We start from the raw sequence: 72,089 nt of genomic DNA, 5'->3' as shown, positions 1-72,089 counted from the left end.
GTGTCAAAGTGGCTATCTGTGTTGGCGGTTTCCGCCATGGTCGTGATTCTATTTTTTTAACTGCCGGCCTGTTGGTGGTATTACCGCCACTTTAACACCAGCCGCCAGGGTTGTAATGAGGGCCCATATGTTATGACTTTCTTGGGAGTGCCAGCAAACCTAAGTTTATTTAGTAAACTGTTCCTGATCTCTTATGCGGTAATTAAGATGAATTCTGTAAATGTACATTATTTGTAAAATAACTGCAAAAACATTGCAAGCTTGCAACTGTTGGTAAATAATGCTTCTTGTTGTTTCTAGTGCTCCAGACCTACATTAACACTGATGAGGTCCAGGGAGTTTGCACCCTACTAGGCAGTATTGCAAGGCAGAAGAGAAGACCCAGTGATGTCAGTTCATTTTTTCTTGTTTTTCTTGTCTTCAGGGGCAGTTTGTGAAGTTAGATTGTTGATGCTGACCCAGCTGGGACTGGAGGTCTAGCATCGTCTCTGCGGTTGGAACCAGGTGAGTGCATGGCATACATTGCCATCAAATGAGAATTCTAAAAACAGAAGTTGAAAGTGTAAATAACCTTTTGCCAATGTAGGTTCAAACTTTTGAAGAACTTGGGAAAGTGCAAAATGAGGTATCACAGGATGAGAAGGAAAGTTGGGAAGAAATAGTATATAAGATGAAAATTATATTTTTGGGATCAACAGATGGAAGGTATGTGATGCCAGACTAAGGGCCTCATTCTGAGTCTGGCGGGCGGCGGCAGCCGCCCGCCTGGCGGGAACCGCCAAATGGCCGCTCCGCGGTCGAAAGACCGCGGAGGCCATTCTGGTGTTCCCGCTGGGCTGGCGGGCAACCGCCAGAAGGCCGCCCGCCAGCCCAGCGGGGAAACCCCTTCCCACGAGGAAGCCGGCTCCGAATGGAGCCGGCGGAGTGGGAAGGTGCGACGGGTGCAGTTGCACCCGTCGCGAATTTCAGTGTCTGCACAGCAGACACTGAAATTCTTTGTGGGGCCCTCTTACGGGGGCCCCTGCAGTGCCCATGCCATTGGCATGGGCACTGCAGGGGCCCCCAGGGGCCCCACGACACCCCATACCGCTATCCTGTTCCTGGCGAGCGAACCGCCAGGAACAGGATGGCGGTATGGGGTGTCGGAATCCCCATGCGCCGCCATGGAGGATTCCGTCGGGCAGTGGAAAACCGGCGGGACATTATTTTGTGCTGTAAAATCTGCAAGAAACAAACCACGCAGTGGGCCGGGGGCCCTGCTTCTTTCTGACACTGATTTTCTACTGAAACAGCAGCTTTCTTAACGCAAATGGTCGCAACCTGCTGCAACTGTCCGCATTGATAAGTCTCGCTGGGAGGCATTCTAATGCCAGAAAATTGTGCACTAGGGGATGCATATTCTCGTTCACACTCACCAACTTAATTTTGGCAAGCCGCATGAGAGAAAAGACTCCACCATGCAGTGGTTGGTGGAGTTTTGCCAGTTTGCAAGTGGAATTTCTCACCCACCCCTAGTTTAAACATAAAGTGCACAAACTGCAAACATTGAAATGCACACTGCACAAGTATTTACTTTACCCATAAGTAATGTGGCTGTTGTGATCAGTACGGAGTTGAATTATAACAACTTAGACTGGGTCCGAAGTGTAAGGGTATTGATTAGTGCCACTCATGTTTTGGGTGAGACCATAGGGAGGTAGTTTTGCATAAAATGGTTCCTGGGCCTAATGGCTCTGCACTAGAGGTAGATGACTTTTGCAATAACATGCTACTTGATGAACAGTTAAGACGACACTGGTGTTTAAATGTTATGCTGTAAACAAATTTGGCACTTAGTGCTTGCTGTGCTCCACCAAAGCACCACCAAACACACACGTCTGGACCTTGATATTTATATTGTGGATGAAAGTAAAAGTTATCAAGCTTTGGTTCATTGAAAGAACTGTCTACTGAGTTGTGATTCAACTGCAACCCCTAGCTGAAGGCTACGGATCCTTCAAGTCCTGTTTTAAGTTTGCCATCATGGAGGTTGGTGCTGCGAGGTTGGTGCTGCTCCAGTGGGTCCTGGGGCCAAATGGTGCCTCCCAGAGGGAAATAACCCTTGCATTAACATTCTGGTTGATGAAAATTTAAAAAGGCACTTGTCTTTAAATGTTACACTCAAGCATCTTTGGCACTCAGTTCCTGCTGTGCTCTACTGAAGTCCTCATTTACATTGAAACACATGTGTGAGGCTAAGATATTGAAATACGGGAAGACATTAATAGCTATCAAACTTTGATTCACTAGAGGAACTGCAATATTTCAAAGATGGACCACATTAACAACAATCATAAATAGGGATAAACAGAGCTGAAAGCCCCTGCACGATCCAATCACATGACCAGTTACCCCTCTGGTATACAATTTAAAGTAATACACTATTTGGATGTGGAGAGTTAAGTAAACCACAAAAATTCAAAAATAAATTCAATTCACTATGATTGTAATTGAATCAATTTACTAGTATTGTCGTCTTTATCTTATTAAGGTCCAAATACTTGCATTTGGACAAAATTAACTCAGATTTAAAATCTATACCAATCATCAAATTAATAACAAAATCCAAAACAAAGTTTGCATTCCAGTTGCAAATACTAAGATCGTGTCTCAAGCCCAGTCTAGTATTTTAAGGTGAGTGTTTCCTGACAAAATATTATGCAGAAAACGATGATCCATAAGACCAATAATTTCTGTAAAGTCAAAGCTGCCAAAGCAATAAAACATTCCTACAAAAGCCAACATGCTTTGCAGTTTTTCTTCCGGTTCTTCAGGGCTACAAGAAAAATAATCATAATTTGGAAAAACTCCTGTCATATTCATTTCAGCAGATTTCATATTTATTTCAGTATTGGTCATATTAATTTTGAGGCATATAAAATCTGCATGCAATAATCATTTCACTTCATGTCATATTCTTATCATCATAAACCATTTTCAATTTAATACATTTCTTTAAAGAAAGGTCATAGCAGTTTCAATATATCATAATCAATTCAATAATGTAATACTTATTTCAAAGTGGGCCATATTCATTTCAGCACATGTAAAATTCACTTAAGAATATATAATATTGATTTTCAAAATGGTCATGTTTAAATGGTTTAGTATAATTTCAGTGCATGTCATACTTATTTCAACACACACCATACTTAACATCATGGTGTGTAATTCTTCTCTCAATGCATTCCTTGATTGATTTCAGTGCATGTCACAATAATGTAGTGTAGGGTATGTTACACTCGTTTTTGCAAATTTCATACTCATATGAGCATGTGGTATGTTCATTTCAACGTGAGTCATTCAAGTCTTATTCATATTAATGTGGGTCACATACATTTCAACACCAGTAATATTCATTACAAGATGTGTATTGTTCATTTCAAGGTGTTTCATATTCTTCTCAAATTTCATTGTATTCATTTAAAAATGCAATATATTTATACAATATATTTATTTTGACACGTCATATTCATTTCACTAAAGGTTAAATTAATTTAAGCACATAATATTAATTTCAACATATCATACTTCTCTTAACATGTTAGTCAATTCAGGAAATATATTCTTTTAATGTGAGTCCTATTCACGTTAATGCTTGCTACATTCTTTCAGTAACTGCCAAGTTCATTTCAGTACAGTTGACACACACTATAGTGTTTGTGTGATTCGATTTGGAATACCTGTTATTATTATCATTCAGTAAGTAAATTATTTATTCTCCTGTTAACTGTATTTGGTTTGCTGTATGGCATATAGGGGGTCATTCTGACCCTGGCGGTCCAAGACCGCCAGGGCCACGAATGACGGAAGCACCGCCAACAGGCTGGTGGTGCTTCCAAGCCCATTCCGACCGCGGCGGTAAAGCCGCGGTCGGAAAACCGGGGCCGGCGGTTTCCCGCCGTTTTTGCCCCGGCTGGGCGGACCCGCCAGGGCAGCACTGCAAGCAGCGCTGCCCTGGGGATTCTGACCCCCTTACCGCCAGCCTGTTTCTGGCGGTTTTCACCGCCAGGAAGAGGCTGGCGGTAAGGGGTGTCCTGGGGCCCCTGGGGGCCCCTGATTTGCCCATGCCACTGGCATGGGCAGTGCAGGGGTCCCATAACAGGGCCCCGGCCAGCTTTTCACTGTTTGCATAGCAGACAGTGAAAAGCGCGACAGGTGCAACTGCACCCTTCGTACGGCTGCAACACCGCCGGCTCCATTCAGAGCCGGCTTCTGTGTTGCGGCCTCATTCCCGCTGGGCCGGCGGGCGCTAACTTGGTTAGCGCCCGCCGGCCCAGCGGGAATGTTGGAATGCCGGCAGCGGTCTTTTGGCCGCATGCGGCCGATTGGTGGTTCCCGCCTGGTGGGCGGCTGGAATCAGGGCCATTGATTCTTCAATGTATGTTATTAAATTTGAAACATGTTACATTAATTCTGGTTTGTGTTATATTCTGTTCGCTCTGTGATGTGTATTTCAGAGGGTGTCATATTTATAGAGCTCTTATTTTGACACCTTACCATAAGTGTTACAAGTATTTAGAAAGATTATTTTATCTTGTGTGTGCAAAGAAAACCACTCTGTTTTATACACACAGCAATTTCTGGTTAGTTAGCAATATAGCAGTTGCAATGATGTGTGAGGAAGTGTCATAAATAAATAGGTCTGAGCATATCTGATTGCTGCCTGTCGGTATTGGCATTTGACGTTGCAATGTGTTCTTGATCCATACATACAAATTTGATAAAGTTAAATTAGTATTTGCACTTAGTACTTCAATTTTTTTTGTATATGCAGAGTTTACTCTTTACGGTCTAGAATGATCGATTTGGCATCCTTGATATTTAGGCATGGCACTTGGAAATAGATGTGATCCTTTAATTATTGGAAATGTGTTGCTTTTTTATGCCTGAAGTGTTTAATGAAAACAATGTATGGCATCTGACTCATTGTAGAAAAGAATATAAAGTGTACATCACTATTGAAAAGAACATAATCAAACATTTGAATTCACACAGTACTAATAAAAACATGGCCTCATTACATATTTGTAACTAAATTACATTGAACAAGTGTTGAAAAATAGACTCAATTGAGAATCCTCTTCCGTGGTGCTGCAATTAGATTTTAATGTAAACCCAGCAGCCTAATAATAACATCTCAAACATTGAAGATTTTTTGTATAATCGCTGCAATCTGATGACAACATTTCAGCCAACATTTCAGCCAACACGTGTTTCGTCAAGGGAAAACTTCTTTGATTTCCCGAGCGACTTCTTCAGGGCTACAAATGTAAACATATGGCATAGAATGAGAACCAAAATGCTCCAACTCCAACAATTCAAACCAAAACAGAAAAGAAACCCAGGTGTGTCCAGTGACTGAGAAACAGACGTGAGAACATGACGCCACAAGGCCAATAACAGTAGGCATGCAATATACTGCTCCACAACGAAATAACAAATAAATAACAACCGTTATATCGGTTACCAATGCACATGTCTAGTCATGATGACTAATACACCTCTAGTGATATAAAGAAAACATTCCAATCCGACCACACGTGAATACATGTGACCCCCCCTAAGTGTCACAAAACAAGAGGTCTCAAATAGTACCTTTCGTTTAGACCAGTCACACAACTTATGATTAGCCAACTGCCATCGATAATGAATTATCAAGATCAGCGGTCTAGTAGAAAATGAACAAGAGTGAAAAAGAGAAAAAAAAAAAAGAGAGAAAGACCAAATGGCCTCTTTTAGTCAGACCCTCATCTGGTAAATCACGTAACTCCAATCTCATCCCCCCGTTAAAATGAATTGTAGTTATAGCCCCAGTGGAATACCTCACGCCAAATATCACGCCGTGGACCGCTCTAATTGACTTTAATATCAAGCTGTAAACGAATTTGAAATAAACAAACCCTGAGTCATGAGTATGCCAAAACACATTATAACAAGATCCCGGGACGAAAGGCTATAGACCCGGATGCATCCTCATCCATTAATGTGATCAATTTCTCGAATTTGGAATTGACTTCAGGGGCTAAGAGTCTCCTGTCTAAGGGTCTCAATTTTTGTCCTAAATCATTTGGGGATCCGTGTAGATCCAAGATAGATCTATTCAAATTTGTTCGCAAACTTAAGTTAGCTAAGTATTTTCATCTGCACCCATTAGAGAGTCCTATATCAAGTTTGACCACATCCCCCTTGAGTACTCTATCTATTGAAGAGGTACAAGACACAGCACTGATCCTGTCTCTAGCCGATAAGGATCAAGAACCAGAGACTTTATCAACTATACTAAGGAACTTGGATATTGACCCCTACCGGAGTACCTCTAGTGGTCTAAAGAAAAAATCCTGCTGGGTACCAAGATCATGGAGTTTAAATTGTCTTGACAGATTCTTTGAGTTGGTCTGCCAGGACTATGACAAGTATCTTGCAAAGAAAAAGCATAGCTCTTTTACAAACAATCTGAATCCAGATGAACTGATTGCCCTTAAGACACTCAAACAGGAGAATGGGATCATCATTAGACAAGCAGATAAAGGAGGAAATGTGGTCCTTATGAACAAGAGCGACTATGACACTGAGATTCTGTCGCAATTAGAGGATAAAACGTGCTATGAGATGATCCAAGGCAATCCAATTTCCAATCTTTCATCCATGATTAATACCAGGTTACGTGCTTGGGTAGATTTGGGACTACTTAATAAGGATGAATATCTGTACTTAAAAGTTGATCAACCTAGGTATCCTTGCCTTTATACTCTACCTAAGGTGCACAAGGGTCTACCTTTTCCACCTGGCAGACCAATAGTATCGGGTATCCTGGGTCCCACTGAGAAACTTTCAGAATTTGTTGATTACTTTCTGCAACCGCTGGTTTGCAATTTGCCTTCGTTTATAAAAGATACCACACACATTTTGGCCCTCATTCTGACCTTGGCGGTCGGCGGAGAGGCGGCGGTCGGACCGCGAACAGACCGGCGGTATTAAAAATGGCATTCTGACCGCGGCGGTCACCGCCGCGACCGACCGCCACTTCCCCACTCCGACAGCCACGGCGGTCATGACCGACGGGCTGGAGTCTGCGCACTCCGGTCCGGCGGTCGACCCAAGACCGCCAACGGTATCATGACCCTGCTTACCGCCGCGGTTTCTGGCGTTCGGGAACCGCCATGCGAACCATGGCGGTAGGCACTATCGGGGCCAGGGAATTCCTTCCCTGGCACTGATAGGGGTCTCCCCCACCCCCCACTGCCCCCCCGAGTCCTCCCCCCACACCCTCCACCCCCCTGCCACCCCCCAGAGGTGGTACGAACCCCCTCCCCACCCCCACCCCGACATGCACATACACGCACCCCGACATGCACACACCCCCAACATGCACATATACACACCCCCTACACACACACATACACAACGGGGACACATACCCGCACACATACATGCCGACATGCGCACCCGCCGAACTACACACATTGCCCATAGGCACAGCAGCACTCCCCGCCCGCATGCACGCACTCACACACCCCCTCTACACACTCACACGCACACCCCCATGCACGCACACATCACACAACACCCCCCCACCCCCTCCCCTCACGGATGATCAACTTACCTTGTGCGTTGGTCCTCCGGGAGGCGACGGGAGCCATAGGGACGTGACCGCCAACAGAAGACCGCCAACAGAAGACCGCCACACAGAAATGTGGGTCGTAATTCTGGGGGCGGTGTTCTGCTGGCGTGGCGGTGGAGGTTGACCAGTCTCCACTTTCCCGCCGACCGCCAGTGTGGCTGCTGGCGGTATTCCGGCGGAACGCTCACAGCGGTCGGAATACGCGCAGCGGCATACCGCCGCGGTCGGCGGTCTTTACCGCGGCGGTAACTCGGCGGTCTTGCGAAAAGACCGCCAAGGTCAGAATGAGGGCCTTTGGGTCTATTAAATGATGTGGAATGGGAAGACAATATGTTGTTAGTGACATTAGATGTGGTTTCCCTATACACGTGCATTAACCATGAGCTAGGACAAGAAGCTGTTAGGTTCTTTCTCAATAAAAGTTCTGCCAGTCTCTGGGCACACATGGCCATGTTGATTGAAATGATTCACATTATTCTCACTAACAACTACTTCCTATTTAACAATACCTGGTTCCTACAAAAGCAAGGTGTGGCCATGGGTTCTAAATTTTCCCCCTCCTATGCAAATCTTTTCAAGGGATGGTTTGAGCGTAAATGGGTATGGGGTCCTCTGTCTGCCCAATGGCAAACATATATATTGTTTTGGGGACGCTACATAGATGATTGTTTTTTAATTTGGACTGGTGGTGAACAAAAATTGGTTGATTTTTGTAGTTTCTTGAACTCTAATGATATGAATGTCAGATTCACATACCAATTCAGCACAGAAAGCATTGAATTCTTGGATGTGGAGATATTTGTCATGGATGGCAAGATACAGAGTAGACTTTTTCGTAAAGCCACGGCGTGTAACTCTATTTTACATGCAAATAGCTCACATCCTAGACATCAAATAGCCTCCATCCCCTTTGCGGAACTAGTGAGAGCCAGATGCAACTGTAGTCGGGATGAAGATTTCCGGCAACAGGTCGATGATATGGAAAAGAGATTTGTCACACGTGGGTATTCAAATAAGGTGGTGAGGAAAGCAAAATCGAGAGCTTTGCATCTAATTAGGGGTGATACTTTAAAGACCAAAGAACGTAAGGAGACTGTGGATGTCTTGAACAAGACTAGATTTGTGACTGATTTCAACGAGGCATCGTTGATTCTAGAGAAATGTATGAAGAAACACTGGAACATGCTGCTACAGGATGAGTCTTTGAAAGACCTATTACCTACAAGGTTCTTGACGACCTATCGGAGAGGTAAAAACCTAAAGAGTATTTTATGTCCTAGTTTTTCCACTAACGGTATCACCAAAACTTGGCTTTCTTCAAACTTAATTGTTTTTTTCAAATGTGGAAACTGTGGGGTCTGCCGATGGGCGTGTCACAATATTAAAGAATTTTCGGGGGGGGGTAAACAATTTAATATCAATACCTTGATTAATTGCAATACTACTTATGTTGTGTACATTATACGTTGCAGATGTTTGAAGATCTATGTAGGAAGCACAATACGTCAACTCAAGATCAGAATTGGTGAACATATTCGAGCTTTGAAAAATAATGATGTGAGATATCCTGTAACAGCGCATATGATAGACTGTACTGCACAAACCACATGTAGGAGTTTTGAATTCTTCGGCATAGAACATATCCCTAGAGATATGAGGGGAGGTAATAGAGAATTAACATTGCACAGGAAGGAAGCTCTCTGGATTATGAGATTAAGGGCAATGGAAACAGGCCTGAATTCTGACAGGGAACTGGAATTCTTTCTAGGGGAGTAACATCTACAGCTCTTCTTATTATTGTTACTGTGCAAGTTTTGTTGACAATACTTGATGTGATATTTGGTTATTTTTGTTTTTCTTGTGTTCAGTGTTAAATTCCTTGAACATAATTTGAGAAGCACCTCTTTCTTTTTGGGGGTTGTGACATATATATATATATATATCTATTAGAGGCTTTGTGACTCTGTGACTGATTTGTTGTTGTAATATATTTTGGCTTAGTACAAATCCATTTTGTACTACAGAATGATTTTTATAAACAAATCCTTTGAACTTAATTTGTTAAAAAACTTTTTGGGGGCTGCGACAATTGCACGCTCACTAGTAGCGTTGTGATATTGTGACTGAATTGTGTTTTGTTATTCTCTGTTCTTTTTCAGATGTAGTTTGCACCATTTTTGATTTCTTTACTAAGCCAATGTGAACCAAAATTCTCCAACGAGCTATTTGTTTATTCTTTTTATTTATTTCCATGTGGGGGTTGGATTCTCCAAATTATAAATTACTGAATGTGAAACCCAGTTCTTAATTTCTATTTACTTATGTACAATGATTTGGGGTTTAATTTGTAAACAAGTGATAACTAATCGGTATTTCTGTTGCTTTGATGGGCAGGATATGTTGGGTTTTCTTGCTGACATACAACTGGACAGCATCGATTGACAGGAGCAACATATTTCCCTTTCCCTTTCCAGGAATACGGAGGTTGGTTAGAAGGGTAGCAATTCTATGATTACTAGTCTTTTCTTTATGTTGTTTGCGGTTGTTCTGGCGGCCATCGCGGAAGTCTATTTACTTCCGGACGCGATCGCCGAACACAGAGGAGATGCATACTCGCATCGGTTCGTGGTATTGTACAGATCATTTTTCGATACGCCACATTAAGAGGAGAGGGTGAGTTTCTATAAAAAAATGCCAGATGACCTTTTGGTTTCTGAAACGATATAATGTGTTTTGGCATACTTATGACTCAGGGTTTGTTTATTTCAAATTTGTTTACAGCTTGATATTGAAGTCAATTAGAGCGGTCCACGGCGTGATATTTGGCGTGAGGTATTCCACTGGGGCTATAACTACAATTCCTTTTAACGGGGGGATGAGATTGGAGTTACGTGATTTACCAGATGAGGGTCTGACTAAAAGAGGCCATTTGGTCTTTCTCTCTTTTTTTTTCTCTTTTTCTCTCTTGTTCATTTTCTACTAGACCGCTGATCTTGATAATTCATTATCGATGGCAGTTGGCTAATCATAAGTTGTGTGACTGGTCTAAACGAAAGGTACTATTTGAGACCTCTTGTTTTGTGACACTTAGGGGGGTCACATGTATTCACGTGTGGTCGGATTGGAATGTTTTCTTTATATCACTAGAGGTGTATTAGTCATCATGACTAGGCATGTGCATTGGTAACCGATATAACGGTTGTTATTTATTTGTTATTTCGTTGTGGAGCAGTATATTGCATGCCTACTGTTATTGGCCTTGTGGCGTCATGTTCTCACGTCTGTTTCTCAGTCACTGGACACACCTGGGTTTCTTTTCTGTTTTGGTTTGAATTGTTGGAGTTGGAGCACTTTGGTTCTCATTCTATGCCATATGTTTACATTTGTAGCCCTGAAGAAGTCGCTCGGGAAATCAAAGAAGTTTTCCCTTGACGAAACACGTGTTGGCTGAAATGTTGGCTGAAATGTTGTCATCAGATTGCAGCGATTATACAAAAAATCTTCAATGTTTGAGATGTTATTATTAGGCTGCTGGGTTTACATGAACTTAATTTGTTAAAAAACTTTTTTGGGGCTGCGACAATTGCACGCTCACTAGTAGCGTTGTGATATTGTGACTGAATTGTGTTTTGTTATACTCTGTTCTTTTTCAGAACTAGTTTGCACCATTTTTGATTTCTTTACTAAGCCAATGTGAACCAAAATTCTCCAACAAGCTATTTGTTTATTCTTTTTATTTATTTCCATGTGGGGGTTGGATTCTCCAAATTATAAATGACTGAATGTGAAACCCAGTTCTTAATTTCTATTTACTTATGTACAATGATTTGGGGTTTAATTTGTAAACAAGTGATAACTGTAATCGGTATTTCTGTTGCTTTGATGGGCAGGATATGTTGGGTTTTCTTGCTGACATACAACTGGACAGCATCGATTGACAGGAGCAACATATTTCCCTTTCCCTTTCCAGGAATACGGAGGTTGGTTAGAAGGGTAGCAATTCTATGATTACTAGTCTTTTCTTTATGTTGTTTGCGGTTGTTCTGGCGGCCATCGCGGAAGTCTATTTACTTCCGGACGCGATCGCCGAACACAGAGGAGATGCGTACTCGCATCGGTTCGTGGTATTGTACAGATCATTTTTCGATACGCCACGTTAAGAGGAGAGGGTGAGTTTCTATAAAAAAATGCCAGATGACCTTTTGTTTTCTGAAACGATATAGGGGGTCATTCTGACCTCAGCGGTAAAAGGTGCTTACCGCCGGTCAGAAGACCGCCAGAACACCGCCGCGGCCGCGGTAAACTGCCAAGGTCATTCTGACCTGCAACTGGCAAACCGCCAAAAACCCGACATCCATAAAAGTCCGCCACACCAAAGGTCAGGGAAAAAATGGCGATGACCAAACCTCCACCGTCACGCCAACAGAAATACGCCCATTCCATTCCGACCCACAAATCCCTGCAGCGGTCTTTCAACCGCGGTATTCCATTGGCGGTACACACCGCCGCGGTCAAAATACACACACACATAGAAAACTCAGCCACATTGGTCAGTTTGAAACACACACACCTGATACACATACTAACACCACTCCCACACACCCAACACAATATAAAACACACACCCACATCACCCACAAACCGCTACGACCCAACATTTTTGACGAAGGCTAGAGAGAGAGCACAGAATTGACAATCCCACAACACAGAGGCACACTACACCATCACCCACACAGAATCCACGCACCAAACACCACACACCACCACACGCACCACACTCATCACCATAAACGCCATCCCACACCTCATCCACACCACCCCATGGCCCCCCAAAGACACCCCAGGTTCACTGACGCAGAACTCAGGGTCATGGTGGAGGAAATAGTCCGTGTAGAGCCCCAGCTCTTCGGGGCACAGGTGCAGCACACCACAATTGCCACGAAGATGGAGCTATGGCAAAGGATAGTGGACAGGGTCAACGCGGTGGGACAGCATCCATGCAATCAGGATGACATAAGGAAGCGCTGGAACGACCTACGGGGGAAGGTGCGTTCCATGGTATCAAGGCACAACATTGCGGTGCAGAAGACTGGCGGCGGACCCCCACAAACTCCCCCAGAATCCACAGCATGGGAGGAGGAAGTCTTGCACATCCTGCATCCTGAGGGCCTCGCAGGAGTAGGTGGAGGAATGGACTCTGGTAAGTCAAATCTCCACTACTGCTTCCCACCCCCACCCCACCTGCATGCCAAATCATACCCCCACCCTCACCCCACCCCCATCACACCAACTCCATGCAAATGGCTCACCATCACAACCCACCCATCCCAACACCAAGCCCTGCATGCGACCACAAAGCATGGACACCCATCACCAAAGCATGCCCACTGCACACACACATCACCCCCACAAGCCACCCTCACAAAAGCCCCCACAAGGGAATGGCTGCACTTGGGTACACGGACACCCACCCATCACATGAAATGCCACACACAGAAGCAATAACCATACCTTTATACCCCTGCAGGACCCGAACGCCACCACACCGCCACAGAGGGTACAGAGATGTCCATCCCACCCCCAGAAGAGGCCCCCAGCGATGACAGCAGCTCTGTCTCCCTGGACCCAGATGACCAGCCCGGACAGTCGGTTCCCCACAGACAGCCACAGGCTACACCAGACCCAACCCCCTCTGGGAACACCAGCACAGCTCCCACCCAGCGGGCCCATGCCTCTCTCTCCAGGGCACGTCGATCAGCGGTGTGTCCACCACTACAGGGCACCCAAGTTGACCCACCACCCCAACAACAACAGGGACCTGGGGGCAGTGGTAGTGGGCACACCGTCCAGGGGACAGAGGCCCAGGAACACAGGGGAACTGGGAGGGCTGCTGTGCGACAGGGGGGGGACAGGCCCAGGGAACCGACTCTCCAAGAGGCCCTCTCCTCCATCATGGGAGCTTACCACCACTCCCAGGAGAGATGGCAACGGTACTGGCCAGGTTCCAGGAGATCCAGGCACTGCAGGAGGAACGGTACATGGGGTTTAGAGAGGAACTGAGGAACATTGGTTCCGCAATGGGGACCATCGTCGTGGCCCTTAACCAGATAGTCACCACATTGCGGGACCATGTGGCACCCCAAAGGGCCCCTGTCACTAGCCCAGGCCAGGAACAGCCTACCACCTCCGCCGGCGCTAGTGGACAGGAGGCCCCCACACAACAACAGGCCACCAGAACCTCACCTCCTGCAGAAGAAGAACCACCCCGCAAGCGGAACCTGAAATCTCACAAGAAGACAGAGTAGGTTTGCAAGACCCCTGCCAGCCTAAGATACCCCCTGATGTCATCCCACTGTCCCACATTGTCACCCTGTCCAACCTTTAACTGCCCCTGCTCCATCCTTCCACAGGCATATGGACAATGCACCTGTGCGACTGAGAACTGTACTCTGCCATCGACATTACTCCACCCCCACCCATCACCGTTTTACTATCATGTACCTATATGTAGCACTTAAAATAAATCACTTATTGCACATAAAATAACAGGAGTCTGCTTGTATTCTTAACAAATGTATTACACATAACGGTGCAATAATGTCCAGTTACTTTGTGATGACAACATACCAATTTCAATAAGCTTTAGTCCATGGGCAAACAAAGCAGAAGCCACGCAGTGGGTCATACAGCTCTGAAAAGGGAAGGGAAAGTCACAAATCAGTAAACAGGAACTGGGGGGAAACACAGACAGTGGAGACGCATGAGGCCTTAAGTAAATGTAAAATGGCGTGGGTGATTCTTACCTGTGTGCTACTGAAAATATTGTTGTATGACTGTATCCCTGTTGTCCGTGTCGTCCCCTTCGTCTTCCTCCTCTTCACTCTCCCCAGGCTCCACAGCTGCTACAACACCACCATCTGGAGCATCCTCCTGCAGAAAAGGCACCTGGCGTCGCAAAGCAAGATTGTGAAGCATACAGCAGGCCACGATGATCTGGCACACCTTCTTTGGTGAGTACATTAGGGATCCCCCTGTCATATGCAGGCACCTAAACCTGGCCTTCAGGACCCCGAAGGTCCTTTCTATGATCCTCCTAGTTCGCCCATGGGCCTCATTGTACTGTTCCTCAGCCCTGGTCTGGGGATTCCTCACTGGGGTCAGTAGCCACGACAGGTTGGGGTAACCAGAGTCACCAATTAGCCACACACGGTGTCTCTGTAGCTGTTCCATCACATAAGGGATGCTGCTATTTCGCATGACATACGCGTCATGCACTGACCCAGGGAACTTGGCATTTACATGGGAGATGTACTGGTCAGCCAAGCAGACCACCTGGACATTCATCGAATGATAACTTTTTCTGTTTCTGTACACCTGCTCACTTTCTTTGGGGGGAACCAAAGCCACATGGGTCCCATCAATGGCACCAATGATGTTGGGGATATGTCCAAGGGCATAGAAATCACCCTTCACTGTAGCCAATTCGCCCACCTCAGGGAAAATAATGTAGCTCCGCATGTATTTCATCAGGGCAGACAACACTCTGGACAAAACCTTAGAAAACATAGGCTGAGACATCCCAGATGATATGGCCACTGTTGTCTGAAAAGACCCACTTGCCAAAAAATGGAGTACTGACAGAACCTGCACCAGAGGGGGAATCCCTGTGGGTTGGCGGATGGGGGACATCAGGTCTGGCTCCAGCTGGGCACATAGGGCCTCATTCTGAGGCTGGCGGGCGGCGGGAACCGCCAAATGGCCGCTCGACCGCGGAGGCCATTCTGGTTTTCCCGCCAGCCCAGCGCGAAACCCCTTCCCACGAGGAAGCCGGTTCCGAATGGAGCCTGTCGGAGTGGGAAGGTGCGATGGGTGCAGTTGCACCCGTCGCGGATTTCAGTGTCTGCACAGCAGACACTGAAATCCTTTGTGGGGCCCTCTTACGGGGGCCCCTGCAGTGCCCATGCCATTGGCATGGGCACTGCAGAGGCCCCCAGGGGCCCCACGACACCCAATACTGCCATCCTGTTCCTGGCAGGCGAACCGCCAGGAACAGGATGGCGGTATGGTGTGTCGGAATCCCCATGGCGGCGCAGCAAGCTGCGCCTCCATGGAGGATTCCGTCGGGCAGCGGAAAACCGGCGGGAGACCGCCGGTTTTCCTCTCCTGACCGCGGCCAAACCGCCGCTGTCAGAATGCCCTGCGGGGCACCGCCAAATGACCGCCATAGTTCATGTATAGTTGCTCTGTCAAGCCTGTATGTAAGTATGATATGTCGTTCTTCCATTGTCGACAGGTCCACCAGAGGTCGGTACACAGGAGGATTCACCCTTCTCCTCGCAAGTCCCAGCGGACGGTGCCTAGGAAGGACAACATGGAGCACAGAGTCAAGCAACCCACAGGTTCGTTCACACAGCTTGCACAGTACACGAATCGCTATGCATTGAATGGCTTGTGTGAGTGGCAATGCAAGGCCTGTGTGACGCAGTAGAAATTATGCCATGTGGGCCCTTGAAATGGCGGCTGCCTGACCTGTGAAGTGTGACAGTGGGATGTGAGGTCAATGCGCTGGCATGGCACACCGTGGCGGTAGGCGGTCGAAGACCACGGTGCTAAGCCGCATTGGTTAACATTGCACCCTATGGGCTTCCAGTAGCCAATGAGGATGTGCGCCTGTGGTCGCGGTACGCACCGCGGCGGTACGCACCGCCGCGGGCGTGACCGCCATTTTCTATCTGATTAATCACTCGAGACCTGATCATCCACAGGAGAGGACCTATACTGCAAGTGCTGCTGTGACCTCGGTCTTGGAGATACAATGGCTGCTACGACTGGGGAAAGGGCCCCTGCCTTCACTTCTGAAGAATTGGAGAAACTTGTTGATGGGGTCCTCCCCCAGTATGCGCTACTCTACTGTCCTCCAGACCAACAGGTTAGTACACAGGGTGCACGTTGAATGGGCTATGCCTGTGTTGAGTGGGGTGTATGTAAGATGGTGGGGAGGGGAGCGAATGAGGAGTGCAACGCACGAAAGATGAGAGCATGTGCCACATGGCAAGGTTGGGGAGGGGGGGGGCCACTGACATTGACCAGGCAGAAAAGTAATGAGATTTCTTTTACCACCCTGTACATGTCACATAGGTCAGCGCCCATCAGAAGATCGACATTTGGCGTGCCATCGCCAAGGACGTCCGGGCCCTGGGGGTCCACAACAGACGGGGCACCCACTGCCGAAAGAGGTGGGAGGACATCCACCGCGGGACCAGAAAGACCGCCGAGCCTCTGCTGGGGATGGCCTCCCAACATAGGAGGGGTGCCAGCCGCCAATTGACCCCCCTGATGTCCCGGATCCTGGCGGTGGTCTACCCCGATTTGGATGGGCGCGTGAGGACATCACAGCAGACACAAGGGGGTGAGTATCAGCACATTCCGCTATCTTTGTGCGCAGAGAAGGTGTCTGGGTGGGGGAGGAGGGCTGTGGCTATCTCTAGGCCAGGGCGCATTCTGTAGGCTAGGCCCCTCCGTTAAGCATGGCCCTGTGCCCCGGCCCCCACCTCTGTAGGGTGCCAAGTACAGCTATTCATGGCCCTGTGTCATCTATGTGTGCACTTGTCGTCCATAGACCTGTAGGCCTAGTCTCAATAACTGAGTAGTGTACCCCGATTGTGCGGCCTAGTGCAGGGGGCTTCTGTGTCTGTCCTCTCCGACAACGGTGTTGCCAATGCATGCACTCAACCTGTCTTCATTTCTCCCCCCCACCCATTTTCTTTGTCTTCCTGTTCATGTGTGCAATAGCATCATCAGGCGGAGGAGAAGTGGCATCGGTGCACGAGGGAGCTGCATCTCACATGGCCCCGGAGGGCCATGCAACAGACTCCGAGTACACCAGTGAGACGGAGGGCGAGTGGAGCTCCACAACGGGGACCCGTGGAGACGTCAGCGACACCGACACGTCCTCGGAAGGGAGCTCCCTTGCGGTGGCAGCAACATCCGTGCCCACCGCCACAACAGGTACAGCCGCCACCCAGCGCACCAGCCCCGCCCTCCCAGCAGCCCCTCAGCCTTCGCCCCGTGCCCGCTCGGCCAGGAAGCCGGGCATCTCCTTCGCCCCAGGCACCTCAGGCCCTGCCCCAGTCACCCCTGCTGCCCTCAGTGAGGAGGTCATTGACCTCCTGCGGACGCTCATTGTTGGGCAGTCTACCCTTTTCAATGCCATCCAGGGTGTAGAAAGGGAGGTGCATCGGAGCAATGCATACCTGGAGGTCATTCATTCGGGTCAGGCTGCCCATCAGCGATCGATCAACGCTCTGGCCTCAGCACTGACGGCAGCCATTGTCCCTGTCTCCAGCCTCCCTCTTCTGACTCCCTCCACCCAGTCCCAGTCTCCTGTTCCTCTGCCTATCCCATCCACACCATCAGACCAGCCTGCACACACCTCTATACCCAAGGGCAGCTCATCCAGACATAAGCACCACAGATCCCACAAGCAGTCACCCAAGCAACATCCAGATGCAGACATGCCAACAGTCACTACCACCTCTGTGTCCCCCACCTCCTCATCTCCCTCCTCCCTCCCTGTGACGTCTCCACTCACACCTGCATGCACACCACCATCAGCCAGTACTTCCATCACCAGCACACCCTCCATTACAGTCCGCACACATGCAGTCACCACCCCCACTGCCATTTACACGTCCCCGGTGTCCTCTCCCAGTGTGTCTGTCACCCCCTCTTCCAAAACACACAAACGCACTCAGCCACCCACCCAACAGCCATCCACCTCACGACAGCCTCAGTCACAAACACCTGCACCCAAAGACAGCACACTTGACTCTCCTACAACCACATCCTCTTCCTCCACTCCCATACCCACTACACCTACCCGTCCCTCTCCTTCCCAAGTGCAGTTCCTTTCCAACCTTGAGCTCGTTCCAATCACTGACCCACCCCCTCCATCTGGTAAGAGTAAAAAAAGCACCTCAGCCACCACCAGCCCTGCATCTACTATGACCATAGTGCAGGGCTATTGGAGTCCACCAGCTCCTAGGGCAGGAACATCGGCCAGCAGCAAGGGGACAGCCAGCCCACCCCCTGGGAAGAGGACAAAAAAACTAAGTGCCGGCGCGACAAGCCTGAGACTGCTGCCACCAAGGACAGTAGCCTTGCCCGTCACCTGCCACATCATCAAAGGGAGGCAAGGGCCACAGAGCTTCAGCGAAGGAGGGCAAGGGCAGCAGGGCAGAGAAGTCAGGCAGCAGGCGAGCTGCCCAGGAGGGCCCCACCAGGCCCAGTCCGGTTGTGACGGATGACACCCACGGGCCCAGGACTCCATCACAGGAGGGCCCCGCGACCGCAAGGTCGGATGGCGACTGAGCGGGAAGTATTGGCCAGGTCTGGCTCCCTAGAAACACAGGACAAAAACCGCTGAACAGGGCCCCGCCGTGAGAAGCACCGCTGAACAGGGGCCCGCTGTGAGAAGAACCGCTGAACAGGACCCCGCCGTGAGAAGCACCGCTGAACAGGGGCCCGCCGTGACAAGCACCGCTGAACAGGGGCCCGCTGTGACAAGAACCGCTGAACAGGGGCCCGCCGTGACAAGATCCGCTGAACAGGGGCCCGCCGTGACAAGAACCGCTGAACAGGGCCCCGCCGTGAGAAGCACCGCTGAACAGGGCCCCGCCGTGAGAAGCACCGCTGAACAGGGGCCCGCTGTGAGAAGAACCGCTGAACAGGACCCCGCCGTGAGAAGCACCGCTGAACAGGGGCCCGCCGTGACAAGCACCGCTGAACAGGGGCCCGCCGTGACAAGAACCGCTGAACAGGGGCCCGCCGTGAGAAGCACCGCTGAACAGGGGCCCGCCGTGAGAAGCACCGCTGAACAGGGGCCCGCCGTGAGAAGCACCGCTGAACAGGGGCCCGCCGTGAGAAGCACCGCTGAACAGGGGCCTGCTGTGAGAAGCACCGCTGAACAGGGGCCCGCCGTGAGAAGAACAGCTGAACAGGTGCCCACCGTGAGAAGCACCGCTGAACAGGGGCCCGCCGTGACAAGCACCGCTGAACAGGGGCCCGCCGTGAGAAGCACCGCTGAACAGGGGCCCGCCGTGAGAAGCACCGCCGAACAGGGGCCCACCGTGAGAAGCACCGCTCCGCTGGGCACCGCCGTCTCAAGCACCGCTCCGCTGGGCCCTTCCTGTCAAGGCCCGCTCCGCTGGGCCCTTCATCTCAAGCACCGCTCCGCTGGGCCCTTCATCTCAAGCACCGCTCCGATGGGCCCTTCCTGTCAAGGCCCGCTCCGTTGGGCCCTTCATCTCAAGCACCGCTCCACTGGGCCCTTCATCTCAAGCACTGCTCCGCTGGGCCCTTCATCTCAAGCACCGCTCTGCTGGGCCCTTCCTGTCAAGGCCCGCTCCGCTGGGCCCTTCATCTCAAGCACCGCTCCGCTGGGCACCGCCGTCTCAAGCACCGCTCCACTGGGCCCTTCCTGTCAAGGCCCACTCCGCTGGGCCCTTCATCTCAAGCACTGCTCCGCTGGGCCCTTCATCTCAAGCACCGCTACACTGGGCCCTTCCTGTCAAGCACCGCTCCGCTGGGCCCTTCATCTCAAGCACCGCTCCGCTGGGCCCTTCATCTCAAGCACCGCTCCGCTGGGCCCTTCATCTCAAGCACCGCTCCGCTGGGCCCTTCATCTCAAGCACCGCTCCGCTGGGCACCGCCGTCTCAAGCACCGCTCCGCTGGGCCCTTCCTGTCAAAGCCCGTTCCGCTGGGCCCTTCATCTCAAGCACCGCTCCGCTGGGCCCTTCATCTCAAGCACCGCTCCGCTGGGCCCTTCCTGTCAAGCACCGCTCCGCTGGGCCCTTCCTGTCAAGCACCGCTCTGCTGGGCCCTTCATCTCAAGCACCGCTCTGCTGGGCCCTTCATCTCAAGCACCGCTCCGCTGGGCCCTTCCTGTCAAGCACCCTTCCGCTGGGCCCTTCCTGTCAAGCACCGCTCCGCTGGGCCCTTCCTGTCAAGCACCGCTCTGCTGGGCCCTTCATCTCAAGCACCGCTCCGCTGGGCCCTTTATCTCAAGCACCGCTCCACTGGGCCTTTCCTGTCAAGGCCCACTCCGCTGGGCCCTTCATCTCAAGCACTACCCCGCTGGGCCCTTCATCTCAAGCACCGCTACGCTGGGCCCTTCCTGTCAAGCACCGCTCCACTGGGCCCTTCATCTCAAGCACCGCTACGCTGGGCCCTTCATCTCAAGCACCGCTCTGCTGGGCCCTTCATCTCAAGCACCGCTCCGCTGGGCCCTTCATCTCAAGCACCGCTCCGCTGGGCACCGCCGTCTCAAGCACCGCTCCGCTGGGCCCTTCCTGTCAAAGCCCGTTCCGCTGGGCCCTTCATCTCAAGCACCGCTCCGCTGGGCCCTTCATCTCAAGCACCGCTCCGCTGGGCCCTTCCTGTCAAGCACCGCTCCGCTGGGCCCTTCCTGTCAAGCACCGCTCCGCTGGGCCCTTCATCTCAAGCACCGCTCTGCTGGGCCCTTCATCTCAAGCACCGCTCCGCTGGGCCCTTCCTGTCAAGCACCCTTCCGCTGGGCCCTTCCTGTCAAGCACCGCTCCGCTGGGCCCTTCCTGTCAAGCACCGCTCCGCTGGGCCCTTCCTGTCAAGCACCGCTCTGCTGGGCCCTTCATCTCAAGCACCGCTCCGCTGGGCCCTTTATCTCAAGCACCGCTCCATTGGGCCCTTCCTGTCAAGCACCGCTCCGCTGGGCCCTTCCTGTCAAGCACCGCTCCGCTGGGCCCTTCATCTCAAGCACCGCTCCACTGGGCCCTTCCTGTCAAGCACCGCTCCGCTGGGCCCTTCCTGTCAAGCACCGCTCCGCTGGGCACCGCCGTCTCAAGCACCGCTCCGCTGGGCCCTTCATCTCAAGCACCGCTCCGCTGGGCACCGCCGTCTCAAGCACCGCTGGCCCATTGACAGTGCCGGGTCTGTGTCGAGCAGGGCTTCACGAAGCACTCTGGGCACCATGCCTCCTCCATTAACAGTGGAGTTGGTAATCCATCTGATGGACTGTGGCTTTGCACTCCCCAGGATGGCACAGTGGGCAAGCCACCCACTGTAGAGACTTGTGTGACTGTGGCTTTGCACTCCCCAGGATGGGACAGTGGGCATGGAGGCCCCTCGTGGATCTGGCGTCGTGGACTCATGTGGCTGAGGTGCCCCCCTTCCCTTCCCCCTGAGGTGCCTGTAGTTTTATCATCTGATGCCCCAGCAGTGTTCTCTCCAATGGTATCTGGTCTCGTGTGTGGGCTTTGCCCATGTGTTTGTGCACATTGGCCCACGGACTATGGAACTTTGACAGAATGGGCAGGACTTATTGCCTATGTATATATTTTCAACTATGTTCATTCCTTATTTTGTATCTTTCATATTGCATATTTCCCATAACTTCAATGGAGCTATTTATACATATATTTTATAGATCATTTTAATTGTGTCTTTGCATTATTCCGGTGGGTTTGGGGGGTGTCACTCTGACTTGTTGCTCTGCATTGGGGTGTAGGTAATTGAGGTGGGGGGGTGGGTGTATGGCGTATGTGTGTGCCCGTAAGCTTTCCTCCTCCCCCCTCCCCTGTGTCGTAGGTGCAGTACTCACCGTTGTCGTCTGCGCCGGCATTCGTACTCGTGGTAGATGAGCAGGTAGACAATAGCTGGTAGGATGTTTAATTCGGGTTCCATGCTGTCCTTCTTCCTCGTGGAGTGTGTAGAGGTGAGCGTTTTCCCGTTCGTAGTCTGTTTCCGCCGTGTTTTTATCAGCGGGGCTCCGGCCCCGGAAAAGGTGGCGGAATGGTGGGTCGTGATAGGGTGGGCGGTACATTGTCCGCCGCCTGCCTGTTGGCGGTGACTGCCGCGCTGTTTGTCTGTCCCGCAGTGGCGGTCGGAGTGTTAAAGTGGTGGGCTGTGCTGGCGGTTCCCGCCAGGGTCAGAATTCAATTTTTTGGACCGCCTGTCTGTTGGCCGGTTGGCTGCCGCTTTATCACCGACCGCCAGGGTTGGAATGACCCCCATAATGTGTTTTGGCATACTCATGACTCAGGGTTTGTTTATTTCAAATTCGTTGTGTGACTGGTCTAAACGAAAGGTACTATTTGAGACCTCTTGTTTTGTGACACTTAGGGGGGGTCACATGTATTCACGTGTGGTCGGATTGGAATATTTTCTTTATATCACTAGAGGTGTATTAGTCATCATGACTAGGCATGTGCATTGGTAACCGATATAACGGTTGTTATTTATTTGTTATTTGGTTGTGGAGCAGTATATTGCATGCCTACTGTTATTGGCCTTGTGGCGTCATGTTCTCACGTCTGTTTCTCAGTCACTGGACACACCTGGGTTTCTTTTCTGTTTTCGTTTGAATTGTTGGAGTTGGAGCATTTTGGTTCTCATTCTATGCCATATGCTTACATTTGTAGCCCTGAAGAAGTCGCTCGGGAAATCAAAGAATTTTTCCCTTGACGAAACACGTGTTGGCTGAAATGTTGGCTGAAATGTTGTCATCAGATTGCAGCGATTATACAAAAAATCTTCAATGTTTGAGATGTTATTATTAGGCTGCTGGGTTTACATTAAAATCTAATTGCAGAACCACGGAAGAGGATTCTCAATTGAGTCTATTTTTCAACACTTGTTCAATGTAATTTAGTTACAAATATGTAATGAGGCCATGTTTTTATTAGTACGGTGTGAATTCAAATGTTTGATTATGTTCTTTTCAATAGTGATGTACAATTTATATTCTTTTCTGCAATGAGTCAGATGCCATACATTGTTTTCATGGAGTTTGCTTAATTCTTAAGCGTTGAGGGGTTGGGTGTTTCCCTTGTGTTGGCACCTTCCGTTTGCAGAATATTTACTTGCTTGATATAAGATCCCGAGCGCCCTTTTTGAACCCTAGGTCAACACCCTTTGATTGCATCTGAATTGTTTAATGGTAAGGTTGAGGGCTTGAATTAACACTCTCAGTGTTGTGGCCTGATCTACACCTATTGCATGTAGGTGTTTGTCTTTTTTCTAGTTTAAAACAATAACTTTTTCATGCAGGCGTATTAAGTCCATGTAAACGATAAGTGGAGGCAAGGGATTCCAGTAAAGAACTTTCAACACTAATTTTATATTGCTGAGTTTGATGTGGGCTAAATTTTTGTGTCTATTTGTTTATTTGTATCCCATTTTTGGTAATGCCTGTGTTCCTTTAAGTGTGTATTTCTTTAGAAAATGATCCTTAATACCTCTGTGTCCGTGTTATTTATTGTCTGCATTTCATTGGGGTTATGGTTTAGGTCATCTATGTAATATTTGAATTACTTGTTTGACATGGTGCTCACCTCAATATCATTGTGTTATAATGGAGAGTATTTGAATGTAGTAGGATCAATATGTTAGATTATTACTTTTGTTCACAAATACAAAATAGAAAAGTGAGGGGGTTTTGGACACAAGGCACTATGTAGTAAAACAGCAGAATTAATTAACAATGGTCTCTAGTTTGTATAATCAATGATGTTTTAATTCTTCAATTGTTTGAAAAGCTGGTATGATTATTAGTCATAAAAGTGAGTGTTTGATACTGATCAATAAAAATGAGTTTATATATTCTGAAGTAATACGGCTTTACTCATTTGAATGAGCACATTATGTCCTGACGATGGTCCAAGTGTGATTCAATTAAAAGCGTTGAAACAGTGACTTTAATGGTCTGATCATAAATTGTATTCTCATGTACCTAGAGAAGGTACATGAAAATACAATTTATATCTAACATCTATGTATCCATCCATCATTCTCTCCATCCATCTTTTCATGCATATATATGTAAAGTGCCACATGTCTATTTCTTAAGGTCTGTTCACACTATTACATTGTTTTTATACTTTGCTACATGCTGTTTTGCCCTCTTTGTTTGTATATAAATGTGTCTTTTTTGTGCAAATACTTATTTAGTTATGGAATAAATGTGTATACTTTTATAACTATCTTCTCTTCTTCCAATGGAGTATTGTTGTTTAGGCAAAATACCTCTATTTTAATTGACTCCTCTAGAAGTACCTGTGATATTGCTGTAATGAGGTAGGAAAACATGGACACTTCAAACTAGACACAGTTTCAAAGAGTATAGGACTCTGTGGGGGCTGCAGGTTCTATAAGAAGACTTGTCCTTGACCTTCGCCAACTGCTAGTTAAAACCACCTTTAAATATAGAAGGTGTTGTGTGAGAATCTTGCTAAAAGAGCTACAGTAATGGTTACAAGCAAACAAGTTGCTACTATATTATCAGAAAGTGCTCCAGCCAAACAGTGGAGCAGAAGGCAATCATGGTTCCCTTTCTGTTGCGATTCAGCATATTGGGCCTTATTATTACCCTGACGGAGGACTTTCCTCCATCACAATATGACGGACATCCCATCTGCCATATTACAATCTCCATTGAATATAATGGGATCATAATACGGCGGACGGGATATCAGCCACATTTGTGATGGAAGGAACTCCTCCGTCAAAGTCGTAATAAGGCCCATTGTCTATACGAGGAGGGCTTTATTGAATGCTTTGCTTATAGATTTTAGAACAGCATGTGGTGGTGAGGACAGGGCTATTTATGCAATAGAAGTTCTTGCTGGATAATGACAAAGGGCCTTATTACGAGTTTGGTGGTACCAGGACCTCCATCTTGGTGGTGGGGGTCGCACCACCAACAGACTGGGAAAGAAAACCACCACATTATGACCATGGAGGTATGCGCAATAGAATACAGCCAATGCACCGCTGGCACTGCCACTGCGGACTGGTCGCCATGAACGTCAGTAGCCATCTGCAGGCCGGCAGAGACCATGTTTCCGCAGGCAGATTACGAGGTACACACCACCAAGGTTTCCGCGGCCATCGCACCACAATGGAAACCCAGGACGAAACCAACTGCATAAACACTCCCCTTCGGGAAGCCATACTCGTCTGAAGCTGCCATGGAACCAGAACTACACGTCTTCCCACTGCTCCTGCTCGCCCAATGACTTGGGAATCTGTGAAGACAGCAACCGTAAGTACACACTTTGACCTGGTATTGTTGTATATTGAAAATTTGTGTACACACACACACAACATACATTTTGGAAGGAGGTGCAGGGGCATCACTCACACGTAACTGCGCACTAACACACACACTCACAGACAGCCACACTCATACTTGCATGTACACAACAGACATGCCACAGCCACCACACACACATCAGAAACACACATGTATGCACGGAAACACTGCACAGGCCCACACTTACACACTAACACACAACAAGTCATAGGGGCACACAGGGGACACTACCCAGGGACACTGCCCAGGGACACAACACACAGACTTCACATCATAATACCAACAGGCAAAACACATGTACAAATACCCAATCTTATTGATTATCGATCGACCTACCAAGAACTCTGTGTCCAACATTTCATGCACATAACACGCACACAGTCAATGCACACAAAGCCACACAACACACCAAACAAACACATCACAATATCAACAACATACAATAGCAACACAACTAATCCCTTCAACACACAAGTGTCCAAGAGAGTGATGCGTGGATATGGACAGGCACCTCAGGTCTGTAGAAGATTTGCTTGGTTTTTGAACACCCAGCAGTATTGCGTTAAAAATTCGGTTGCACGGTATCACAAAACCGTGCTGTGTGGGGTTTGCATCATTATCAGCCTTCGTTAGTGGGCTTTGCACGTTGTTTCTCCAGCTGCGTTCCATCGATCTTCCAGTCATGATGCATGTGGAGCATGGATTTCAGCGGGGTAGCCAGCTGCGCATTGTTTATCAGCCGCATCACGGAAGGTGCGTTGAAAATTTATCTGCATGGCAGTCTGTGCGTGAATTTTCAGTCTTTGTCAGCTTCACCTTTCAAGGGCCCAGGAACTGAATAGGGAACCTCTTGGCAGGGCAGGAGTCTCAGCAGACTGTCCAGATGCTGACAGGGGAAGTCTTTGATGGCGCTGAGACTTCAAAACAAGAGGCAAGCTCAGTTCAAGCCCTCGGAGATTCTTCACAAGCAGGAGTGCACAACAAAGTCCAGTCTTTGTCCCCTTTCACAGGCAGATGCAGCAACTGCAGGATAGCTCCACAAAGCGCAGTCACAGGCAGGGCAGCACTTCTCAGCTATTCAGCTCTTCTCCTTGGCAGAGGATCCTCTTGATTCCAGAAGTGATCTAATCTTCCGGGGTTTTGGGGGCTCTTCTTATACCTCTTCCTGCCTTTGAAGTAGGCCTACTTCAAAAAGATATCTCTGTTGTTTTCCAGATCCTGCCTTGCCCAGGCCAGGTCCCAGACACACACCAGGGGGTTGGAGACTGTATTGTGTGAGGGTAGGCACAGCCCTTTCTGGTATAAGTGACCACTCATCCCCTCCCTCCTAGCACAAATGGCTCATCAGGATATGCAGGATACACCCCAGCTCCCTTTGTGTCACTGTCTAGAGAGAGGTGTAAACAGCCCAACGGTCCAACTGACCTAGACAGGGAATCCACAAACAAGCAGAGTCTCAGAATGGTTTAAGCAAGAAAATGCCTACTTTCTAAAAGTGGCATTTTCAAGCACACAATCTAAAAAACAACTTCACTAAATTATGTATTTTTAAATTGTGAGTTCAGAGACCCCAAACTCCACATGTCTATCTGCTCCCAAAGGGAATCTACACTTTAATTATATTTAAAGGCAGCCCTCATATTAGCCTATGAGAGAGATAGGCCTTGCAACAGTGAAAAATGAATTTGGCAGTATTTCACTGTCAGGACATGTAAAACACATAAGTACATGTCCCACCTTTAACATACACTGCACCCTGCCCATGGGGCTGCTTAGAGCCTACCTTAGGGGTTCCTTACATGTATAAAAAGGGGAGGTTTAGGCCTGGCAATTGGGTACACTTGCCAGGTCACATTGACAGTTGAAAACTGCACAGACGGACACTTCAGTGGCAGGTCTGAGCCATGTTTGCAGAGCTACTAGTGTGGATGGCACTACCAGTGCTGCAGACCCACTAGTAACACTGTACCAGGCACTTAATAGTAAATTAAATATGCCAATCATGGATAAGACAATTACACATACATTTTACATAGGACCACTTGCACATTAGCACTGGATAGCAGAGGTTAAGTACACAGAGTAACAAAAAAACAGCATACAACCTGGGAAACAGAGGCAAAAAGTTAGGGAAGACCATGCCAATGATGGCAAGTCTAACAGGATGACAGCCTCACATGAAGTTCCTATCTATTTCAGGACACAGGATTACTTGACCCTGGTACTCATCTGTCAAAACCAGTGTTGCTCATAGAGCAACATTCAGTGGAATGGGACTGGTCGGAGACCAAAGGGCAATACAACTGATCAATTGGGTAAATTGACTTGGGAACACTAGGTGGGTAGGATGACACAGCTGGTTACACGTGTATGGTGGAGTAGAATTACACATATGACACAGTCACATCTGCATCTCCACATTCAATTATACTATTTGGTTGACATTTGACTATGTCCTTATACACAATACTATGGCCACATATGTGTTTCTATGTTACCAACTGTAATGCTATGTCTACCTAGGAGACACTTTACCTGTATTTCTTACCATATTGTCACTGATGAGATACTTCTATATCATACGCTGAACTTGCAGAGGCATGTACAAGGGTTCAGTCAGTATTTACCTCCTTGTGGCTGATGTGCTGCCATCAAATGCCCATCCACCTCAGGGTAGACCACCACCAAAAAGCTGGCCATTAGGGGGCCAATGTCTGACTGGCACCCCTTCCTCGTTGGGAGGTCATCCCCAGCTGGGCCTCTTTGGCCCTCTGGGTACAGCATCTCAGGTCCTTCCTCCACATCCTACAGTGGGTGCTCCAATCGCTGTAGATCCTCAGTGTCCGCATCCGCTTGGCAATAGCACGCCAAATACCCTTCTTCTGATGGCCATAGATCTGCATGGATGACACATATAAAAGGAAAAAGTTATGTCTACATGTATCATACCAATAGTAGTGGACAGAACTCTTCAGTGACAGCAAGTAGGCAAACATTCCCATCCTCTCAGCTCACACTCATTTACAAATTAGCATCTGCATGCATCAACACCTTCAATACTTTACATTTCAGGGACACCATCATACACCACACCTATCATACATTGGTTTTGCATTGGACTCACATGCTCCTCTGGTACACCATATAGCTGTTCTTCTCTGGTACACCATATAGCTGTTCATACAGAGGTAGGACCTCCTCCAAGAGCTTATCCAGCTCTTCAGGGGGTGAAGGCTGGGGACCTATCACCTGGAGGACATGGCATGATAACTCCCAGAGGCAGTACACTGCAGCTCAGGTAGTGGAGGTCTTTCTGGCAGCAGTGTCAGGAGTCAAGTGAGCAATACTGCAGAAGATGGCGGTCACGTCTGCCACGTACATGACCGTCAGCGCGGGTAGACCTCGCCATTTGCCCAAGTCCACCAAAGGCAGCAATGTCTTCCAATGGCAATTTCCACCATGGTTGTGACCACCTACTGCCATGATGACATCTGCCGGCGGACTTAGGTCACTTCCACATGTCCAGTACAGTAGGTCATGTGAATATAGGGGGTCTACTCTAATAGCCCTACTATATCTGGGTAAATTGAACCCAAAATAGAAAACATTGGTGAAATAGTAGGAAAAAATATATTTTTTGTTTGTAAATTTCATTTCATATTGTTTAATTAAGTGATAAAATTTACACATCACAATACTTATACCACCAACTGCATATCATACAAACACGTAATATACACATAAATCGACAGAAAATAGAAAATCACTTCAACAACAAGTATATGTACTTCAATCATCCTTCCAATTTCAGTAAATGTGTTTGTTAGTAGTGCTTAAAATGTAAATCCACATAGGAGATGGTTGTATCATGTTCCCCCCTCTGCAGCTGAAGAACCCCCTGCAAATGTGGACGTCCACCCAAACATCCAGCAGGAGCAGATGCCAAGACCAAACCCACTGCCAGGAAGCAAATCTTCCTGGCCACAGATACTCCCTGCTGTTTGTTCTGTAACCAATCTCCATTTTCCTGTGGTGCAAGCCACCATGACTGAACCCATCACTGTTTATTTTGTGTGTTTTCTAAGTTAATAGTCACATATGTTGTTTTTATTTCCACAATAATAACACTTAAACTCAGGTCCTGTGTATGTGTCACATATCATCCTTGTTCAATAGTTATTCATGCCAACTATAGTCTGAATATGTCTGTCTGTATTGTACACCCATTGTTATGGGTGTACAAACGTGGACTCCGTCAGCAGAAGACTCATTAAAATAGGAGAGATTCCAAAAAGGTTGTAAAGTATAACTACACACAATCATTGGTAGATATGAAAAACAGCACATAGCACATAACTGAGAGTAGCATCAGGATGTTTGAAAAGGTGTCACACAATGCTAAACCACAGGATACAGACATTAGGGTCATGTTAGTCTACCAACAAGGCAGGAGGGACACAGATTGGTCCTTTGTATCATCCAGCAAGCCTTATCACATACTTGTACCATAGCTTCCAAATATTCATATCATATTCACATCCCATGGTACAGACAGAGATCAGTACTGATGTCCCCAGTCCTGGAACCTTTTACCTATCTCAGTTCAAAGTGACACACATTGTGTTGCACATTATCTAAATTTTTAAAGCACATGGATACCTCAGAGTAGATGTACATTGCTATCACCACATGTTCTCCAGGTACACAGCATTTACTGCACTGATGCACAAATAGACAGCTATGTTCAGGGTTGATTACATACAATAGAAACCATTGTGATGGGAGAAGCTGTGGTCCTACATTTACACATTTGCCAGACACACCCCAGTGTTCTGACAGTCTAACAATGTTTGTTAAATTCACCATAATCAAGACTAATCGTAGCTGGTTTCAGACATATCCACTTCTCATTTCTGTCTGCAATTCCCATCTGCTTCTGACACTGTCAGTCGTTTGTCAAGGATGATGAGCCAAACACACTCTAGGTAAATCTGTGATTGAAAAAGAAAGGGGATAGGACATAGCAGAATACACTCCTCAAACCAGAGAACTCCACAAGTGTAACAATACATGATACTGTCCATACACAACTCACTCATAGGCATTGGAGCTACCTACAACCCCACAGATGATGCAAGAAAAAAGGTGACATGCTACCTATCTACTTCAGGTTACAAAATTATAGCTCAACATTATGTCAACTTTACATACCTTTTAGTCAGTTGACATACTGATTGATGAGATCTGCCCTAGATTCTCCTACTTTATCTTTCTCTGGCTCTTCATCACTTGGCAAATCTGCATTTCCACCCACAAGTTCTGCCGGCTCCTCCTCATCTAGTATAAATGATATCTGTCGTCTCAGGGCAAGATTGTGGATCATGCAGCAAACAACTATTATTTCACATAGTTTGTGAGGTGAGTAGAGGAGGGTTCCTCCTGATATGTCCAAGCACCTAAATCTTGCCTTCAGGAGCCCAAAAGTCTACTCAATGACACATGGGCATCTTTGTAGTGAAGTTCCCCTGGTGTGGTTGGGTACCTCACTGGTATCAACAACCAAGGACTATTTGGATAGCCAGGGTCACCTGTGAAAGATTTTGTAGAACAACACAGACATATATGTTGGACATGCAACATTGTGATGGCAGGAGACATACATTGCAAACACAGATTTCAATTGTAACTTACCAACCAGCCAGGCCCTCACTGTGTGGAGTTGTTTCATCAGCAGTGGGACATTGCTGTTCCGCATGATGAAGGAATCATGGACTGATCCTGGATACTTAGCACTGACTTGTGAAATGTGCTGGTCTGCCAAACACACCATTTGAATGTTTATGGATTTCAACAGTTTTTCCCGTTCCAATATAAATGTTCATTAGCACTCGGGGGAACCAAGGCTATATGGGTGCCATCTATGACTCCAACCACATGTGGAATGTGTCCCATTGCATAAAACTTTACCTTTACATAGGCAGAATCTGCATGTTGGGGAAACCTGATGTAGCTGTCCAGGTGTTTCAACTATGCACACAGTACATCCTTCAAAACCAGACTGAACATGGGCTGCGACATCCCTGCAGTTAGGGCCACTGTATTCTTAAAAGACTCAGGGGATGATTCTGACCCCGGCGGTTCACTACCGCCGGGGCCAGGGTCGGCGGGAGCACCGCCAACAGGCTGGCGGTGCCCCGCAGGGCATTCTGACCGCGGCGGTTTGGCCGCGGTCAGAAAGGGAAAACCGGCGGTCTCCCACCGGTTTTCCGCTGCCCTGGGAATCCCCCACGGTGGCACAGCTTGCTGCGCCGCCATGGGGGATTCTGACAGCCCATACCGCCAGGAACAGGATGGCGGTATGGGTTGTCGTGGGGCCCCTGGGGGCCCCTGCAGTGCCCATGCCAATGGCATGGGCACTGCAGGGGCCCCCGTAAGAGGGCCCCACATTGTATTTCAGTGTCTGCATTGCAGACACTGAAATACGCGACGGGTGCCACTGCACCCGTCGCACCTTCCCACTCCGCCGGCTCAATTCTGAGCCGGCGTCCTCGTGGGAAGGGGGTTTTACACTGGGCTGGCGGGCGGCCTTTTGGCGGTCGCCCGCCAGCCCAGTGTAAAACTAAGAATAGCCGCAGCGGTCTAACGACCGCGGTGCGGTATTCTGGAGGGAGGAAGTCTGGCGGGCGGCCTCTGCCGCCCGCCAGACTTAGAATGAGGGCCTCAGTGGCTAAGAAGCGCAGCACTGACCAAACTTGAACGATGAGAGGCTTGCTAAAGGGATTGCAAATGGCAGGCATCAGATCTGGCTCCAATCGATCACAATGATCCATGATAGTATGACAATTCTACTGATATGTCTAGATACAATGTCTCTCCTCAATGGTGTGCAGGTCTACCAGTGGATGGTACACTGGTGGTTATTTTTCCCTCCTCATTTCAGGGTAACTATGTGAAAGATGTAACCATAATATGTGACATGCAGCATGCACACATCATGTAAAGTTAAATAAACAACTCACACATATCTGCAGTTGAGATCGGTTAGAACCTCTGACATCTACAGTACAGCACATAGCTATGCATTTGATGACACCCTCTTTAGTGCACATTCCCTCAACTAACTATTGAACTACACATACATATTTAGCTGTTATTGTATATGTTTATAAGTCCCACCGACTTCACATGTCTTACACATATTGTTACATGTTATCTACATTTTCAAAGCACATAGGAACCTCATAGTAGGTGTAAATTGATATTATCACATGTCCTCCAGTTACATAACATTTACTGCACAGATTCACACATAGACAACTAAACATGAAGGCAGTACTTACAGATAAACTTCACAATATGGGGTATAGTTTGTGACACAGAATTTCAAACTCGTCCATCCATGAAATGTGCTTAAAATGACAGCTGCCTGGCCTACTGTACTGAAATAGAAAAAATTGGTGCAATGGTAGGAAAACATATATCTGAACTTTACCACAGCTGTGAAACAATGAATCAATCACTGCACAAATAATTAATTTGTATATTTCTTTTCATATTGTTTTAATTAAGCAATAACACAGACAAAATTACACATCACAATGGAGGCCCTGCCAGGGGAAGGACACACATGCCCTTCCCCTGGCAGGACCTCCATTCCACGAGCAGCCACAGATGTAGAGGTGCCTGATGTTCCATTGCTAGTGAAAGGGGTCAGATGTTGGGTACAAAACCTACTCAGTGTGGTATTCATGTCTCTCAGCACCCTTACAATGGAAGCAAAGTGATCATTTTGTATCTGCCACTGCTGCATGACTTCCTGCTAGTTGTCCCTCTGCAGCTTTCCCCCAACATGTTGATAACTTGGCCCATCATGCCTTGGGAACTTTGGTAGGCTCCCGAGACTTGGGAGATGGTTTCCCGGTCAGGATTATGCCTTTGAGACCTTATCCCCTGGTCCACAGCATCCCTCCCACGCACCCTACCCCCATTTGCCTGTGCCCCTGGCACAGTGTGCCCACTCCCCGGGGTGGCAGGTCCATCATTGTCAGGAGTGGCAAGGTGAGATTCAAGCACCTGTACTGTGGGGCACACAATGGATGAAGCAGTCCTTGGGACACAGGTTTGGAGACAAATGGTTGCCTGTGATGTAGATGCAACAGGGCTGGGAGGGGCTGATGTGGACATGGTGAGGCTGACAGCTATTGACTGACCAGGTGTCCCAGATGGGCCAGGTTCATCATCAGTGTCCAGACAATCAGGGGTGCTGTCCTCACTGGGGCCTTCATCCAGAGGGATAGTGACAGTCTCTGGTATTCTCTCCATGGTGCCAATGGCAAGGTTACCTTTGGAAGGAGTGAAACACATATCTGAATTGGCAAACCAGGTGAGTATATCTCTAGTTTGGGATCTTTAATCTGTGGGCATTTTAACTGGGCACTCAGCTATAGCTGTTTTGCTTGGGGTGCTAGTGTGAGTGATCCAAGGACTGTTCCACACTACAACACTCAAGATGGTGTAGATAGAAAATTAGTTTAACATGCAAGATGTAATATTTGGTGCAGAGTCCAGGCTTTGAAAATGTTGGCATATTGCATTCTGGGAGTAGAAGTGCCATAATTAGCCATTACTTTGTGTGCCATTTCCAAGGGCTGTGGGGCCAGATGAGTTTAGTGGACATGTTGCATGCCAGAGAGGGGTATTGGTGATTAGGACAGAGTTGTAGTGGGTGGTGTGTTAATTAGGATAGTTTTAGATGGTGAGAAAGCATGTAGGACTAGACAATTGGGGAACATGAACGTTGTGGATACTTAACAGACTCCACTCCTCCAGGTATTCCTGTCAGGCCCTCGGGATGCAGGATGTACAAGACCTTCTCCTCCCAAGATGTGAAAGTAGGGGGAAGAGGTGGGGGCCCACCGCCAGTCTTCAGTACCGCAAGCTTGTGCCTGGATGCATGGAATGGACCTTCTCCATGAGGTCATTGCACCTCTTTCTGATGTCCTCCCTTGTGCGTGAATAACTGCCTACAGAATTCACCCTGCTGACTATCATCTGCCACAACTCCATTTTACTGGCAATAGATGTTTGTTGGACCTGTGCTCCGAACAGGTGTGGCTCTACCCTGACCATTTCATCCACTATGACCCTCAACTCCTTATCAGTGACACATGGGTGTTTTTATGGCAACATGGTAGTGGTTGTGAAGATGGTGTGGTTGTGTTCAAAGTGAAAGAGTGCAGAGTTAGGTAAATAGTGAGGTGTAGGTGCTGTGATATGAGTGGGTGACGGGTGCTGTGGATTGTGCGTGGGACTAATATGTGTGTTTTGTATATTGTGCAGTTATGTGATGTGTGCGTAGTGAAGTGTAAATCGGTGCCTATTCTTGCTAATTTAAACTCTCTGAAATGTTGGTTGTCTGTGGCTGTGTGGCAGTTTGATTGCAAAGGATTGTGGGTTGTGTAGGGGTGTGTTATATCATGCAGTGGGTAGGTGTCTTGTGTGTGTGGATGTGTATCAAGTGTGAGGTATTCTAACTATCCAATGTGGTGTGGTGTTCCGACTGAAGTGAGTTGAAACTGCCGCAGTTCACAACGCCATTGGTTTTCCACCATGGAAGAACCGCTGTCGTGATTTGTGGATCATAATTTGATGGGAGGATTTTTGTCGGTCTGGCGCTGCTGGTGGTGTGAGCGCCTCTTTTGCGTCCTCCAGTGTCATTGCAGTTTCAGAACTTTGTCCGTTTTTTGGCAGATTTCACTCAGTAACTCTTAGTGGTGCAGTCAGAATGCTGCCAACATTGCGGTCTTTTAGCAGCCACCACCGCTGCGGTCTTCCCAAAAGACCGACAAAATCGTAATGAGGCCCAAAGTATCCTTAAGGGTTGTTCAAGCATTTTATTAAAGCACTTGGGTGAAGGTAAAATGTGTCACTCATATAATAACTTCTGTCAAGATCAACTAGGAACTAAAAAGGGGAGTGTTCTAGCACCTCTGCTTTTTCATCATGTCGCTGATTTAGGTGCTAAATTGTGCCAAACCTGGCAGAAAACCAATACCTGTTCTTAAGTATGAGGATATTACTGTCCTTTTGGACAAGAAAATCATTGCTCTGTATCAGATCTTGGCCCCTTGGGAAATCATTTTAAATTATTTTAGTGTGTGGCTAGAGAACGGTGATAATTGTTAGAACCACTTGTATGTCAGATGACCAAGTAAAAATGTAGAAATGCAAAAATATGATGGCCAAAATGTTGGCAACTAGAGTATCATGAAGGCACACTTACACTGTTAAGCATACATTTTTTATTTGTAGCTCAACATCTATGTACCTTAAGGGTACATATGTTGTCAAGTTATATATGCATGAGGAGTTAAGTATAAAAAATCTATATATAGTTATACGTATATATTTTCCTTCACAATAGTGCAGTAGTTGATATTCTGGTCAAAATATTTTTTATATGCCCATATTTAAAGCTCAAAATAAAGGTATCATACCTAATGAAGACTCTTAGTTCTAAGGCAAGTGTAATGAATATTCCTTTTTCTCCTGGTATAAAATAGTGCTCAAATGTCACAGTTGATCAAAGCCAACCTGATGCCAACTCTATTACTAGTTGCCTGCCTGGACAAACAGACATGTTGAGTGACCCTGGCTGAATGCCAAAGTTAAAGATGATTCTTTGGTTTTCCAAAGACAATGATTCCAAGGCCATTCTAGGTTGGAGTTTGTCCTCATCAAGCAATACCTTGCCTTGGATTTGAACCTTTTAAAGGTCTGGTTGAAAATAAGATCTTTTTAGAAGGGCTTCCTAAAAGATCTGCTTTGGCTAGAGTGGTGCAAAGTTGAACACTTGAATGTTAAACCTTTGTAGGCACACCAATGTGGTACTGTGCAGAGACTGAGGCCCAGATGTATCCTTTTTTCCGCAAAACTGCCCTGACACAGTTTTGCGGCAAAAAGTTTAGCGCCAGCTTGTGTCATTTAACATTTATTGGATGGTGCAAACCAGCACTAAACTTGGGCTAGGGTCTTTGAGAAAGACGCCATCTGGTGGGGGGCGGTGATAGGGAAGGGGGGGGGGGTTGTGCATCAGAAAATGACGTTAACCTGATTAGAGGCAAAAAATATGCCTCCAACCAGACTAGCGCCATTTCCTGGCGCACACCCACCAAAAACATGACTCCTATCTTAGGAAAGACAGGAGTCATGCCCACCACCGCAATGGTCAGCACAGGGGGCAGGTGTCCCCTGGGCATGGCCATTGCACCCTGTGCCATGCAAGGAGCCCCAAGTTAGGGCCCTGTTGCACTTTACAAACAATAAAAATAAAAAATACTTACCAGTACTTACCCTACTTACCTGGGATAGGGCCCCCCATCCTCTGGTGTCCCTCTGGTGTGGATGGGGGTTTTCCTGGGCTTGGGTAGGGCACCTGTGGACCCATTCCATGGTGCTTAACCATGGAATGGGTCCACAGGTCCGTTAAAGCTTGGTCTGACCAAGGCGTTAAATAAGCAAGCAAGCTTTAGCCCCTCCTCCCACCCGTGCATCATTTTAGCACAAGAGGATAAATCTGGGGCTATGGGGATAGCACCATTTTTTAGATGGGTGATGCCTACCTTGCATCTCATTGACACCAGATAGGTGCACGCATCCAAAAAATGGTACAAACTCCTATAGTTTGACGTTAGACGTGTCCAACTTCAAAATATAAATATGGAGTTAGGTTTGCGCAGAATTTGCGTTAAAAAAATGACGCAAATTCTATGCAGAGTATAAATATACCCCTGAATGTCTGGCACCTGAGATCTTCCACCAGCACTTTCAAGAATGTAATAGATGCTGAACCAAATAGTTATTATTTGAGGAAGACCATTTGACTCTATTAGATGAATGACTGGCTGATAGCAGTTACCTTTAGATTGAGCCAAATACAATGTTATGTTCACTGCAATTTCTAAAATAATTAAGTGCAAATGTCTAAGACTGAAGTTTCATCTCCTCTCATTGAGTCATTAGAGAGGTGGAAAATTAGCCTAGTTATTTCTGCCAGTAGAAATCGGAGCTGTTGCTGCATGCGGCATGTTTCTGCCTTGAGCATTACAAAGAACCGAAGAATTTGCTAAAACCCTCTTTAAAGGCACGTGGCCTCTGTTCATGTGTGTAGACACTGCCAGTCTGCTGGACAATAGGTAATGCACACAGTACCAGTTACCTGAGTTTCTTTCAGTGACTAAGCAAACGTTTGCACCTCTGGTGCTATTTAAGTCAATTTGTGCTTTCTTTATGGATGGTAAATAAAGAATAATTCCTGTTTAATAATAGGAAGCGAAGTGGGCAATTGTTCTGTCTTTTTGAGGACCTCTCAAAATGTGATTTCTAACAGTCTAACATGGCAAAAGGTATGCTGAGATAAGCTAAACCCAAGGAAAGTACAAGCATCAATGTCAAGCTTCTCTTCATAGACAAAGTCAAAGGAGAGATCCGTGGAAGCAAATTATACGGTAAATTTCTGATGCGCCACACCTCTCACACCTGGTGGTGTTTGCTTATCAGAATGGGTTAATTGGTATTTAAAGGAATCTGTTATCAGTAGAATTGCAAGAATAGCAGGAAACTCCATGAGCTACAAGGTCAAACACTGGAAACTCTGAGAAACGAAAGAACTTTGTTCCAAGGACAGAAAGATCTAGATGTGCAGTTGCTTATTGTTGAAATGACCATTTCTGTGTGTTATTTCCCCAGGGTTCTGCATTCACTATCCTATTTTTGCTTAACTCTTTTTGTTGGCATTAGGACTCTGCAAACTTTACTCCTGCTAAACAGTGGTAAAGTGCTAATGCTCTCACTTCCAAACATAGTCAAATTGCTATACACCTAATTGCCACATTTATTTTACTTAAAAGTACCCGGTAAATGGTACTACATGTATCCTTAGCATGCAAATTGATTGCAAGTGGACTGCAGTACTCATTATGCCACCCATTAAAGTAGCAATGTAAAACATGTCTCAGGTCCACCATTGCAGCCTATAGTGCAGTTTTAAACTGCTGTTTTGGCCTTATACTTCTAAGTTATATAACCCCTAAGTTAGGCCCTAGCAGCTCTTAGTGCAAGGTGCATGACATTTTAAAAGAGGGACATGCTTACTTAAATTTCACATGTCCTGGTCATAAAAACCCCACAAACTCATTTTTAGGCTAGGGAATTATTTTCAAATTCATCAGCAGAATAAAAAATAAAAAATAAATTGTAACACTAAATTACTGATAAATTAAAATTCTGGTGCTCTGCCAGCAGAATTAAAAATTATATAGTGGTTTCTAAACTTTAGAAACCACTGCATATCACCCGGTGCACTTGCATACTTTGAAGTGATTACAACTGTTAATTACTGCAGAGTATATAAGGGCACAGTGTGTTATGCCGTGATTTAAAACCACTGTAAAACACTCGGTGGCCTTCCATACTCTGCATTGATTAAAATGTTTAATCAATGCAGAGTATAGAAGGGCGTTAAGTGGTATTTTGTTACATCATTTCTAAGAAAATAGTGTGAAATTTCCACTCCACTCCATCACGGAATTCTGCAGAATCTGGAAGAATTATAATGTCATTCTGCATGATCTGCAGACACTCCTGCTCATTTGTCACTGTAGCAAGGCCAGCTCTCCACTGCATTGCTTTATTACATTTAATGAGTGATAACTTTAGTTTAAGAACAGCTAGAGACATACTCCTTCCACTCATTTGCATTTAAATTTAAATCATGAAATTCACTATAATCATAAAGTCTAGTATTAAATTACTATTTTGAAAATACAACTTTTGGAAAGTTGACATTTTACTGCCCTAACAAAATTCACCATTCTGCCAGCATCCAGGGTCACATGGCTTACTTGTATGACTTGTATAATGTGTATTCATTCAAGACATGGGATAACAGGCCTTAGGTGTGGGGAAGGGTGTTCCTCTCCTAAGCAGGACAGCCTATGGAGGCTCTGCCTAGCCTTCCCTTAGGTTCAACGGGAGCCTGAGTGCTGTACCCAGCCCCTTACTGATTTCAGATGATACCGGCCCTATCACTGGCAAATGCAGCCAATGCCCAAGCAAACATACCCTTGTTTCCCTAGGACTGGAGCCAAACTCCAGGGGAGGTAGACAAGTTTAAGTTTTAGACATAGGAGATCCCCCACTAATAGGCTAGAACTGGGTATAGCAGGGGCAACCCCCGAAACTCTTAATAGTACACTCCTGAACCTATGGAGACTCAGAAGATGGACTGCCCTTCTGTGTGAAACCTGGAGGACAACTTGACCTGTTTGCCTTGCACCCAGGGCCAAAGAAGTGATTTCAGGGGTCAACTGGCTGACCTTCTCTTTAAGATACAGGGACACATCAAGTTTCAGGAGGCCTTTGCTGCAAGAGTCCAGCCTACCAGCACCAACTAGACTTGCCTGGGTCCTCTGCTGGAGTGACCTGAAACCCCCAACGGGTGCTAAAAACTTGGCTTGTGTACTCCTCTAATTTTAAACTGCAAGACTTGAACTCCAGATGAAGAACAAGAGGTTCTGGGCTATTTGTATAGAAAGGAATCATCACCCAATCTCCTCGCAACATGAACAGACTTTACTGAGGCCAACGTAGAAACTGCATCTGGTCCTGCCTACTAGAGAACATTGTTGCAGAGCGTGGAGGGGGTATAATGTCTGGTTTCAGTACTGAAAGAGCAGAGCATGGCCGGGAGACCGAGACAGACCTGTCCAGTGCTGCTGGGTGCTGATATGGGGGCACAAGGACCTGCGAGAAGGTGCAGTGCATCACCAATGTGCCAGTGCAGGATGGGCAGGATGAGTTGAGGATGGCCCAGCAGTGAAGTGTGCAGAGGCGCTGAGGTGAGTCAGCGGAGTTCATGAAGAACCATGAGAAATGGTAAAGGAGAGTAGATGCAAGCGCTACCCCGGGGCCCAGTGTTAGTGGATTTAGTTAGCACCCTAGTCAGCGTCTCCTGGTGCACTAGCCTGCCCACCCGCCTCATCATCACACCACCGGTTGCAGCCTGCAGTTCTCTAGATACTTTCCCTCCCTGTTTGTCAGGGGGCCTTCCACTCTTGTCAATATACAGCCCATTTCAGCTTGCCTGCCTGCCACAGATCGACTTTCATAGCTCAGACCTATTTGTAAGGTGGGGTCTGCCTTTTCTAGATATGCATGTCCGCGCCCCCCCCTTAAATGGCTACCTCTACGGGCAGGGTTGTGGTGGTACTGGCTGACGACATAGCATAGATTGAATAATTGTGTGTCTAATTTCTTACACCATTATCTTGTGGACTCAGATCTGTGGACTTAGATCTAACCTCTCCCCAAGAATTGGGAAAGAAGGCAGACAAATGGGTCAGAACCGGGTGAGAAGAAAAGCTCATTAACGGGATGACAAATTAAAGAAGAAAGATGGTGAAAAATCTCAGGACAAGCATGGGGACAAACATAAACATAGATTCCTCTTCAGGTTCACAACACTCTTCTGGGGGTGGGAATAAAAACTCATCTTCTTCCTCTTTTGCATACACCAAAAAGGGTTTGTGTTATGTTTGAGAAAGTAGCCTCTTTCTAGCCTTGTTACCCCCACTTTTGGCCTGTTTGTGAGTATATGTCAGGGTGTTTTCACTGTCTCACTGGGATCCTGCTAGCCAGGGCCCAGTGCTCATAGTGAAAACCCTATGTTTTCAGTATGTTTGTTATGTGTCACTGGGACCCTGCTAGCTAGGACCCCAGTGCTCATAAGTATGTGGCCTATATGTATGTGTTCCCTGTGTGATGCTTAACTGTCTCACTGAGGCTCTGCTAACCAGAACCTCAGTGGCTATGCTCTCTCTGCTTTACAAATTGTCACTAACAGGCTAGTGACCAATTTTACCAATTCACGTTGGCATACTGGCACACCCTTATAATTCCTTAGTATATGGTACTGAGGTACCCAGGGTATTGGGGTTCCAGGAGATCCCTATGGGCTTCAGCATTTCTTTTGCCACCCATAGGGAGCTCTGACAATTCTTACACAGGCCTGCCACTGCAGCCTGAGTGAAATAATGCCCACATTATTTCACAGCCATTTTACACTGCACATAAGTAACTTATAAGTCACCTATATATCTAACCTTCACCTGGTGAAGGTTGGGTGCAAAGTTACTTAGTGTGTGGGCACCCTGGCACTAGCCAAGGTGCCCCCACATCGTTCAGGGCAAATTCCCCGGACTTTGTGAGTGCGGGGACATCATTACACGCGTTCACTATACATAGGTCACTACCTATGTATAGCATCACAATGGTAACTCCGAACATGGCCATGTAACATGTCTAAGATCATGGAAGTGTCACCCCAATGCCATTCTGGCATTGGGGAGACAATTCCATGATCCCCCGAGTCTCTAGCACAGACCGGGTACTGCCAAACTGCCTTTCCTGGGGTTTCACTGTAGCTGCTGCTGCTGCCAACCCCTCAGACAGGTTTCTGCCCTCCTGGGGTCCAGCCAGTCCTGGCCCAGGAAGGCAGAACAAAGGACTTCCTCAGAGAGAGGGTGTTACACCCTCTCCATTTGGAAAAAGGTGTCAGGTCTGGGGAGGAGTAGCCTCCCCCAGCCTCTGTAAATGCTTTGATGGGCACAGATGGTGCCCATCTCTGCATAAGCCAGTCTACACCGGTTCAGGGATCCCCCAGCCCTGCTCTGGCGTGAAACTGGACAAAGGAAAGGGAAGTGACCACTCCCCTGACCTGCACCTCCCAGGGGAGGTGCCCAGAGCTCCTCCAGCGTGCCCCAGACCTCTGCCATCTTGGATTCAGAGGTGTGCTGGCACACTGGACTGCTCTTAGTGGTCAGGGCCAGCAGGTAGCGTCAGAGATTCCTTCTGATAGGCTTTTACCTGTGTTACTAGCCTAACCTCCTTCCTAGGTAGCCAAACCTCCTTTTCTGGCTATTTAGGGTCTCTGCTTTGGGGAATTCTTCAGATACCGAATGCAAGAGCTCATCAGAGTTCCTCTGCATCTCCCTCTTCACCGTCTGCCAAAGGATCGACCCCTGACTGCTCAGGACGCCTGCAAAACTGCAACAAAGTAGCAAAGACGACTACTGCAACCTTGTATCGCTTCATCCTGCTGGCTTTCTCAACTGTTTCCTGGTGGTGCATGCTCTGGGGGTAGCCTGCCTCCTTCTTGCACCAGGGGCTCTGAAGAAATCTCCTGTGGGTCGACGGAATCTTCCCCCTGCAACCGCAGGCAACAAAAGACTGCATCACCGGTCCTCTGGGTCCCCTCTCAGCACGATGAGCGTGGTCCCTGGAACTCAGCAACTCTGTCCAAGTGACTCGCACAGTCCAGTGACTCTTCAGTCCAAGTTTGGTGGAGGTAAGTCCTTGCCTCCCCACGCTAGACTGCATTGCTGGGTACCACGTGATTTGCAGCTGCTCCGGCTCCTGTGCACTCTTCCAGGATTTCCTTCATGCACAGCCAAGCCTGGGTCCCCGACACTCTCACCTGCAGTGCACAACCTTCTGAGTTGTCCTCTGGCATCGTGGGACTCCCTTTTCTGACTTCGGGTGGACTCTGGTTCACTCCTCTTCTAAGTGCCTGTTCCAGTACTTCTGCGGGTGCTGCCTGCTTCTGTGAGGGCTCCCTGACTTGCTGGGCACCCCCTCTGTCTCCTCATCCAAGTGGCGACATCCTTGTCCCTCCTGGGACACAGTAGCACCCACAAACCCTAACTGCAACCCTTGCAGCTATCAAGGCTTGTTTGCAGTCTTTCTGCGGGGGAACACCTCTGCAAGCTTCTTCACGACGTGGGACATCCATCCTCCAAAGGGCAAGTTCCTAGTCCTCTTCGTTCTTGCAGAAACCAAAGCTTCTTCCATCTGGTGGCAGCTTCTTTGCACCCTCAGCTGGCATTTCCTGGGCATCTGCCCACTCTCGTCATTTTCGCGACTCTTGGACTTGGTCCCCTTGTTTCACAGGTACTCAGGTCCGTAAATCCACTGTTGTTGCTTTTCTGGTGTTGGTTTTCCTTGCAGAAACCCCCTATCAGGACTTCTGTGCTCTCTGGGGGTTATAGGTGCGCTTTACATCTACTTTTCAGGGTCTTGGGGTGGGCTATTTTCCTAACCCTCACTGTTTTCGTACAGCCCCAGCGACCCTCTACAAACTCACATAGGTTTGGGGTCCATTCGTGGTTCGCATTCCACTTTTGGAGTATATGGTTTGTGTTGCCCCTATACCTATGTGCTCCTATTGTAATCTATTGTAACTTTACACTGCTTGGATTACTTCCTTTTGCTATTACTGCATATTTTTGGTATTGTGTACATATATCTTGTGTATATTTGGCATCCTCATACTGAGGGTACTCACTGAGATACTTTTGGCATATTGTCATAAAAATAAAGTACCTTTATTTTTAGAATATATGTATATTGTGTTTTCTTATGATATTGTGCATATGACACCAGTGGTATAGTAGGAGCTTTGCATGTCTCCTAGTTCATCCTATGCTGCTCTGCTATAGCTACCTTCTATCAGCCTAAGCTGCTAGAAACACCTCTTGGTACCCACTACATGCCAGGCCAGCCTCCTACATTATGTGTGCAAAAATAAAGGCCATAGACCAAGGGATAAGTCCTGTCCAGGTAGAGCCCCTGAGCCTACCCCTGTAATAAATCCACTTCAAATTCTAGTGCCCCTAGTAGTAGTAGTAATAGTGGTGGGACTACTGGCAATAGTCAAACTAAAGGTGTGGTTGGTTCACTTTCAGGTCAATTATAGAAACTAGCGTAGGTGTAGAAACACCCAAGACAGTTTCTGTCTCACCTGGTGGTGTTGGCCTTGCCACCTTGGCTGCTTGTCCCCTTAACTTGGATAAGTACAAGACGTCAATTTAAATAAATGGTGTTGAGGCCCAGTCCTACAGGGACACTGGTGCCAGTATCACTTTGGTGACTGAAAACCTGGTGTCACCTGCACCACACCTCTTTGGACAGAAGTATCAGGTTACTGATGTCAATAACTCCACTCAGTCTCTCCCCTTAGCTCAAGTGAAACTTAGTTGGGGTGGAGATACTGGCCCAAAGCGGATGGTGGTGTCACCAAGCTTGCCTGTAGATTGTCTCTTAGGTAATGACCTAGAGGCCTCAGGTTGGTATGAGGTAGAGTTTAGGACCCATGTATCATGCTGTTTATCCCTGAGGAATTGCTTCCTCTCATTTCAAGTGAAATGAAAAAGCAAAGAAGCAAAGGAGCCCTGAAGCCTCAGGATCCTCCTCGCCCTACAGGTAAAAAAGGTATCAAGGTATCCCTTCCCCACCCTGCCACTAAGGATACCATTCCTGTGGTGGGAGAGACCTCTCCTGGGGTGGAACCTGTACCAACGGAGCCCACAGCTGCCACAGCTAAACCCCCAGAGGTAAATGTCCCTCTCTATGAAACCACTAAAGAAGACAAGCAGAACTGCACTGTTTTAGTAAATTTGGAGCAACTTTACTCCAGCCCTTTAGTGCAGCAGCCCAGCTCTACCAATAAAAACATAGGACAGGAGCCCGGTCCTTATGTTGACCTTTTAGGACAGCAGCCCTGTCCTGCTTCAACCCAAGAAAAACAGCAACCCTGTTCTCTCTTAGAGCCACATGGACAAACTTTTCGCCCTGCTCTGGCCTTGCTGAGACAACACGCCTGTCTAGCATTGCAATCTTTAGAACAGCAGCCTGTCTTGACTTAGGAAAAGAGGGACGAGGGACAGTCACACTGCCCCACTTTAAACCTCTTAAAACGTACAAATAGGGAATCTACGAGTATGCACTTGAACTGTTTTCAAGGTAAAATCTCCAAATAGGGTGGTTTATTTGCCCACAGGGAAGTAACCATACAGTGAATGATAAAGGGACTACACTCTATGGCAGATATAGGGGGTCATTACAACATTGGCGGTATAAGGCGCTTACCGCCGTGCAGAGGACCGCCAATACACCGCCGCAGCCGCGGTAGACCGGAACAGCTATTATGACACACATCACGGAATCCGCCGAAATTCAGACACCCACACAATACCGCCACACCAAAGGCCAGCGATAAACTGGCGGAAACACATCCTCCACCTCCACGCCAACAGAAACACGCCCATGCTAATAACGACCCACGAATCCACGTGGCGGTCTTTCAACCGCGGTATTCCATTGGCGGTACACACCGCCGCGCTCAAAATACACACACATCTACAAAACACCGCCACATTGGACATTTCGAAATACACACACCTGATACACATACAAACAACACTCCCACACACCCAACACAATATAAAACACACACCCACATCACCCACAAACCGATACAACCCGAAATTCTGAGAGAAGGCCAGAGAGACAGCACAGATATTGACAACCCCATCACACAGAGGCACACAACACCATCACCCACACTATATCCACGCACAAAACACCACATATCACTACATTCACCACACTCATCACCACATACACCACACTCATCACCACATACACCACCCCACACATCACACACACCACCCATGTCATTCCAAAGACACCCCTGCTTCTCCGAGGAGGAGCTCAGGGTCATGGTGGAGGAAATCGTACGGGTAGAGCCACAGCTATTTGGCTCACAGGTACAGCACACATCAATAGCCAGGAAGATGGAGCTATGGCGCAGAATAGTCGACAGGGTGAACGCCGTGGGACAGCACCCAAGAAATAGGGAGGACATCGGGAAGAGGTGGAATGACCTACGGGGGAAGGTGCGTTCCACGGTCTCCAGGCACAACATCGCAGTGCAGCGGACTGGCGGAGGACCCCCACCTCTTCCCCCACAACTAACAACATGGGAGGAGCAAGTCCTGGAGGAGTCGGTGGAGGATGGGACACTGGTAAGTCAAATCTTAACTATCACATCCCCCACCCTACCTGCATGCTATCACACACCCCCACCCTCACACCCTCCCCTATCACCCCAAATCCTCACTAATCTACCCATGACACCAACCACCCATCCCAACACCAAGCCCTGCATGACAAAACTAAGCATGGGCACCCCTCACTAAAGCATGCCCACTGCACATACCCAGTACACCCCCCCAACCATCATCACACAAGCCCCCACACAGGAATGCCTGCACTGGGGTACACAAACACCCACCCATAGCACACCATTACACACACACATGCAATAATCATGTTCTTATACCCCTGCAGGAACCCGAAGGACCGTCACCACACCAGAGGGTCCAGACAACACCACTCCACCCCCAGAAGAGGCCCACAGTGACAACAGCAGCTCTGCCCCACTGGATCCTGATGACCAACCCGGACCATCGTGGGCCTCAGGACAGTCGGTTCCCCTTGCCCATCCACAGCCCAACACCGAGCTGCCACCCTCTGGTAACACCAGCACAGCACCCACCCAGCGGGCCCAAACCTCCCTACCCAGGACAGGTCAATCAGCGGTGTGTCCACCACTACAGGGCACCCAGGCTAACCCACCACCCCAGCAACAACAGGGACCTGGGGGCAGTGGGAGTGGACACACGGTCCAGGGGACGGAGGCACAGGAACACAGGGGAACTGGCAGGGCTGCTGTGCGAAAGAGGGAGGACAGGCCAAGGGAACCAACTCTCCACGAGGCCCTCTCCTACATCATGGGAGCATACCACCACTCCCAGGAGACGATGGCCACGGTCCTAGACAAGTTGCAGGAGACCCTGCGTCTACAGGACGAACTGTATTTGGGGTTCAGGGAGGAGCTCAGGACCATCAGCTCCGCCCTGGGCACCATCGTAGGGGTGCTGACGGACATATAAAAGACCCTGAGGGACACCGTGGCACTCCAAGGGGCCCCTGACACTAGCCAGGACGACGAACTGCCCACCACCTCCGCCGGCGCTAGTGGACAGGATGCCCCGCCACAGGGCCAACACACCAGCACCCCACCCCCTGCAGACGGACAACCACCACGCAAGCGGGCCCTGAGATCCAGGAACAGGACAGAGCAAGATGGCAAGACCACCGCCAGGAAATGAGACCACCCTGATTGTCCCCCCACTGTCCCACTTTGTCACCCTGTCCAGATTGGAACTGCCCCAGCTCCACTTCCAATGCCCAGATGGGCAGTGCACCTGTGAGACTAATAGACTGGACTCTGCCATGGACATTCCTCCACCATCACCCATCCCCATTTTACAACCTTCCTTGATTTTTTTTGCACTTAAATAAACACCCTTGAAAGTCCAAAAAATCTGGAGTCAGTCTATGATTTGGAACTTTGTATTACCAATTACAGTGTCATAATGGGTTACCCATTGTAAGGCTAACATACCAATGTCACACATCACAAGCCCTTCAAGGATGCAAGCAGTTGACACGTAGCTTACCACACCTGTGATACTGAAATGGAAGGGTACAACGCAATTAACAAATAGTGAGTGAAATGTAGGTACAGGATAGAGGTAGACGTGTGAAAGTTAATGTAATGTTAAACCAGAAAATGTTCTCACCTGTGTGTCACTGGAAATATTGCTGTATGACTGACTCCCTGTTGTCGTTTTCTTCATCCTCAGCTTCATCCTCATCACTGTCCACTCGATCCACAGGCTCCACAGCTGCCACAACACCGTCATCTGGATCATCCTCCTGCAGAAAAGGCACCTGGCGTCGCAATGCTAAATTATGGAGCATGGAGCAGACGATGATGATGTCGCACACCTTCTTCGGTGAGTAGAATAGGGATCCACCTGTCATATGGAGGCACCTGAACCTGGCCTTAAGAAGGCCGAAGGTGCGTTCGATAACCCTCCTAGTCCACCTATGAGCATCATTGTACCTTTCCTCTGCCCTGGTCCTGGGATTCCTCACTGGGGTCAAAATCCAGGAAAGGTTGGGGTAACCAGAGTCCCCCAATAGCCATACACGGTGCCTCTGGAGTTGACCCATCATATCAGGGATGCTGCTATTCCGCAGGATGTAGGCGTCATGCACTGAGCCAGGGAACATTGCATTTACCTGCGAGATGTACTGGTCTGCCAAACAGACCATCTGGACATTCATCGAATGATAATTCTTCCTGTTCCTGTACACCTGTTCACTCCTGCGGGATTCCCATCCCATCAATAGCACCTATGACGTTCGTGATATGTCCAAGGGCATAGAAGTCACCTTTCACTGTAGGCAAATCCTCCACCTCAGGGAAAATGTATCTCCTTACGTGTTTCAGCAGGGCAGACAACACTCTGGACAACACGTTGGAAAACATAGGCTGGGACAACCCTGATGCCATGGCCACAGTTGTCTGAAATGACCCACTTGCAAGGAAATGGAGCACTGACAGCACCTGCACGTAATGGGGGATTCCAGTCGGATGGCGGATCAGTGACATCAGGTCTGGCTCCAACTGTGTACATAGTTCCTGGATTGTGGCACTGTGAAACCGGTAGGTGACGATGATATGTCTTTCTTCCATTGTCAACAGGTCCACCAGCGGTCGGTACACCGGAGGATTCCGCCATCTTCTCATATGTCCCAGCTGACGGTGCCTAAGAAGGACAACAGCGAAGAACCAGTCACTTTTCCTCCAGGTATGTACCCACAGTTACACACAAGACTATACCAGACAAAAAAGCCTTCCTGTATGTGTGTTGAGTATAGGCCTAGCTATGCGTGACGCAGTAGTAAATGAAGCCATGTGTGCCCCTGAAATGGCGGCTGCCTGACCTCTAAACTGGGACAATGGGATTGTGGGGTAACTGCGCTGGCGTTGCACAACGTCGCGTTAGGCGGTCGTAGACCGCGGCGCAATGCAGCATTGGTTAACATTGGACCCTATGGGTCCCAGGAGCCAAAGAACATGTGCGCCGGCGGTGATGATGCGCACCGCCGCGGACGTCACCGCCATTTTCTATCTGTTCAATCACTAGATACCTGACCTTCGACAGGAGAGGACCTACACTGCTAGTGCTGCTGTGACCTCGGTCTGGAAGCGACGATGGCTGCTGCGTCTGGGGAAAGGGCCCCTGCCTTCACTGCACAGGAGTTGGAGAAACTTGTGGATGGGGTCCTCCCCCAGTACACGCTACTCTACGGTCCTCCAGACCAACAGGTTAGTACACAGGGAGCACGTTGTATGGGCTAGGCCTGGGTGGAGAGGGCTGGGTGGAAGAGGGAAGGGGGCAGAGTACATAGATCAGTTATGAATGGGAATGAATGGGCCACATGGCCAGAGTAGGGAGGGGGCCAGTCACATTGACGGTGCAGTTGTTAATGATTGTTCCTCTTTCCTTGTGCATGTCATGTAGGTCAGCGCCCACCAGAAGAGGGACGTTTGGCGTGCCATCGCCAAGGAGGCCCGGACCCTGGGGGCCCACCAGAGACGGGGCACCCACTGCCGTAAGAGATGGGAGGACATTCGCCACTGCAGCAAGAAGACGGCGGAGGCTCAGCAGGGGATGGCCTCCCAACGTGGGAGGGGTGCCCGTCGCACCATGACCCCCCCTGATGTTCCGGATCCTGGCGGTGGCCTACCCGGAGTTGGATGGGCACTTGAGGACATCACAGAAGACACAAGGGGGTGAGTACAACGTCATTCAGCGGACTTTGCGTGCAGTGGAGGGGTCTGGGTGGGGGAGGTGGACTGTGGGTGTCCCTAGGCCAGGGCGAGTTAGTTAGGCAAGGCCCCTCCGTAATGTAGGCCATGTGGAACTCAACCCCACCTCAGCAGAGTACCAAGTTAAGGTATAGTTGCTCCTGTGGCATCCATGTGCGCAGATTTCCACCATTGCCATGTAGGCCATGTCCCAGAAATTGCATGTGCAGAGGTCAGGAGCACGGCGTAATGCAGGGGGCTGCTGCGTCTGTCTTGTCCGCCAACGGTAGCGGCATGCCATGCACTAAAACTCTCTTTCTTATGTCTCCCCCCCTTTTCCTGCTCTCCCTGTCCTTTTGTACATCAGCATCATCAGGCGGAGGTACAGTGGCACCGGAGCAGGAGGGAGCTGCATCCCACATGGCCATGGAGGGCCACACCACGGACTCTGAATGCACCAGTGGGACGGAGGGCGAGGGGAACTTCACGTCGGTCACCGGATCACCAACCAGCGACACAGACTCGTCCGCCGATGGGAGCTCCCCTGTGGTGGCGGCACCACCTGTGTGCCCCACCTCTACAGGTACAGCCGCCACCTCACCTACCAGCACCGCCCTCCCAGCAGCCCCTCAGCATTCACCCCGTGCCCGCTCACTCAGGAGGGTGGGCATCACCTTCGCCCCAGGCACCTCAGGCCCTGCCCCAGTCACCCCTGCTGCCCTCAGTGAGGAGGCCATTGACTTCCTCAGGTCACTCACTGTTGGGCAGTCTACCATTGTGAATGCCATCCAGGGTGTAGAAAGGGAGTTGCAACACGGTAATGCATTCCTGGAGGGCATTCATTCTGGTCAGGCTGTCCTTCAGCGAACCCTGCAATCTCTGGCCTCAGCACTGATGGCAGCCATTGTCCCTGTGTCTAGCCTCCCCCCTCCAACTTCCTCCACCCAGACCCAATCTCCTGTACCCCAGCCCATCCCAAGCACACCTACAGACCAGCATGCACACAAGTCAACACACACAAGTAGCTTAAGCAAACATACGCACCATACACACCACAGGCACTCACGCAAGCCTCACCCACATACAGACACAGCAACATCCACTGTCTCCACTGTGTCCCCCTCCTCCCTCCCAGTCTCGTCTACACACACACCTGCATGCACCACATCTACAGGCACTAGGACTAGCACCAGGACACCCAGCACCACAAGCCGCTCACCTGCACTCACCACCTCCACTGCCATTTACACGTCCCCTGTGTCCTCTCCCAGTGTGTCTGTGACGCCCCCTCCCAAAGTACACAAACGCCGGCAATCACTCACCCAACATCCATCCACCTCATGACAGCCTCCAGTACCTGCACCTGCACCCAAAACACCTAAAGTGATACCTCCTACAACCACCTCCTCTTCCTCCACTCCCAGACCCCCTCCAGCTACCCATACCAGTGTTCGTCAGAAACTTTCCCTCTGTCAAATTGACCTTTTTGCCTCCACCCCCCCCTCCAATTCATCAGGCCTCAGCCAAAAAGCCTCCAGTACCAGTGGTGCGTGTTCCAGGTTTTTGGAGTGCACCGGCCACCAGGGCAGGCAGTAGGACCCGGAGCCAAGGCACTGGCAGCCCACCCCCTGTAAAGGCTCTGAAAATGGAGAGTGGACGACAGGACCGTCTTAAGAGCCCTGGTGGGACAACAAGTGACATGGGATCGAAGGGGATTGGTGAGTCAGCTGTAACTCCAACAAAGGTGGGGAAGGTCCAGAGGAAGTCTGCCCAGCCTGTTGTGAGTGTCACGGCGGAGAAGTGCACCATCATTTCCGGCGGTCCAGACACAACCGCCAGCACCGTCGTCACTGGTCCAGAGACCACTGCCAGAGTCACAGGCCAGGAGGGCACAAGTATTGTCACTGGTCAGCAGACCACCGCCGGAGTCACAGCCCAGAAGGGCACAAGTATCATTACTGGTCCAGTGACCATCACCGGAGTCACAGCCCAGGAGGGCACAAGTATCGTCACTGGTCAGGAGACCACCGCCGGAGTCACAGCCCAGGAGGGCACAAGTATCGTTACTGGTCCAGAAAACACCGCCGGAGTCACAGCCCAGGAGGGCACAAGTATCGTCACTGGTCAGGAGACCACCGCCGGAGTCACAGCCCAGGAGGGCACAAGTATGATCACTGGTCCAGAAACCACCGCCGGAGTCACAGCCCAGGAGGGCACAAATATCGTCACTGGTCCAGAAACCACCGCCGGAGTCACAGCCCAGGAGGGCACAAGTATCGTCACTGGTCCAGAAACCACCGCCGGAGTCACAGCCCAGGAGGGGCCAGGATGCCACAGCCCTGCTGGGCAATGATGGAACGTCATGCCACACACCAATGCCCAGTGTAGAGATCGTCATGCCACACACCAATGTCCAGTGTGGAGATCGTCATGCCACACACCAATGCCCAGTGTAGAGATCGTCATGCCACACACCAATGTCCAGTGTGGAGATCGTCATGCCACACACCAATGCCCAGTGTAGAGATCGTCATGCCACACACCAATGTCCAGTGTAGAGATCGTCATGCCACACACCAATGTCCGTATCAGAACCGCCATGTTAAAGCACCGCAGAACAGGGCAAAGACCGCCATGTCAAAGCACCGCTGAACAGGGCAAAGACCGCCATGTCAAAGCACCGCTGAACATGGCAAAGACCGCCATGTCAAAGCACCGCTGAACAGGGCAAAGACCACTATGTCAAAGCACCGCTGAACTATATTGAACCGCCATGGCAAAGCACCTCTGAACTGTCCTGAACCGCCATGGCAAAGCACCGCTGAACAGGGCAAAGACCGCCATGTCAAAGCACCGCTGAACAGGGCAAAGACCCCCATGTCAAAGAACCACTGAACTGTATTGAACGGCCATGTCAAAGCACCGCTGAACTGTCCTGAACCGCCATGGCAAAGCACCGCTGAACTGTCCTGAACCGCCATGGCAAAGCACCGCTGAACAGGGCAAAGACCGAAATGTCAAAGCACCGCTGAACAGGGCAAAGACCGCCATGTCAAATCACCACTGAACTGTATTGAACTGCCATGTCAAAGCACCGCTGAACTGTCCTGAACCGCCATGGCAAAGCACCGCTGAACAGGGCAAAGACCGCCATGTCAAAGCACCGCTGAACAGGGCAAAGACCCCCATGTCAAAGAACCACTGAACTGTATTGAACGGCCATGTCAAAGCACCGCTGAACTGTCCTGAACCGCCATGGCAAAGCACCGCTGAACTGTCCTGAACCGCCATGGCAAAGCACCGCTGAACAGGGCAAAGACCGAAATGTCAAAGCACCGCTGAACAGGGCAAAGACCGCCATGTCAAATCACCACTGAACTGTATTGAACTGCCATGTCAAAGCACCGCTGAACTGTCCTGAACCGCCATGGCAAAGCACCGCTGAACTGTCCTGAACCGCCATGGCAAAGCACCGCTGAACAGGGCAAAGACCGCCATGTCAAAGCACCGCTGAACAGGGCATGCACCGTGTAGGAATGAATGGACCGCCACATGAGGCATCCTTATCCCATGTGCAGCTGGGACAGTGACAGGACAGGTACTTTCACGTGGAGACTCATCCAGTCTGGGCACCAGTCCCCCTCCAGAACCAGTGGAGACTGTTATCCACTTGAGAGACTGTGGCTTTACACTCCCCAGGATGGCACAGTGGGCAAACCACCCACTGTAGAGACTTGAGAGACTGTGGCTTTGCACTCCCCAGGATACATCAATGGGCATGGAGCCCTGTCGTGGATCTGGCTTCGCATTCATCTGGCTGAGGTGCCCCTCTTCCCTTCCCCCTGAGGTGCCTGTTTTATTTCTATCTGATGCCCCAGCAGTGTTCTCTCAGATTTTGGTCAGGTATCTATTGTGGGCCTCGCCCATGCATTTTTGTACTGTTGGTTCACGGACATTGTTGTGTACATATCTGCACTACTTCTCGGATTGTATGTGTAAATAAGAGTGATTTTGAGATATTTATATCTGTATATTTTTTTATGACATGTATATTGGCACATTACAATGTTTGCCCGAATTTCGCATTGTCTTTTCATTCTTCCGGGGGGATTGTGGGTTGTTACTGTTATTTTTGTGACTGCATTGGTGTGTATGTTGTGATATGCGAGGGTTGGGGTGGGGGTGTTTGGTGGGTGTCCCCCTAACTTTTGCCTTCCCCCTCCCCCATGTCGTAGGTGCAGTACTCACCAGTATCTTCTGCGCCTACGTAGCTGTTGGTTATAAAGGAGCGGGAAAACAAGCGCAGGGAGTATTTGGAGTTCGGGCTCCATGGTGTCCTCGTTCCTCGTGGGATGTGTTCAGGTGAGCGTTTTCTCATAGCAAAAGCTGTTTCCGCCGTGTTTTTATCCGCGGTGAATCCGCCCCGGAAAAGGTGGCGGATTGGCGGGTTGTAATAGTGTGGGCGGTACATTGTCTCCCGCCTGTCTGTTGGCGGTAACCGCTGCGCTGTTTGTCTGTACCGCCGTGGCGGTCGAAGTGTTAAAGTGGCTGTCCTTGTTGGCGGTTTCCACCACGGTCATAATTCCCTTTTTTTTTCCGCCGGCCTGTTTGCGGTCTTACCGCCACTTTAACACCGTCCGCCAGGGTTGTAATCACCACCATAATCTCCATTTGTCACCACTTAGACAATCAACTGGCCAAGGTTAGCTTTATTGTCCTTCGTATGGGGGGGGTTATCTGAGAAAGTAGCCTCTTTCTAGCATGGTTACCCCCATCTGTGGCCTGTTTGTCAGTGTGTTTTGACTGTGTCAATGGGATCCTGCTAGTCAGGACCCCAGTGCTTATGGTTTGTGGCCTACTTGTCAGTCTGTTTCACTGTTTTTGTCAGTGTGCTTAACTGTCACTGGAGTCCTTCTAACCAGAACTCCAGTGCTTATGCTCTCTCTGGTTCCAAATGTGTCCTTACATACTAGTAACCCAGTATTTCACTGCATATTGGCATACTGGACCCCTCTTATAAGTCCCTAGTATATGGTACCTAGATACCCAGGCCATTGGTGTTCCAGGGGATCCTTATGGGCGGCAGCATTTCTTTTGCCTCTCATAAGGAGCCCATACAAATGCTTCTACAGAAATGCCATTGCAGCCTGTGTGAAATAGTGCATGCACTATTTCACAGCCATTTTCACTGCACCAGGTCACTTATAAGTCACCTATATGTCAGGCCTTCAGACCCTGAAGGCTGGGTACAAAGTACCTGTGTGTGACGGCACCCCTGCACTAGTAGAGGTGCCCCCACGTCATCCAGGCCCATCTTCCCAGACTTTATGAGTGCGGGGATGCCATTTTAATTGTGCACAGCACATAGGTCAATACCTATGTACAGCTTCACAATGATAACTCTGAATATGGCCATGTAAGGTGTCTAACAACTGGTAATTGTACCCCAATACTGATTCCAGTATTGGTTTTACAATTTTCCATGAACCCTGGGGGATCCACTATGGACCCCCAGGATGGCCATACCAGCCTTCTGAGGTTTTCATTGCAGCCCCAGCTGCTGCCACCCCACAGACAGGCTTCTGCCCTCTTGGGCTTGAGCAGCTCAATCCCAGGAAGGCATAACAATGCATTTCCAATAGGAGAGCGGTGTTACTCCCTCTCCCTTTGGAAATAGATGTTACAGGCATGGGAGGGGTATCCTCCCACAACCTCTGGAAATGCTTTAAAGGGCAGAGACGGTGCCCGCCTTGCATAATCCAGTCTATACCACTTCAGGGAACACCAGTACCTGCTCTGGCGCAAAACTGGACAAAGGAAAGGGGAGTGGCCACTACCCTGTCTATCACCATCCCATGGATGGTGTGGATGGTGCCCAGAACTCCTCCAGAGTGCCCCTAAGTTTCGCCATCTTGTTTTAAGGATGGTTAGGGAACTCTGGGAGCATCTGAGTGGCCAGTGTCAGCAGGTGACATCAGTGACCCCTCCTGATAGGTGCTTAGCTAGATAGGTGACCCTCTCCCGTCTCAGGGCTATTTAAGGTCTCTCCTCTGGGTGTTTCTCCAGATACAGATTGCAAGACTCTGACTGCTCCAGGAACTCTACAAAACTGCAACAAAGAAGCAAAGACGACATCTGTGACCTTGTAACTTCAGCTCCTGCCAGCAACTGCAACAGGTTTCAGGTTGTGCATGCTCCAAGGAATGCTTGTCTTCAGCCTTCACCAGAAGAACCGAAGGAATCTCCACTGGAGTAACGTGATGGAGTCGCTTCCCTGTTTCAGCAGGCACCTCTCTGCAGTGATGGCCGGTGGCTTGGGTCCCCTCTCCAGACAACAGGCATGGATCCAGTGACACTGGTGGTGGACTAAAGTGACTCTGACAGTCCTAACGTCCAGCTGTCCAATTTTGGTGGAGGTAAGAGTTTGCCTCCCCATGCGAGACAGTACCCCCGCGCACTGCATGACTTGCAGTTGCTAAGGCTTGTGTGTGACCTACCAAGAAGTTCTTTGTGCACAGCACAGCTTAGGCCCCCAGCACTCCATCCTGTGATGCACAGCTCCCTGAGTGGTTCTCTGTCGGCGTGGGAATCTTTTGTGTTGAACTGCATGGGCCTCCATTTGCACCTTATTTGTCCCCATGCTGTGGGACTCCTGTGTGTACTGCCTGGTCTTCTGAGGGCTCTCTGAGTTGCTGAGAGCCCTCTCTGTCTCACCCTCCTGGGTTGAGTCAGCCTGGTCCTTCCTGGGCCTGGGCAGCACCATTTACAGTGAACTGCAGGCGTTGCATTTACCAGTGCTTGTTTGCAGAATCCAATGATGAAAACCAGAATGTGTTCATCCATCCGGCATGTGAAATCTTCAGCACCAACCAGGAACCTGCATCTATCTTCTGTGGTGCAATACTGACTTTGTCTTCTCACTAGTGGTTCTTCTTTTGCACCTTCATCTGGGTTTAGCAGGGGCTTCCGTTCTCCCTGGGTTTCTGCAGTGCTTCTTGGACTTGGTCCCCTTCTTCCACAGGTCTTTAGGTCCCAGAATCCATTGTTGGTGTCTTGCAGTCTCTTCTGGTTCTTGTACTGTCTTCTATCATGGCTTCTTGTGTGTTTTAGGAAACTTGCTGTGTTTTACTCCTGCTTTCCCGGGCCCCAGGTTGGGGTATTTTACTTACCTTTGGTGTTTCCTTACACTCCCAGCACCCCCTACACACTACACTAGCCTATGTAGGAAATCAACCTTCTCATTCCACTACTTTAATGTATGATTTGTGTTCCCCCTAGGCCCATTGCAACCTATTGTGATTTTCACTATTAGCACTATTTTTTGACTGTTTACTTACCTGTTTTTGGTTACTAGTGTATATATTGGGTAATTTACTTACCTCCTAAGGGAGTACAGTCTCCATAGTATTTTTGGCCTGATGTCACTAAAGTACCTTTATTGTTGGTAACACTGAGTATTGTCTTTCATGTGTGTGATAACTGGACCTGGTATAAGGTGTAAGTACCTCTGGTACCCACTACAAACCAGGCAGCCTCCTACACTCACAAAGCAGTACATCGGTCGTTCAACCGCAGTGGGCCATTGGTGGTAAGGACTGCTGCGCCCATCAAACAACAACACCCCACATTGGACCTTTTGAAAATCCCACACCTGATACACATACACACACTTCATACACCCACACCCACCACTTAAAAACACACACCATAATACCCACAATCCCTAGCTTTGCCTACCTGCTGCCACACAACCCCCGGCCAACTGGAAAGAAACACCACAAATTCAAGACACACTTTTACACTCCCCACACGCTGCATACAACTCAGAAACAAGTATTCCACAACAGCACCATCAAATTTCCATACCTGTCACCAACTCACTCACACACTCCACTACCCCAAACAACACCACCACAGCACACATCTCCCACATCATCCACTATGGCACCCCCTAAGAACCCTTGTTTCACTGACAGGGAGTTGCAGATGATGGTGGACAAAATAATCAGGGTGGAGCCAAAGCTGTTCGGTGCACAGGTCCAGCAGACATCCATAGCTAGGAAAAGGCAGCTATGGCAGAAGATTGTCAACAAGGTGAATGCAGTGGGAAGCCATCCACCCACAAGGGACAACATCAGGAAGAGGTGGAACGACCTACAGGTGAAGATACTTTCTATGGCATCACAACACCAGCTTGCCATCCAGGGCACTGGTGGTGGTCCCCCTCCACCTCCCTCCGAATTGACCAAGTGGGAGGAGAAGGTCTTGGGTATCCTGCATCCGGAGAGCCTCACTGGAGTCACTGTAGGACTGCACTCTGGTAAGTCACTGACATACCCCTCCCACCACCTGGACCTGAAACACATGTGTTCCCCTTCCCTTGTAACTAGCCCAAAACACCCTATCCCATATCCATCCCACCCCATTAACCACCCACACCCATCCCCTGCATGCCCACGCACCCCACTAACACCTACCCAAACAATGTGCACACAACCACAGTTCCTGCATGTAACCCTAGTAACACTACAAGTCCCACAATGCATCACCCATCTCCATAATAACTATGCACTGCACTCATTCCAAAAGGAGTCCTGATGCAGATGAATGTGGATGTAAACACAAGAAACAGGTGTCAGATGCTGACAGGGACATGGGAATGACAGGACAGAGGACATGAACAGAAGAAAACACTTGCCACTGCTAATGTGTGAAACCATAACACATATGCAATGTCCACCATCAACAACTAAATGACTGTCAATGCCATATTCTCCTGAAGCATCTGAACTCTACTGCTACCCAGCTGGCACACAGTGAAATACCCTTCAGGACACACAATAAAATGCATTTCTACTTCACAGGTACTTCGTTTAATGGCAGCCACCAGGAGGTGCCAGGAAGTGTTAGTCCCCCAGCAGAAGAAGGCCCCAGTGATGACAGTCCAGCGGGATGTCTGGATCTGGATGACCACCCTGGCCCATTGAGAACCTCTGGTCAGTTTAGTTTAGTTTATACATTTTTATAAGGTGCATAGCTACCCTAGGGCATCCCAGTGCTAAAGGTACAGAAAAATCCAAGACACATGAAAAGACACAACTAATGACTAAAAAGAATGGTTTTCAGTTTCTTCCCAAAAAAGGATTCAGAAGGTTCATGGCGAAGCTCAGAAGGTACGGCATTCCAAAGATGGGCAGCCTTGATAGTAAAGTAGTTTCCACCCCATGCTCTATAGACACGGGGTATATGAATCTGCCGGGCTAAAGAAGATCTAACGTGTCTTCGAGGGGCGTGAATATAAATGTGTTTTCTAAAAAAAGAATGTCCTTTGTTATGTAAGGCTCTGTGAGTGATGCACATGGATTTAAAATGTATGCAATGTTTTACTGGCAGCCAGTGGAGAGCCACAAGAGCCGGCTTGGCAGATAAATGTCTTGGGCAGTCCGTAAGGAGCCTAGCTGCAGCGTTCTGAACAATCTGCAGCTTCCTTAGCACGTATTCCGGGGAGCTGAGGTAGAGGGATTTCCCATAGTCCAGGCGGGAAAGAATTAATGCCTGGACCAGGATCCTTCTGGACAAAGGAGTGAGAAGATTGAGAATCTTCCTAAGCAATCTGATAAGGCCAAAACAAACCGAGGAGATTTTCTCAGCTTGTGATTCCATCGTAAGACGGGAATCCAGTATAAAACCTAGGCTTTTTACCTGTCTTTTAGGGGACGGAAGACTGGCAAAGGTCTCTGAGTAACAAGATAAAGGGGAGGCAGCAGAGCCATTGCTAAAATGAGTACTTCAGATTTTCCGTTGTTGAATTTAAGCTTGGATTGAATCATCCAGTCACTTATGTCCTTCATACAGCCAGATAGATTTGCAAAGGGAGACTTTGCAGTACTGGAGAGAGAGACGACTAGCTGAGTATCATCGGCGTAGGTGATCACTGAAAGATTGTAGGGGGCAACCACTTTGGCCAAGGAAGATAGATAGATATTAAAGAGGGTAGGACTTAAGGAGGATCCCTGAGGGACTCCACATACTGAAGAAATGACATTAGACAGGAAAGAGCGGTCTAAAACTTGAAAGGATCTTCCAGTAAGAAAGGAGAACAGCCAAGAAAGCGCAAGGCCTCCCACGCCTATCTTACGGAGTCTATCACGAAGAAGAGAGTGGTCAACCGTGTCAAAAGCTGCGCTGAGGTCCAGGAGAATAATGGCTACATGTCCTCCCTTATCTAATAGATGACGGGCAGATTCGGTCACCGTCAGAAGCGCAGACTCAGTGCTGTGTTGTGCTCTAAAACCCATTTGGGAGGGGTGAAGGAGCATATTACTTTCCAGATAGTTCATAAGCTATCGATTTATATGCTTCTCTAGTATCTTAGCTAGAATGGGGAGAAGAGCAATGGGTCTGTAATTATCCAAAACCAAGGGGTCAAGTTTGGGCTTTTTAAGGAGAGGTTTTACAATGGCGTGTTTGAGCGATTGGGGGAAGAGGCCCGCGGTGAGAGAAGCATTGAGAATTTTCATCAAAGAAGGAATAACAACATCTGCGGCTTTTATAAGAATAGACTGGGGAGCAGGATCCAAAGGGGAGCCAGATTTAATAGCACTGAGTAATTTAAAAGCTTGCTCATCTGTGAGCGGTAAGAAGGCAGTTAGTGAGGGTCCGGTTGGTAGGGAATTCCCTGCCAGCTCATCAGAAGACATCTGGGGGGGGAGGACAATGAGAAATCCGCGTAGATCCTCTTAATCTTGTCCTGGAAATGGGCTGCTAGAGAGTTACTATGAATAACAGACGCTTCAATCGGGGAGGCTGGTGTAGGAATAATAGTAAGCTCTTTAAAGATCTGGAATATTTCTTTCTGAGAGTTAGCGGAGTCCTCTATTCTCCTGCTATAGTAGCTGGCTTGGGCTGCCTTAATGTTCTGATGATAATTTGTAATAGCTTGTTTGTACTTTTCTTTAGCTAAAGAGCCATAGTCCTTTCTCCAGATTCTTTCTAATTTTTTACAGCTAGTTCTAAGTTCTAATAGTAAAGGGGAGTACCATGGTTTAGATTTAAGGTGGGGTTTTTGTGATCTGAGTTTGATGGGCAGTACTAGATCCAGGGTGGTGGAGATCCAGCTATCAAAATGTTCAGGGGTAGTCAAAGGAGAGTCACAACTAAACCTAGTGGAGGCACGAAGTGCAGCACACCAAAGATTAGGCAAAAATTTAGACCAAGTGCGACTCGAGGTGGTTTGCTTAGGTTGAGGGTCTCTAGGGAGATCATAGGGAAAGTTAAATGAAAGGAGAAAATGATCGGTCCACGGTCGAGGTACTGACAGAGAGATGGCAAAATCTGGAATATTGCTGAAAAGCAGATCCAGAGTATGGCCTTTCACGTGAGTAGGACCCACGACCAATTGAGTCATGTTTTTCACATTAAAAGAGGCCAGCAGGGATTTTGCCGAAGGGCAATCCGGATTATCCACATGAATATTAAAATCCCCGAGTACCGTTAGATTGGGGGACTTACCTATGAGGCGGGCCACAGCCTCGGGGAGTCACCCTCCAGAAGCCCCACCCAGCCCACCAGACAGCCCCCCACCACTCTGCCACCACCTACAGCTGGGGCCCAACACCCCCAAACCAGTGTCCCTGGGTTAGCTACTGTGTACTCACCTGTACATCACCCATCATCAGGCAAGACGATGAAGGTCCTGGTGGAAGTGGGAGTGGGCACACTGTGAGAGGGTCACAGGCACAAGGGGCCCATTCCAGTTGGAGTGCATCTGTGGGCCAAGTTGGGGAGCAAACCAGGAAAACGACTATCCAGGAGGTCATTCCCCAAATCCTGGCAGTATACCACCAATCCCACGACAGGATGTACCAGATCCTGCCCACAGTGCAGGAGATTGAGAGGCTGCAGAGTGAACACTATCAGGAAGCCATGGCGCAATGCCAGGACCACAATGCCACCATGGCCTCCATCAAAGGGGTGCTGTAGGACATGACAGAAGTCCTGCGTGAGATTTCCATCCACATGCAAACCCCTTCACAAGATACCCCAGTCCTCCACATCTGCTACTGGTAGTGGACTGGTGGCCCTACCAGGGATCTCACAGGACACCAGCACCCCTTCCTCTGTAGCCCACAAACCCCCTCACAAACCTGGCCTGCAAGCCAGACATCCCTCAGAGACTTTAACCAAGACCAAACCTACCACCAGGAAGTGATCCTCTCCTGAACTGGCTCCCTTCTGTGCCACTGACACACCCTGTTGACTTTCTATTGTCATTGCTCCATTTTCCAATGGCCCCATGGACTCTAAACCAGTGCCACCAACAGCTGTAAACACCAAACTGACAATTTTGTCCACCGTATGTCAATTACCTTGCATTTCCCCTTCCTCATTTTTATTCACCTAATAAACACTGTACCATCACAACCAATGTATTTGTACTTTGTTCACTATGCATGCATGTGATGAACAACTTTCTCAATGTCATATTATGAAACAGTACCTGAAATTGGTTAGCCTGATAGTTAGCAGACATGTATCATTCCAAATCTGTGAAATAGCTTCCTAACGTTTACACCATGAACGTGCAAATCCTCCATGTACAAGGCATGGCAAAGGGAATCCCACCATATAAAGCACTGTGATGAACAGATATGTAGCACGCATTGAGGTACAGTTTGTTACATGACACATGTACCTGCTTTGTGTCCAAAGTAGTACATCATTGCCAGAGTACTGTCACTTCTTGATTACCAGTATTACCATATGTCAGTTACACTACACACCAGAAAGTGACTCCAAAATGCAGCTTTGCACAGTTGTACAACTGGAGGGCCATCCACATCAGCTGAGGTTACCTCCACCTACATTTTGAGGGACTCTAGGTTGGTGTGTAAGTACTGATGAGATGTTGAGTGACAGATACTGATAGCAAAACTGGCCCACCCCCTCTGTCCACGCAGCAAGTCCAAACAGTCCATACATGTGAAGGCAGAAAAAACATTCAGGAAAATATGACTTCTGTGTGTGAACTACTTTTGGGAGTCCTCAAACAATTGAAGCAGTAAGGGGTACGTGACAGTAGACACATTGCACCACACACACACACTGCTTTGTCTTCAGCACTGGTAGTACAATCTGTCAATCGAACACAAATCTACGTAGGCAATGTTGTGGGACACGGTAGGCAAAATGTACCCTGACCTCATTGGAAGTACAGCTGAATGAGGTGAGTTATGATGTCCACATCACCCTCCTCCCCTTCTTCATCATTGTCTTCTGTCCCCTCAGCTTCCACCGGTGGATCAGGTCATCCCTCCTCTTCAAGAAGAGGTACATGCCTTCTTAGTGTCAAATTGTGCAGCATACAGCAGGCCACAATGATCTGGCATAGCTTGTTTAGGGAGTAGCACAGGGATCTGCCTGACATATGCAGGCACCGGAATGTTGCCTTCAGTAGGCCGAAGATCCTCTTGATGATTCTTCTTGTCCTGCCATGTGCCTCATTGTAGAAATTGTCACCTCCTGTCCTGGGATACCTCCCTGGTGTCAACAGCCAGGACAGGTTAGGACAGCCAGAATCACCTGGGAAGAGTGAGTACACATAGCACATATCACCATTGTGTAGAGGGTAAAGAGAAGGAAAAGCAGGTTCCTAGCTACAGCACTCTCACATCTCACTCACCCACAAGCCAGGCTCTCTCTCTTTGTATTTGTGCCATCAGGTGTGGGACACTGCAGTTCCTCAAAATGTAAGAGTCATACATAGATCCAGGGAATTTTGCAATCACTTAGGAGAAATATTAGTCTGCAAGACACACCACCTGTACATTAATGGAGTAATAATTTTTCCTATTCCTGTACACTTGTTCATTTACTCTAGGAGGAATGAAGGGAATATGGGTGCCAGAAATTGCCCCAATCACATGAGGAATGTGTACAATGGCATAGAAAGCAGACTTCACAGTGGGCAAGTCAGCAGTTTGTGGAAATTTTATGGAGCTGTGAAGGTGTTTCAGCAAGGCAGTCAGGACATTCCTTAAGATGTTGCTGAACATTGGCTGTGGCACAACTGCTGCCAAGCCCACTGTCGCTTGAAATGACCCAGTGGCCAGAAAATGTAGCACAGATAGTACCTGCATAGTAGGGGGAATCGCATAGGGAGAGCTGGCTGTAGATCCAGTTCAGACAGTAGGTCAGTAAAATTGGTTGTTCCTCCACGGTTTCCAGGTCGACTAAGGGCCGGTACACCGGTGCATTCCTCAGTCTCTACATGGGTCGGTACCTAGGGAGGGACAACACACATATGTCACCATGACCACACATTACAAATGATGTCTACGCACACACAATTGCACGTGGCCTTCCAATCATGGAAGGGTTTTATACATCTTGCATTGTGATAATCTATGCTTGGTCACAGTGGTATTCAACCTACTTATGCATCCAACTAGTGCCACACATCACATATGGCATGTATAGCTGTGTATGACTTATGTACCTAACAATTACAATCAAATGTGACAGCATGGATGGCACGTAGAGACTGAACTCTAACACATTTTGCACTTAAAATGGTGGTCTCCTGTCCTACAAGCAGAGGACAGATGGACGCAACATGATTCTGTGGCATTAGTGGTGATGCCGTTAGGCGGTCTGTACCGTGCCGTGAAATTCCTCATTAGTTAACATTGGTGTCTATGGGGAACAGTGTGGGAGGCAGGCCTGGCTTATAGTGGGTACCTGATGGTACTTACACCTTGTGCCAGGTCCAGTTATCCCTTATCAGTAGATTAGTAGTGTTCTAGCAACTTAGGCTGATAGAGGTAGCTATAGCAGAGCAGCTTAGGCTGAACTAGGAGACAAACAAAGCTCCTACCATACCACTTATATCATATGGCACTATGGGGGTTATTACAACTTTGGAGGAGGTGTTAATCCGTCCCAAAAGTGATGGTAAAGTGACGGATGTACCACCAGCCGTATTACGAGTTCCATAGGATATAATGGACTCGTAATACGGCTGGTGGTATATCCGTCACTTTACCGTCACTTTTGGGACGGATTAACACCTCCTCCAAAGTTGTAATAACCCCCTATGTCATAAGAAACACAATACTCAGAGTTACTAAAAATAAAGGTACTTTATTTTAGTGGCAATATGCCAAAAGTATCTTAGAGGATATACTCCCTTAGGAGGTAAGTAAAATACACAAAATATACACACAACCCAAAATCAGGTACGTAAACAGTTAGAAAAGTAGTGCAAACACTGTAGAATACAGTAGGATGCAATAGGACACAATTGGCCTAGGGGCAACACAAACCATATACTCCAATAGTGGAAGTGGAACGCGAACCATGAATAGACCCCAGACCTAGTGTAGTGTGTAGAGGGTCGCTCGGAGTGTAAGAAAACACTAAAGGCGTCCAAGATACCCAACCCCAAGACCCTGAAAAGTAGTAGTAAAGTTACCTTACTACCCCAGAAAGACAGTAAAGTTGAGCTAGGGGATTCTGCAAAGGCAACAACTGACTGCAAAGCACTGAAGATGGATTCCTGTACTTGAGGACCTGCAGAGGAAGGGGACCAAGTCAAAGAGTCATGCAAGTGTCCAGGGGGGGCAGGACACCACCAAACCCCGGATGAAGGTGCAAAAGGGCTGCCTCCAGGTGTAAGAAGCCAAAGATTCTGCAACAACGGAAGGTGGCAGGAACTTCTCCTTCAGTCAGAAGATGTCCCACGGCGTGCTGGAGGGTGCAGCGTTGTTTCCATGCAGAAAGACTGCAAACAAGCCTTGCTAGCTGCAAGTGTCACAGTTGAAAATAATGGGTGCTGCCAGGGCCCAGGAAGGACCAGGAGGTTGCCCCTTGGAGGAGGAGGCAGAGGGGGCACTCAGCAACAGAGAGAGCCCATGTCAAAGCAGGCAGCACCCGCAGAAGTACTTGAACAGACATTCAAGAAATCTGAGCACAGCGGTCATCTCAACACAACAAAAGAGGGTCCCATAAAGCCGGTGGTCAACTCAGTGAGTTGAGCAATGCAGGACAGAGTGTTGGGGACCTGGGATGTGCATGAAGGAATCCTTGCAAAAGTGCACAAAAGCCCTAGCAGCTGCAGATCACGCAGTACACAGGATTACTGTCTGGCGTGGGGAGGCAAGGACTTACCTCCACCAAATTTGGACAGAAGGACCACTGGACTGTTGGGGTAACTTGGATCCAGCTCCTGTGTTCCAGGGATCACCCTCGTCACGATGAGAGGAGATCCAGAGGACCGGTGATGCAGAAGTTTGGTGCCTGCGTTAGCAGGGGGAAGATTTCGTCGACCCACAGGAGCTTTCTTCTTGGCTTCCAGTGCAGGGTGAAGGCAGACAGCCCTCAGAGCATGCACCACCAGGAAACAGTCGAGAAAGCCAGCACGATTAGGCGCTACAATTTTGCTGGTAGTCGTCTTGCTACTTTGTTGCGGTATTGCAGGTGTTCTGGAGCAGCCTGTGGTCGATCCTTGGCAGAAGTTGAAGAGAGAGATGCAGAGGAACTCTGGTGAGCTCTTGCATTCGTTATCTGAAGAGAAATCCACAGGAGAGACCCTAAATAGCCCTCAGAGGAGGATTGGCTACCTAACTAGGTAAGCACCTATCAGGAGGGGTCTCTGACATCACCTACTGGCACTGGCCACTCAGAGGCCTCCACTGTGCCCTCACACCTCTGAATTCAAGATGGAAGGGGTCTGGGACACACTGGAGGAGCTCTGGGCACCACCCCTGTGGTGGTGATGGACAGGAGAGTGGTCACTTCCCTTTCCTTCGTCCAGTTTCGCACCAGAGCAGGGGCTGGGGGATCCCTGAACCGGTGTAGACTGGCTTATGCAAGGAGGGCACCATCTGTGCCCTTCAAAGCATTTCCAGAGGCTAGGGGAGGCTACTCCTCCCCAGCTCTTAACACCTATTTCCAAAGGGAGAGGGTGTAACACCCTCTCTCAGATGAAATCCTTTGTTCTGCCTTTCTGGGACTGGGCTGCCCAGACCCCGGGAGGGCAGAAACCTGTCTGAGGGTTGGCAGCAGCGGTAGCTGCAGAAAAAAACCCAGAGAGCTAGTTTGGGAGTACCCGGGGTCCATGCTGGAGCCTTGGGGATGCATGGGATTGGCACCACAATACCAGATTTGGCATGAGGGGACAATTCCATGATCTTAGACATGTTACATGGCCATATTCGGAGTTACCATTGTGAATCTACCTATAGGTATTGACCTATATGTAGTTCACACGTGTAATGGTGTCACTGCACTCACAAAGTCTGGGGAAAGTGCCCTGAACAATGTGGGGGCATCTTGGCTAGTGCCAGGGTGCCCTCACACTTAGTAACTTTGCACCTAACCTTCATTACGTGAGGGTTAGACATATAGGTGACTTATAAGTTACTTAAGTGCAGTGTAGAATGGCTGTGAAATAACGTGAACATTATTTCACTCAGGCTGCAGTGGCTTTTCTGTGTAAGAATTGTCTGAGCTCCCGATGGGTGGCAAAAGAAATGCTGCAACCCTTAGGGATCTCCTGGAACCCCAATACCCTGGGTACCTAGGTACCATATACTAGGGACTTATAAGGGTGTTCCAGTGTGCCAATAAGAATTGGTGAAAATGGTCCCTAGCCTGCAGTGACAATTGTAAAAGCAGAGAGAGCATAAACACTGAGGTTCTGGTTATCAGAGCCTCAGTGATCCAGTTAGGCATCACACAGGGAACACATATAGGCCACAAACTATGAGCACTGGGGTCCTGGCTAGCAGGATCCCAGTGACACAGGCAAAAACAAACTGACACACAAGTAAAAATGGGGGTAATATGCCAGGCAAGATTGTACTTTCCTACAAACAGGAGCTAATCATGATTGCCGCCAGTAGTGACGGTGCAAACAGCTGTGCTCGTCACGGCCATTTTGATTTTCGTTTGCCACTTGATTCCTGCACTCAACACAACCACAACTCCACTGCATGTGCTGCTGTGTCCTGCATCTGGTTGCAAAGATATCTCATGTAACAGGGGAGAGGGCCCTAGCCTTCACCCAAGAGGAGCTGACCAAGCATATGGGTGGGGTCCTACCCCTGTGTGCCAAGTTGTATGGGCGAGCAGAGGAGCAGGTGAGTGGATCAACAGTGTTCTTGCAGTGAGTGCAATTCATGTGGGTGCATGTGTGTGGGTATGTAGGATCACCAAGCATATAGGAGTAGTGGAATAGGCCATCAATGTGAACCTGTAGGAAGATGATGGAATGTGTGGTGGACTAATATCAATGTGGTTGTACCCTATATCAGTAAGTCTACATAAATGTGTTTTCCTATGTGTCTCCCATGAAGGTCAGCTCCCATGAGAAGAAGAGTTTATGGCGAGCCATCACCAAGGACGTGTGGACCCTGGGGGTCTATAACCGGTGGAGCACCCACTGCAGGAAATGGTGGGAGGACCTGAGACGCTGGGCCCGGAAGACTGCAGAGGCCCGGCTGGGGATGTCCTCCCAATGAGGGAGGGGTGCAAGTCAGACCCTGACCCCTCTTGTTGGCCCACATACTGACGTTGCCTACCCAGTGTTTGATTGGCACTTGAAAGCAGCACAACAGCCACAAAGGGGTGAGTTCTCACATTGTCCTTTATGCCAACTGTACTGGGAGGATGGTATGTAATGGGAAGGAAGGATGTCGTTACAGTGACTCATAGATGTCTGGGTATGCAGGTGTTCAGCTTCTTGACCGGCTTTCGTTACTAAGTTGTGTAGGTGGCATGTGAACCTAGGTAGGGTGGGAATTGGGTAGACCAGTCAGTCAGTTATTGTTCCTGTCTAGCTAAGTGACATAATGGTTCTCAATACATCTGAGCAGTGAATGGGTTCCTCAGTTGGATTTGCAGGACATGTACAGTGAATCTGTAGGGCACCACTGTCAGTGTAGTGTACTCCAAAGAGGAAGGTGTAATCCCTATCAATGGCACATTCCTTTAGTGCAAAGTATATGGGAAGTTGAGGTCTTAAACTGAGGTGTACTGCATGTGTGCCTTCCTGCATCATAGTTGAGTTACTTACATAGTTGTGTGCTGTATGTCTGTCTGGTATGCTATATGATGTCTGTGTCAGCTGTAGTTTTGTGATCAGGTTCTTTGTAGCTGGGTATGAGTGTTGGGGAGTGTTTACATGTGGTGTTGTTTGGTCTGTGAGTGACATGTGTGTTAGGCGTGGTGTGTGTTCTGGTTGTGCATCAGTGTAGTTTAAGTGCTTGCATGTGTGTGTATGTGTATACGTGTGTGTATATGCGTAGGGGATTTGCGGCGCGTGTGCTTGTGTGTGGCAGTTGGTGTCGGGTGTGTATGTGGGTGTGTGATTGTCCCCTTCCCTCCCTTGCGTGGTAGGCGGGGTACTCACCATTGTAATCTTCATTGGCGCTGCAAGTCCTATAGGTGGATTGCAAGTACTAGCATTGTGAAGATCTCCTGTTCATGCTCCATGTTGTCGGCGGCCTCCTCTGTGTCTCTACGGTGAGTGTTTCCTTATATACTGTTCCTTTACGCCACGCATTGGGTGGATGTCGACCCATCCCAGAAATCGTGGTGGTGTGCTGAGCCATAATGCTCTTGGTTGTAAGGTCCTATCCGCTGGTCTTAAGATGGCAACCACTGTCGTTGGAAAGCGGCCCACATTGGCAGTACAGGCGGTGACCTAGGTGTGTTATAGCCTGTTCACTGCAGCGGTTATATTACGGCGGTCTGCACACCAGCCTGTTGGAGGTTGGATCGCCAGCTCTGGCGTGAAAGACCTGTCACTGCTGAACTCATAATGAGGGTCTCAGTATGAGGTTCGGAAGAACAAGGGATCCTCCCTCTGTCATAACAGAAGGGAAAAAGCACAAAAGGAAGTTGCAATCAACCCAACCCCTCATGCAACTGCTATCAGATTCCCCCACTCATCAACATTGGGCTTGACAAGGAGGATACAACGAATAGTAATGGAGGGGAAAAAGACAATGCAGTTGGCCTGAACTCTTCCAACTGAAAATCAACTCTAAATTTAGCTTTTTGAAGAATGCAGGCTCAGCTCCCTCCTCTAGCAATGATGGTATTCAAGGCTTGCAATCTCCTCTTCAACCCATTGAAAATGGCGGCCAAATTAAGGTAGGTAGCTTCCAGTAACCCGCTGAAAAGCTCATAACATGACCTGGGGCTGTCTAGTCATCTGTTCCAGGTCCAGCACCACAGGGCCATACTTAACTAACCCCACAACCATCAGGGCACTTGGTTCAGGTGGTCCCAGTGGATGTCAATGCTTCCCATGAGCATGATCCGGGACCAGATTCAGCTCACCCTTCACAATGGCTCCAAAACTGGAAGACAGAACCACCTCATTTGGAGGTTAGGAATGGCACCACTGCAAGGAGGAAGAATTGTGAAAAAATGACTCCCTAACTATTCTTCATCTAGATAGTCCGATGAGCCAGAGGACTCCAAACAATGATTATACCTCTTCTAAGGATTCCACTTCACTCTCCCTATTTTTAAATTGTGCAAGCCAAGCCACTCATCTCCTGCATCCCTCCTCCCCCTGGAGGCAGCCCACTGGCATCAGTCAAAAGCATGGGTTGTTTTTGTATCTTGGTACACAAGTATCTGAGGATATGCTAGCTGCCTACAAATAGGACAAACAGGATACATCCTCAAGCATCAACTTTGAAGCTGTAGAAGAGGACAGTGTAGGGACCCTGGTGCACCTGGCAAAGGAAAGTCCAATGCTGACGCAGGCATCTGATCAACCACAGACAGTGCTTGGGCATCTCTTTTAAATATGATGCAACTGGTGGCCCTTCAATACCAATCAGATAAAATTGACATGCAGTTGACCCTTCGTAATACACTGACAGTCTTTGTTGCAGGCATTGATGGGAAACTAGGGGACTTGATTTCCCTTCTTAAACGAGTACATACAGGCACAAAGCTGTTGGTGTGGCCCAATTATGAACATATTATCCTCTCTCCCCTCAATGCTGACCAATCTATTAAAGGATTTTCAAAAGGAAGCTTTGGGTATCCATGCCTTACTACCCAAGGAGCCCCCCCCACTGACCATGAGAGTCTAGTGATCTGTCCATCTAACGGCCAGCATTATACCCTCAGGAATCATTTGGTGGAATCAGCTTAAATCCAGGCCATCCAACAGATGAGGCCCAACCAGATCATACGGCCCTTCACAGCCCCAGGGGGAGCACAGATTCACCCCCGGAGGTTGTCCCAAAAACAGAAACAAATGCAAAGCAGAAGCTCCTAAAGGAGGAAAGGCTGAAATAGGAAGCCCACTTTAAACCAAGCAGAAATTAGGCCCTCTTTAGGCCTGTAACAGGTCAAACAACAGCCACAATCCCTGAGCAGGCTGGCCAAAATACAGGAGTTTGTAAAGGCTACTGAAGGACTTTCCTTTCAAGCCACCCATGGCACCTTGAACATGAAGTCTAGGCTCCTGGCTAATGTTCCATCTCAACCAGACACTGACGGAATTCCAACATTAAAAACCAACTTGGAAACAATTGGCATGAGAAGAGGAGCCTGGATGGAATCCCACTCGCAAATTTCTGGTCCAACACCACAGGAAAGTAACACGGGCCTGCAGATAGAACTATCTAAGAGCTGAAGGTCAGCA

Source organism: Pleurodeles waltl, chromosome 3_1 (assembly GCF_031143425.1).
Source record: "Pleurodeles waltl isolate 20211129_DDA chromosome 3_1, aPleWal1.hap1.20221129, whole genome shotgun sequence".
Taxonomy (NCBI): Eukaryota; Metazoa; Chordata; class Amphibia; order Caudata; family Salamandridae; genus Pleurodeles; species Pleurodeles waltl.
This window is presented reverse-complemented; position numbering follows the sequence as displayed.